A 66,470-nucleotide genomic window follows, 5' to 3' on the forward strand; every position below is an offset into this window, starting at 1 on the left:
TCCTATTTTGATCAATGAAGTTTGAAGTTTGGTATTTATTGCATCTTTTCCCATGTACCTATTTGATGATAACAAAAAGGGGGAGAAGTAAAGAAAGAGTAATAGGGGAGAAGTAAAGATATCTTTAGAGTAAATAGAGTAACAAAAAGGGGGAGAAGTAAAGAAAGAGTAATAAGAGGAGAAGTAAAGTAAGAAAGAGAAATAATTTGTCAAACAAATTGAAAATCATATAAGATAGCTTATACATCTAAGGGGGAGCAATTTGTAACAATGAAAATCATCAAATCAAAAATTTCTATCAAATTTCATAATTTGGCACATATAATTTCAGAATTTGGCACGCACCTCTCGCACCCCGATACATAACCTGAAACTCATAGTTTATCTCAAATTTTTGAAGTTTCATCGCTAATGAATTATAAATGAAAGGGGGAGCAATTCAAAGAGTCAAATTGGCAACATTTAAATAATATAGGGGGAGATTTCACTCTTATATATGAAAAGCTGAAATTCAGCAATTTAAACCCTTTTATAAACTGTTTTTAAAGACAAGTATCAATAGGCTTATACTCTTTATTTTGTAATCATCAAAAAGGGGGAGATTGAAGATGATAGTGTTATTTTGATGATTAACAAGCAATTATCTAGAGTATATTATAAGTTAAATTGATACTTCATTTATAAGTTCATTACTCTCAGTATATTTGTATGAATTAATATAGATACATGTCTTTGTTCATTTGAATGAATCTAACCTTGAGATGCAACAAAGTGTAGATTGAGTCGACCCAAAGGTTGATTGGGTCGACCTCGGCACATCAAGAAGTCATTTGGCACACTTCTGCAAAATTGGCACAGATGAACAGTGAGTTGGGTCGACCCAAGGTAAGCATGAGTCGACCCAAACTTCAAGAACCTCAAAACATGAAAGAAATATGTTCTCTAGATTTACTGAGAGGGTCGACCCAAACAGTGGTTGAGTCGACCCAAGCTTGAGTCGACCCAAACCCTGAGAGAGTCGACCCAAAGGCAAGACAGAAAGGCAGACAGAAAATGGTTCTCTGGAATTACTGAGAGGGTCGACCCAAGAAGAAGTTGAGTCGACCCAAGTGAACTTTGAGTCGACCCAAAGAATGGTTGGGTCGACCCAAGTGAAGGAAGTCTGAAATTCAAGTTTCTGTGTTCTCTGAGAGGGTCGACCCAAGGAATGTTTGAGTCGACCCAAGGCAAAGTTGGGTCGACCCAAGGACAGGTTGAGCCGACCCAAACACGGGCTGAACAGTAACGGCTAGTTCTGCAGATGTACTTTTTGTCCTTCCCAAGGTCAGTAACGGCTAGTTTTTGAATTCTAACCATTGGGGCTTGACCAAAGGATGTGGAAAGCTATTTAAAGGGCACTATTCATCAGATAGAATAACTTTTGTAAGGAATATCAAAGAGTACACAAGAAAACAAAAGTGCCCTAATCTTCTTCATTCAAGAGCTTCATTCAAGAATCAAAGAAAGAGGTTGAGCAGATTCAAAGAGTCATCAAGAGCTCCATCCTCCCTTGAAGAGTGAAGCATCCTTGACAAAGAAGAGAGAAGCCACTTCAAAGCGATAAATATTTTCTAACTCTTCTTTGTAGTTAATATTGTTACATTTGCTCATTTAGGAGTTTGAATCTTTCTTTTTGTTTGTCAAACTATTTGTAAAGGTTCGTTGGTGAACCCGTAAAACCAAAGTGTAAAGCAACAAAGGTTTTTGGTGAACCCGGAAAACCAAAGTGTAAAGGTTCGTTGGTGAGCCCGTAAAACCAACAAAGATTTTTGGTGAACCCGGAAAACCAAAGGGTAAAGGTTCGTTGGTGAGCCCGCAAAACCAACAAAGGTTTTTGGTGAACCCGGAAAACCAAAGTGTATAGGTTCGTTGGTGAGCCCGTAAAACCAACAAAGGTTTTTGGATTGTGAGCCCGGAAAACAATCCAACTGTAATCCGCGGGATTATAGTGAATTCCCAAGGGGTCGCTTGGGGAGTGGACGTAGGTGCTAAGGAGAGCACCGGACCACTATATATTGTTGTGTTTGTGTTGTGCATGTGCTTACGTTTATTCTTGCAATATCTTCCATCTTTGTTCTAGTTTAACTCATTCAAATAATTTAAGAAAGCATCCACCGCACTTAATTAAGAAAACTTTTAAAACACCAAAATTTAGAAGAAACCAATTCACCCCCCCCCCCCTCTTGGATTGTCACCTTGGGCAACACTTTATAAAAGAAGTGGACCAGATCAGCCTTATCAAGCCCATGGTATGGGCATTTGACCAACAAGTCATGGAATCGTTCCCAAGTTTGGAAGAATTCCTCTTCAAATTTTCCTCTGAAAGTTCTTATGGCATCCTTAATTTTTTCTGTTTTAATCATGGGGTAAAATTTTGCCATGAACTTCCTAGATAATTGTTCCGATGTTGTGATGGAATTTGGGGCCAGAGAATATAGCCATGCCGCGGCTCGATCCTCTAAGGTCATTGGGAACAATCTCAATTTTACACTTTCTTCATCTAAATTTTGATTTTTTGAAAGTTTGACAAATTGTCATGAATTTATTTAGATGAATGTAGGGTTGTTCACTTTCAAACCCATGGAATTTGGGTAGCATATTTATTGTCGCAGCCCGAATTTTAAATTGGGCTGCGTTATTTATTGGCAACACTATACATGTAGGTGGACTAGCGGATGCAGGAGCGAATAATTCATTCAGGGTTCTAATATGATCACCCATTGTAGAGATTGGTGGTTGATCAATAATTCGTCGGATGTGACGATAATTTTTTCCATCCTCTGGGTTAAATGGTATTAACTTACCCCTTAATGATCTTCTACCATGCATACATTATCCACAACTTAATTAGACTCGACTTTTAAATGAAATCCTAAAAGAGAAGAAGAAGGGCTAGACCAAGATGACCACAATCAACACCACACAACAGATTGGCTCTATAATCTTGAGATTAAAGAAGGTTTAGTAGCTTTTAATCTAGTTGCACAGAGATTTATCAGGTTAAAAAGTTTCTGAAATTCTCTCCTAGATTAAACAGCTCCTAATCTTCCTTTCATATTAAGCTTGAGCTTACCAGTTAAGTGATCCAGTAACCAGTGACTAGGAAAGTCCCGGGGTGTGTGGTGGTGCCAGAGGGAATACACCGATACCACAATATCCGTAATAGTTCTCACTGTTGTAAAACTTTCCTAGACATCACCAATTACTGAATTCTCACTGGAGTGGCTTTCAGCCGCTTCTTTCCAAGAGCCTAATTGAGCTCGAAAACCCTAAGGCCAACATCTAATTGATTTTAATTTAATTTGGCTTAGGATATGTATGCAAGGTGGTGATTTTTGGGCTAAGAACAGGTAATGACTTTCCGACCTTATCTTTTTAATGGGTTTTACCCTTAAATTATTTTAGGCAATTGCTTAATACTAAATGCAGCAAATATTCAATGAATTTTTTTTTAAAAAGTTTATGGAATGTCATTAGGTTGTACTGATGAAATGAGCAAGCAAAAAAAAATTTAATTTATTTTTTTAATTTTATATTTTTAAATTTTTATAAAGGAATAACTTGAATATAAACTAAAACTAATCCTTATGCGTCAGTCAATCTCCGAATGCCCGTTGAATAAGCTCTGGAGATTACTCCGTGAGGAGCCCCAATAGAGGTATGATAACCTCGGGAGATTGCACCCTATCAATTACTAGCAAAAATAATAGTAATTTTTTTTTAATTTTTTAATTTAATTAATTTTTTTAACCTTTTGTTTAAATTTCAAATTTTGAATTTTAGAATTCAAATTTTGAATTTAAATTTTTAAATTTTAGAATTTTGGAAAAAAATTTTCAATTTTTAATTATCTTTTTTTTAATTTTAATTTAATTTTTTCACTTTTTTTTAAACTTTAAATTCCTAATTTCAAATTTTAGAATTTAATAACTACGAAATTATTAACTAAAAATAATCAAAACAAGAAAAATTAATAAAAATAAAAAAAAAACTTACTACCGAAGTGCATTCACTCCGAGCATCCAAAATTTGATTTGATCTTCATGATCATTCTTGCTTCTCGATTTGTCTCCCCGGCAACGGCGCCAAAATTCTATTGTCCGTTCCTGTTTCCTTAAAAATACGCTAAACAGATCGTTGTTAGAACCGACAAATAAAGTTTAATTTAATTATACTCTTACCTTTTCTACTCGAAGAATAGTGGTCGTAAGAGGTCGATCTACAGGAAGGCGATTGGAGTTACATAAAAATTAGAACGTTCACTCGGATTCAAAGCCGATTTTTGAATAATAAAAGAAAAATATTACGTCGGGGATGTTGACTGATTCTCTGGTCTGCCAGAGAATCTTTTCTATTTGAAAATAATGAAAAGATAGGTACTTAGAAATCGAAGAGCATTTATAAATTTGATGAAAAAGAAAGCTCTGGCATAAAAAAAAGGATGAAGACAGTGCTAAGAAGATTGAAGCCTCGAACATAAATTGCATGAAAGAAAATTTAATATATTGCATAAAAAAAAAAGATTACAGAATTTGAAGAATGGAAATTAAGAAAACAACAGAAATTAGAACTTTAGCATAAATAAAACTCTCTACCCAAATAAACTCTCACAGAAAATAAAATAAATTATGAAACTCTCCTCAAACTTTAAAACAGAGTATACTCTGTTTTCAAAAAGCTTTGAAAATAGAGCAACTCTCCCAACTTCCTCCCCGTGCCCAGCCGAGAGCACTCTCCTCTTTTGAACCAGCGGAGCACCTCCACCTCCTCTCTTTTCGATGGCCTCTCCTCCCCTCCTCTTATAGTCGCGGGGTGCTGAAATTTGGGGAGGAATCACGGGCGGCCGATTGCAGACGCTTGGGATGAGATGCGGAAGAGGGAACGTCCGGGGTGCGTGATCGATGGGAGGAAGGCGTGTCATCCGGGATGCTGAAATGGAGGAGGAAATGGCCGTGATGCGGATGGCTGGATGCTGCGGGATCGCTGGGAGGTGGATCCGGTGGGAAGACGCTGGGAACGTTGATCACGAACGGCTGGACGCGATGCTTGGATCACGCTTGCAGTCGAACGGGCATGGGAGGCTGGATCACGGAAGAGGAGCTGGAGATACTGCATTTACTCGGAACGGCAGCTGGGAAGCACGATGATTGTGGAGGTTTGGAGACGCCTTGCAGCTGGGACGCGGCTTCGCCAGCGAACGCGATGGACGATCGCGTGGAAGGCGGGGACGGCTGCTGATGCGGGGACATGTGCTTCGGTTGGGACCTTGCTGAGAAGAACCCGGGGAGTTGATGAAGAACTGTATGGAAATGGCTGAAGAAGATGGCTTGCTTTGAAGACGTTAAGGATGGGAAATCCGTGGAGAACATCCGCTGTTCCAGAAAGATGGCAGGGATGAAGGCATGCTGAGTCGGAGGACGTAGGGGAGGTGCTGGCTGCGAGTTCGGGCGTTGGCTCGGCCGGGATTGGGCAGCGGGAGGATGCACGCGAAGAAGATGACGTGCTGCCGAGTTTGAAGAAGGCAGCGTGGAAACGAACAAAGGAAACCGGAGGCCGTGATGTGTTGTTTGGGATGAGGAGATGGTAGGATGATGGAAGGTTGTTGTGGCAATAGTTTGCTGCAGACGTAGCGGTGGGAAGATGAAGACTTGGTGGCTGGAAAGTTGTAACGTGGGAGTGGCTGTTGGGAGGAGGATAGATGTGAAAATATTAAATTTTTTGTAATACTGTTCATATGAATAGTATTTTCACGGAACACTGTTCATATGAACAGTGATTTCAGCATGAATAGTAACTTCAGGAATGAAAAGTATTTTCAGCTATTCTTCATGGGATTGGAGGTTAAAAAGTTCTTTTTCTTTGGGAATCTCTATTCCGGAAGAGTGCGGGTGCTTATCCGGAAAGGAGGGAACGCGAGGATCACTGGAAGATCGCACACGGGCTCGGATGTTTGGGTGCAAATGTGTTTGATCATATCATGGTAGGATTGGGCCTGCACAGTTTGGGGCCATGATGCATCCCTCTAAACCCTACCAAATGCGCATTTAAACTTTAATTTATACTAATCTGTGCCAAACAAAAATATAATATTAACTTAGTAATTTTATCGTTATATGTTAGCAGTAATACTAATTTAAGCAGCATGTAGATCGCACTTTTGTGCTCTCATCAGGTCCAACTAGGATAATTAGTTTAGGTAGTAAACGGTATAGTTTAGTAATTGTTGATGGATTCTCAAGATTTACTTGGGTTTTATGTTCGGCACATGAGGATGAAGCTTTTCATGTTTTTTCTATGTTTTGCAAGAGTTCAAAATGAGAAAGGTTTTTCAATCGTTTCTATTTAGAACAACCATGGAAAAGAATTTGAAAATCATGAGTTTGAAAATTTATGTACAAAAAATGGTTTTCAACATAATTTTTCTACTCCTAGACCCTATAATTTTTCTACTTTTAGAACCCCTCAACAAAATGATGTTGTTGAGAGAGAAAAAATAGTTTGAAAATAACATAATTTTTTTGCTCCATCTCATGAGGAAAAAACTAGGACTTCTTAAAGAAATATATGTAATCATCTTGTATTCATTTCACAAATAGAACCTAGGAGAATTGAAGAAACTGAAAAAGATGAAACTTGGTTAATTGCTACAAAAGAAGAACTAAATCAATATAAAAGAATCAAGTTTAGACCTTAGTACCTAGACCAAAGGATCATCCTGTCATAGGTACTGTTAGGGGAAAAACCCTAAGTCATATATCCACAGAGGCGCTCGGCCGAAGAGCGCCGACCGGAAAGCTGCTCGGCCAAAGGATGCCGACCAGGAAGGCGCTCGACTAGAGGGCGCCGACCAGAGTGCGCGCCAAGAGGTGCCCAACCAAAATAAGCTGCTCGGTTAGAAAGTGCCGACCAAAGACAGCGTCGAGGCGCTCTGCTAGAAGGTGCTCGCCTAAAGGGCGCCAACCAGGAGCACTTGAAGCAACCCCGCCACAGGGCGCCCCATTGGGCGACCAGCTCGGCTCGGCACTCTTGCCGAGCCGATGCCTTAACCAAATGTTCAACCTCCGCCTAAAGTCCAAGGGACTGACAACTCCTACGGCTTGCGACCTGCCACTATCTCCAAGCCATCAAGGCATAAGATCTTCGCAGGTATTCGGCACGACCTGCCATTAATGCATGAGACTCTCTCAAGTCTCCGATGCACTCAGTCATTTAATGAACACGGCCCAAGACGATCTCCGGATCACTGAACCATCAGAGCGCATGGCTCTACCTGACCGCCGGTTCATTCGGTAATAAATGCACTTACCATCCACAGACCCCAGGCCCGCTACGGCCGACGGATCAACCACTCCAACAGGTCCGATCGACCGTGACAACTCCCTGGTTCCGGTCTGATTCGGCCTTTTTTTTCCACCACGCCATTAATGGGCCAAATCGTGCCCAATTATCACATAACGGGACAAACCTCCTGTCACCTCCCAGGTAACCGAATCCTCCTATAAAAGGGAACCTGGGGGGAAGAGAAAAGACGACGGAAAAACGGGAGGAAAAACCCGAAGCTTTCTCTGTCTTCTCCACATACTCTCTTCCCTGCTCTCTCCACGTACTTGCCCCCTCTGACTTAGGCATCGGAGGGTCGGCGCCGGGGAGCCCGGCCACCGGCTTTTTTGCAGGACAGGACAGGACTGGACGCACCACCCCTCTTCGAACTTGCACACCCCCCGCGGCGGAGGACGCAGCCGGCCGGCGCACCGCCGTCTGCCCCCTGCAGCAGCGGAGCTCCTCCTTCTCCGGCTTCGCGGCGGCCCCCGGGTCCAATTTCCAGCAACAGTTGGCGCTAGAGGAAGGGCCCGAGTTCGCCACCATGAAGCTAAGAAGCAAAGGGGCTTCCAACGCCTCTCGACGTCCTCCACCAAGCCCAGAATGTTCCGTTCGGAACTCATCACCCCCGGTTGAGCCAGCACCTCAAGTTCGACCGGAACAATTTGATGCCCTGGTGCAGCAAGTGCAGGCGTTGGCTACCGCCGTTCAAAACTTGCAACCCAGGGGCATCCCAGCAGCGCCGTCTCCCCCGGCTCCAGTTCAACTGGGACCCCCTACTAGCGGGCTTCCTCCTCGAGGTCAGGACTCTCAAGTCCAGGCCTCCCTCTGGAGAGAGCACCCAGTCAGAGATCACGGAGGCTGGCCACAGCCTTCAGAAGCCGAGTCGGTTCCAGGGCAACCTGCACCCAGAGGAACCGCTGTAGCGATCCTCCAGAATGATGAACTCGACAAGAAGGTCGAAAAGCTGGAGCGCCAAATCCAAGCACTCCATGGGAGAAAATCGGGACATAACGGCGACTTCGAGTTCAATACGAAGTCGCCCTTCTCCCAGGAGATTGAAGATGAACCGGTTCCCCTCCGGTTCAAAATGCCCCAGGTGGAGCCTTACAACGGCAAGGCTGATCCCTTTGACCACCTGGAGAGTTACCGGGTCTTGATGGCCCTACAAGGAGCCTCGGAAGCCATGATGTGCAAGGCTTTCCCGGCGACACTTCGAGGACCAGCCCGGCTTTGGTTCACCGGGCTGAAGCCAAGTACTGTCTCCTCCTTTGAGCAGCTCGGCAGACAGTTTGCCGGCAACTTCGCCGCCAGCCAGCCCCAGCGGCGGACATCCGACTCCCTCCTCGACATCAAACAAAAGGAGGGAGAGTCCTTCAAGGAATATCTGGACCGGTTCACCGCCGCAACATGGGAAGTCCGGGAGCTTGACCAGTCAATCGCCATGTCGGCGCTGAAGACTGGAGCCCGGTCCTACAGATTCCTCTTCTCGATTGAGAAGAATTTCCCAGCGGACCTCACCGAAATGTTCGCTCGGGCACGGAAGTATGCCAAGGCGGAAGAGGCCGTGGCAGTTAGGCGGGGTGGAACCGAGCAGAATCCCAAGAAGAGGCGCCGCGAGGAACGCGGCCGACCCAGAAGCTCGTCTCCACGACGAGCTAAGAATCCGCCCCGCCCGAAGAGTCCACCCCGGTTGAGAGGACCACCGCAGCAGAGGTCACTCCGCCCGAGGTTCCCGCTGCAGGCCCGTACACCTGAAGGGAGGTATGAAAAGTATACTCCCCTCAATGCTCCTCGGGCTGAAATCCTCATGGAGATAAAGAATCGGGATTGCATCCGGCTCCCCCCTCCAAAGCCAGACACCAGAATCCGGCGTGATCTCCGGAAGTATTGCCGTTTTCACCGGGATCACGGCCATGATACCGAGGATTGTTATCAGCTCCGAAATGAGATCGAAGCACTCATTCGCCGAGGGGTGCTCGATCGGTTTGTGCAAGGCCGGCGCGAAGGGAAGAAGCCAGCCGAAGGAGCAGCACAGCCTGAAGGTTCCAATGCCAACAGGCCCATCGCCGGCGTCATCAACACTATCCGAGGAGGGACCTCAGCTGGAGAAGCCTCGGGGGAAGGAACCTCCTCGAAGCGCCCACGCACATTTGAAGCTATCTCCTTCTCAGACGACGATCTAGAAGGAGTCGAAACTCCCCATGATGATGCCATGGTCATCTCCATGATCATAAATAAATTTGATGTAAAACGCATCCTGGTTGATAATGGAAGCTCGGCAAATGTTTTGTATTTTGATGCTTATTGTAAAATGGGGATGACAAAGGAACAGCTACAGAGGATGAATGCTCCGCTAGTTGGATTCACTGGGGATTCAGTCCCAGTAGAGGGCGAGATCGACCTTCTGGTCACAGCCGGGCTCGCCCCTCGTGAAAGTACCGTGGGTATGAGCTTCCTTGTGATACGCCTGCCCTCGGTTTACAACGCCATCCTTGGAAGGCCAGGACTCAACGCCCTCCGAGCAGCGGTCTCAACTCACCACCTGCTGATGCGATTCCCCACCAGCCAGGGGGTCGGCGAAGTCCGAGGAGACCAAATGGTGGCAAGGCGATGCTACCTGGCGACCCACGAGGCAAAGCGACCCGCCGAGGTGCCTGCCCCAGCGACTGACCAGCCCTCAACCGAGGTTATGGAGGCACGGGCCAACCCCCAAAAAGAGCGGGTAGAGCCCGGTGAGTTATTAATTCAGGTTCCTCTACGTGAGAACTCTCCCGAGCTAACCGTGCAGGTCGGCTCCGGCCTTGGCGAGCACGAGAGGGGTCGCCTCGTCAACTTCCTGCGAGACAACATGGATGTTTTCGCATGGTCGCCTGCAGACATGCCGGGGATAGATCCAGAGATCATGGTCCACCGGCTCCAAGTAAAGCCAACCAGCAAGCCCGTGAGGCAGAAGAAGCGAGGCGCCGCCCCTGAACGACAGCAAGCAGCAGCCGAGGAGGTCAGCAAACTCCTTGAAGCTGGATTCATCCGGGAGATAGCTTACCCGGAGTGGCTCGCCAATGTGGTCCTCGTCAAGAAGGCCAACAGAAAGTGGCGTATGTGCGTGGACTACACTGACCTGAATAAAGCCTGCCCGAAGGACAGCTTTCCACTTCCTAGCATAGACCAGCTCGTGGACTCCACCTCGGGTCACGAACTGCTGGCATTCATGGACGCCTTTTCCGGATATAACCAGATCCGCATGGCGCCAGAAGACGAGGAAAAGACAGCCTTCATCACCGACGGGGGAACCTACTGCTACAAAGTGATGCCATTCGGTCTAAAAAATGCCGGGGCGACTTATCAAAGGCTGGTCAGCCGGATCTTCAAAGACCAAATAGGCCGAAACATGGAGGTCTACGTGGATGACATGCTGGTGAAAAGTAAGGCGGCGCAAGACCACATAGCCGACCTCAATGAAGCATTCTCCACACTCCGAAAGTACCAGATGAAGCTCAACCCAGCTAAATGTGCATTCGGGGTCACCTCCGGCAAATTCCTCGGCTTCATCATTACACAACGAGGAATCGAGGCCAATCCAGAGAAGATCCGAGCCCTCCAAAGGATGACGCCTCCCAGGACGGTCAAGGAGGTACAACGGCTCACGGGCCGAGTGGCAGCCCTCGGGAGGTTTATCTCCCGCTCGGCCGAGCACTGCCTTCCATTCTTTGCAGCCCTCAAGAAGCCTAAGAACTTTTTGTGGTCGGACGAGTGCCAGCAATCTTTTGAAGAGCTCAAGCACCTGCTGGCTTCCCCTCCCCTACTCACGAAGCCTCAACAGGGTGAGCTCCTCTACTTGTATTTAGCTGTCTCCCCTGTAGCAGTAAGCTCGGTCCTGGTCCGAGAGGAGGGAAAACTTCAGAAACCGGTGTATTACACCAGCCGGGTCTTAAGGGATGCTGAGACCCGATACTCCAAGCTTGAGAAGACCGCCTATGCTTTGGTCATCTTAGCTCGGAGGCTCCGACCCTACTTCCAAGCTCACACAGTGGCCGTGCTGACTGACTAGCCGATCAAGCAGATCCTGCAAAGATCGGATCGTGCGGGTCGGATCACTAAATGGGCCATTGAGCTCGGGGAATTCGACATTGAGTACCGGCCCAGACAGGCGATCAAAGCACAAGCACTCGCAGACTTTATGGCCGAGTGCACTATACCAGATGAGGTCAAGCCTGAACCTGAGCCACCGCTGGAGCAGACCCCGAGTTTTACATGGGCTCTGCATGTCGATGGCTCTTCAAACTCGGGGGGTAGTGGAGCAGGATTTATTCTCACCAGCCCGGAGGGGGTGGTCGCCGAGCAGGCCCTGCGCCTCGAGTTTCCTGCTTCCAATAATATGGCGGAGTATGAAGCGCTCGTCGCCGGGCTTAAGCTAGCCAAAGAGCTAGGAGTGAAGGACTTGAAGGCCTTCAGTGATTCCCAGCTCGTCGTCAACCAAATTGTGGGCGACTTCGAAGCTAGAGACCCGACCATGCAGAAGTATCTCCAGAAGGTACGGGATCTCGCCTCGACCTTGGACTCTTTCTACGTCCAACATATTGCCAGGTCGGAGAATCTCAGGGCCGACCGGCTATCAAAGCTGGCGTCCTCTCGCATGAGCGAGCTTCCCAAAGGGGCAGTCCTGGAATATCTCCAAAAGCCCAGCACGGACGAGACCGAGCGGACCCTCTGCACCGAGCTCGAGCCGAGCTGGATGGATGGACTCATCAGCTATCTGCAAGACGAAACTCTCCCTGCTAATGTACGAGAGACTCGCCGAATCAAGCGCCTCGCCACCCGATACATACTATACGAGGGAAAGCTCTATCGGAAATCCTTCACCTCTCCCCTTCTTAGATGCCTTCGCCCAACGGAAGCTAATTATGCCCTGCGCGAAGTCCACGAAGGAATTTGTGGAAACCATCTGGGAGGACGAGCCTTGGCCCATAAAATTCTGCGCCAAGGGTATTATTGGCCGACACTCCAGAAGGATGCTATGGATTTCGTCAAGAGATGCGACCGGTGCCAAAGGAACGCCAACGTTCAGCGCCGGCCCTCGGCTCTTTTGACTTCTATCAGCTCCCCTTGGCCTTTTGCCCAGTGGGGAATTGACATCCTCGGGCCATTTCCTCTGGCCACCGGGCAAAGGAAGTTCCTGGTCGTCTCCATCGACTACTTCACTAAGTGGGTGGAAGCTGAGCCCCTCGCCCGGATAACCGAGCAGAAGATGCGGGATTTCGTTTGGAAGTCCATCATTTGCAGATTCGGGCTTCCCCGCATCCTTATCTCTGACAACGGTCGCCAGTTCGACAACATCCATTTCAGAGAATTCTGCTCCGAGCTTGGCATTGACCACCGCTTCACCTCGGTCGCGCATCCTCAGACAAACGGAGAAACCGAGGTAACAAATCGTACTATTTTGCAAGGTCTCAAAACCAGGCTCGACAAATCCAAAGGACAGTGGGTCGAAGACCTATACAATGTCCTGTGGGCTTACCGGACTACGTTCCGCGTCCCCACCGGCGAGACTCCCTTCAACCTGACATATGGGACGGAGGCCATCATTCCACTAGAGATTGGGCTCCCCTCTCCAAGAGTCGAGCACCACGATGCTAGCTCTAACTCTTCGCAGCTCAGAGGCAACCTCGACTTGATCGAGGAAATAAGGGAGGTCGCCCGAGTGCGTATGGCGAGGTACCAACAAAAGACAGCTCAGTACTACAACGCCAGGGTCAAAGTCAAATCTTTCAGACCAGGGGATCTTGTCCTAAGAAGAGCTGAAACCTCCCGACCAACTGAGCGAGGGAAGCTGGCCCCGAATTAGGAAGGACCATACCGAGTCACGCGCATTCGCCGACCCGGAACTTATCAATTGGAGTCTCTAGATGGGACTCCCATTCCGCGGAGCTGGAGCTCTGAAAATCTCCGCGTGTACCACCAGTAGAACCCTAAGGGGTTCCCCATTATTCAACCATTGAATTTCATTCTGTGAATTTCATTTCACAATAAACTGATGGTTTGCGAACTTATTCCGAGCTCACCAATTTTTCTGATTATCTCATGGCATCAGGTTTATTCTTCTTCCCTGACCACGGTTGGGATGCCCCGATGCCTCGGGATGATGGAGTACCTGCGTGGACTCCCTGAAGATGTCCGTGAGTTCGTGGTGCGCTCTCCATCAACCAACGAGCTCGGCTCGTTCTCCTACCCTGGCCACGGTCAGGATGCCCCGAGACGTCGGGATGCCCCGGTTACCGGAAAGCTCGAGACGTCGAGATATGAGTAGCGGTCCTCTCTGACCGGACGAGCTCGGCTCGTGCTCCATCGACTATGAGTAGCGGTCCTCTCTGACCGGACGAGCTCGGCCTCGTGCTCCATCGACTATGAGTAGCGGTCCTCTGACTGGACGAGCTCGGCTCGTGCTCCATCTATTGAGTAGCGGTCCTCTCTGACCGGACGAGCTCGGCTCGTGCTCCATCGACTATGAGTAGCGGTCCTCTGACCGGACGAGCTCGGCTCGTGCTCCATCTATTGAGTAGCGGTCCTCTCTGACCGGACGAGCTCGGCTCGTGCTCCATCGACTATGAGTAGCGGTCCTCTGACCGGACGAGCTCGGCTCGTGCTCCATCTATTGAGTAGCGGTCCTCTCTGACCGGACGAGCTCGGCTCGTGCTCCATCGACTATGAGTAGCGGTCCTCTGACCGGGCGAGCTCGGCTCGTGCTCCATCTATTGAGTAGCGGTCCTCTCTGACCGGACAAGCTCGCCTCGTGCTCCATCGACTATTGAGTAGCGGTCCTCTGACCGGACGAGCTCGGCTCGTGCTCCTACCCCGACCTCGGCCGGGATGCCCCGATACATGGGGATGTCTTTATTGGCCAAGCAAGCTCGGCTCATTTTTTACCGGCTTCAGCCAACGAACTCGGCCTGCTATTCCATTTCTGGATTTCCCTGCCGACGTCCTCGAAGAACAGAGTTCGAGCAGAGAAGCGTCTCCAGTCGCCTCGGCGCACGGATGCATTTTATTTATTGTCGGCATTATTTTATCTATCTATGGATTTCTCTGCCGACGTCCACAAGAAGCGGAGTCCGAGCAGAGAAGCGTCTCCAGTCGCCTCGGCGCAAGGACGCATTTTATTTATTGTCGGCATTATTTTATCTATCTATGGATTTCTCTGCCGACGTCCACAAGAAGCGGAGTCCGAGCAGAGAAGCGTCTCCAGTCGCCTCGGCGCACGGACGCATTTTATTTATTGTCGGCATTATTTTATCTATCTATGGATTTCTCTGCCGACGTCCACAAGAAGCGGAGTCCGAGCAGAGAAGCGTCTCCAGTCGCCTCGGCGCACGGACGCATTTTATTTATTGTCGGCATTATTTTATCTATCTATAGATTTCTCTGCCGACGTCCACAAGAAGCGGAGTCCGAGCAGAGAAGCGTCTCCAGTCGCCTCGGCGCACGGACGCATTTTACTTATTGTCGGCATTATTTTTATTGTCGGCATTATTTTATCTATCTATGGATTTCTCTGCCGACGTCCACAAGAAGCGGAGTCCGAGCAGAGAAGCGTCTCCAGTCGCCTCGGCGCACGGACGCATTTTATTTATTGTCGGCATTATTTTATCTATCTATGGATTTCTCTGCCGACGTCCTCGAAGAATGGAGTCCGAGCAGAGAAGCGTCTTCAGTCGCCTCGGCGCCAGGACGCATACGGTACAAGGTACCATTTATTTAATGTCTTTACATTATTTTCGTTTTCGGATCTCTGCCGACGTCCTTGAAGAATGGAGTCCGAGCAGAGAAGCGTCTTCAGTCGCCTCGGCGCCAGGACGCATACGGTACAAGGTACCATTTATTTAATGTCTTTACATTATTTTCGTTTTCGGATCTCTGCCGACGTCCTTGAAGAATGGAGTCCGAGCAGAGAAGCGTCTTCAGTCGCCTCGGCGCCAGGACGCATACGGTACAAGGTACCATTTATTTAATGTCTTTACATTATTTTCGTTTTCGGATCTCTGCCGACGTCCTTGAAGAATGGACTCCGAGCAGAAAGCATTTGCAATCGCCTCAGCGAAAGAATGCTCACGACACCGGCACATTATCATGCCAAGGCTGGTGAGTCCCTGTCACGAGTTGGCAAATATTCAACCAATCTGTGGGAAGAGAATTCGGTCCGACCCTGATAATTCAAGGCTCGGACCCGAAGTTAATTAACTTCGCTAAAGTTAAGTCCTAATGACCGCCCCAGGGCTTGGTCGCATTGGACTAGGCTCGAAAAGACTTTCCGAGCCCGAACCCTTTGGGTGAACGATACTCCAACTAGTTGGAGGACCAAACAATGGAGCTCGACGAGCCGAACCTAAACCCAAACCCTGTGGCGGGCGAGATTAGAGGCCATAGAGCCCATGTCCTCGAAACTCAAAACGGATCCGAGCTGGAAAACTTACGCTACGTAAACGAGTTTCCAATAAGAAATGCATATTCATTTCAAAAAGGCCCGTAGGCTAAGTACAAAATTCGGGTTTGGCCCTTACAAGAATGGGAGGCCATCCCAACCTTACAAGAAAGAACAAAAATTACACTAAAGGTTCGAGTTCGACCACCTCAGCCTCGGCGGTCCCGGGAGTGGTCGGCTCAGCAGCCGAGACCTCTACAATGGCCTCGGCAATAATAGGAGCGGCCTCGGGGGCGACCTCGGTCGCTTCAGGATCGGCTACGGCCGCCTCAGCTCCCGGACTTTCTGCCTCCGCCTCCGCCCTCCCTGCTCCCGGTTTGAGCAGGTTTACATCGAAATCCGGGAGAAGATGCCGCAACTAGTTGCGGAAATCCCGGAAGCCTTGGATTAACCCGTTCACGCCCTCCTCTGCTAAGAGGTCGCGAAACTCCTCCGACTCACGGAAGAGCTTGACGGCGTCCTGGGCCTGCTCCCGGGCCTCCTTCTCCCGAGCCTCATGATAGGCGGCCTTCCGCTCCAAAATCTTTATTTCTCTTTCGCGATCCGCGAGCAGAGATTGCACGTCAAGTAGACGGATCTCGAGATCTCGGACCTTTATTCGAGCCTCCCCCACCTCCTGCTCGCGTATAGCGAGCGACGATTCGGCCTCCGTCCGGCGGGCCTCCGCGGCGCGCACTTCGGACCTAGTCAAAGAGTGCGCGCCCTTCTCCTCTTCAAGTTCGGCGACCAGAGTCCGAACCTCGTCTTCGGCCGCCCCTAGCTTCGCTTGAAGCACTTTCTGCTCGGCCTCAGACGCGAGGAACTTTGTTTCGGCCTCCTCGCGCCCCCTTTGATGCCTTCGGGCCCGGTCCCGATAGTCCTGGATGATGTGAATCATCGTCTCGGTCTCGTGGAGGCGCTGCAAGAGGGACATGTAAGAAACAGTTTTAAGCCGAAACACCAATTTGCACAGAGATAAAAGCTGACTTACTCGGATGGAAGAGCAAATAGCAGAGTCCATGAACTCGCCATAGTTCATGGACCGAATTTTGGCCTGGTCGGCCGGGAGCAGCGCGACCCGAAGAACTTCGCGCGCCACTTGTACATTATCGAGGGCCGAGTCGCCCTCGAAAACAGCCCATCCAGGAGCGTAAGGCACCCGCTCCTGAGGACCCGAAGGACCCGCCAGACCGGCCTCAGCTGGCCGGGGTGCGGCCGACCCCGTTGCTTCTTGTCTATTCCCCGGCTCAGAGCTGGGGAATTGGGGTCGAGTAGACGGCTGACCGGACCGCTGCGTGGTAGAGATGGGGCGTGCGAGCGCCAGATCTGCTGAGGTCCTCCCTCCCTGGTCGGAATCTGGAGCTTCCCGCCGACCAGGGACTTGCGAAATCGGCACCGGACACGGAGGTGCCATTGTGGCTCCGCCAGAGCCCACGCCCTCTCCCCGACCAGCCTCAGGGCGCACGGGGCGAGAAGCGCGCGCCTCAACGGTTGTGGTCGTCGAGGTCTTCGCCGAGGTCTTTGCTTTCTTCCTCGGCTCGGTCGGTTCTCCTGAGAGTTCAGCCGCCCTCTTTTGGAAGCGGGCGTAGAGGACTTCGCTTTTTGTCACCATTTTCGCGATGTCTGCATAGACGGACAAAATTAGGACATTAGAACAATTAAGGAAATAAAAATTACTGTAACTCTCCTTACCCTGAGGACGTGCCGAGCTGAGGCCCACGTTCACCAGAGCGTCCTCGCTGATGAGGCCGTTCAGCAGGATCCCGTCCCCAAGGCCGCGGATGGCGTCAAAGATCCCCTCCTCACGTGTAGTAAGCCGAGGGAGCTTGTTGATGGATTTAAGCTGAGCAGGCCTCCACCTGGGGTCAAACCCCCAGGACCGTTCAGAGCCCAGGAAGAAGAACTTCTCCTTCCAGCCATGAATGGACGAGGGGGCACCATGGAAGAGCGGCCGACCCACCCGAAGGGCGATGTAGAGCCACTCTTTGTCTACCGGATTCGACTTAAAAATAAAGAGTCGACGGAAGACGTTGACAGAGGTAGGAATCCCCTGTAGTAAACACAGTGATAGGAAACCCATCACTGCCCTCCAAGCGTTTGGAGTGAGTTGCGCCGGGACCAACTGGCATACCGCCAGCAACTCATTCACAAAGCTGTGAAGAGAAAATCGGAGGCCGGCCCAGAGTGACTCCGAGTGCACTCCGATCCGGCCTACCGGAGGATCGGTTACCCGATCCCTTCGCCTGGCGGGTTCCAAATGGAACCCGTGAAGAGGGAAAAACCACTCTTCGGTCATCTCGACCTCCAGGACACTCATGGTGGATACTACTTCGCTAGGCAAAGAACCCATTACAAGAGAGGGAAATCAAAAAGAAGGGGGACCTGGAAAAGATGCCGGAGAAAAGGGACTTCGGTCCGAGGAAGGCTGGGAGAATAGGAAGCTGGAAGCAGAAGGCAATAGAAAGAGGACAGGGGGCCGGGGGAGAGTTTATATAGACCTCCCCAACGGCCCGGATCAGCGAAGAAAGCGCTGCGTCCTGGTTAGATGATAACACGTGTCGGCCTAAAAGACAGAACGACGCATTTAATTAGGGCTGGCGCTTCGAATGTCGAAGCGCCCCATCGGATCGTGCGGAAAGGCATCCGCAATCGAAGATCGTGCGGCCCCATCATGAGCCCACGACGCGAGGACGCTTCGCAAAAGGTGTCCCAATAATGAGGCTCTTCGGGAAAGAAGAGACGCCGCCTATTAAAGGCTCCTCGAAGCGTTCGATAATTCAAAACGCACAGTAAATCAAAATTTTCGGAATTCGTGACGACCCAATTAAAGCTACTTCCCGCGCTCCAGCTGATAGCCAACTGGAGCTCGGAAGTCGGGGGGTAGTGTTAGGAGAAAAACCCTAAGTCATATATCCACAGAGGCGCTCGGCCGAAGAGCGCCAACCGGAAAGCTGCTCGGCCAAAGGATGCCGACCAGGAAGGCGCTCGACTAGAGGGCGCCGACCAGAGTGCGCGCCAAGAGGTGCCCAACTAAAATAAGCTGCTCGGTTAGAAAGTGCCGACCAAAGACAGCGCCGAGGCGCTCTGCTAGAAGGTGCTCGCCTAAAGGGCGCCAACCAGGAGCACTTGAAGCAACCCCGCCACAGGGCGCCCCATTGGGCGACCAGCTCAGCTCGGCACTCTTGCCGAGCCGATGCCTTAACCAAATGTTTAACCTCCGCCTAAAGTCCAAGGGACTGACAACTCCTACGGCTTGCGACCTGCCACTATCTCCAAGCCATCAAGGCATAAGATCTTCGCAGGTATTCGGCACGACCTGCCATTAATGCATGAGACTCTCTCAAGTCTCCGATGCACTCAGTCATTTAATGAACACGGCCCAAGACGATCTCCGGATCACTGAACCATCAGAGCGCATGGCTCTACCTGACCGCCGGTTCATTCGGTAATAAATGCACTTACCATCCACAGACCCCAGGCCCGCTACGGCCGACGGATCAACCACTCCAACAGGTCCGATCGACCGTGACAACTCCCTGGTTCCGGTCTGATTCGGCCTTTTTTTTCCACCACGCCATTAATGGGCCAAATCGTGCCCAATTATCACATAACGGGACAAACCTCCTGTCACCTCCCAGGTAACCGAATCCTCCTATAAAGGGGAACCTGGGGGGAAGAGAAAAGACGACGGAAAAACGGGAGGAAAAACCCGAAGCTTTCTCTGTCTTCTCCACATACTCTCTTCCCTGCTCTCTCCACGTACTTGCCCCCTCTGACTTAGGCATCGGAGGGCCGGCGCCGGGAAGCCCGGCCACCGGCTTTTTTGCAGGACAGGACAGGACTGGACGCACCACCCCTCTTCGAACTTGCACACCCCCCGCGGCGGAGGACGCAGCCGGCCGGCGCACCGCCGTCTGCCCCCTGCAGCAGCGGAGCTCCTCCTTCTCCGGCTTCGCGGCGGCCCCCGGGTCCAATTTCCAGCAACAGGTACTAAATGGGTCTTTAGAAATAAAATGGATGAATCTGAAATTATAGTTAGAAATAAGGCTAAACTTATAACACAAGGGTATAGTCAACAGGAAGAAATTAATTTTTAGGAAACTTATGTCCCTTTTGCAAAACTAGAAGAAATTAGGATGTTACTTGAATTTGCTTACCACATGAATTTTAAACTTTTTCAAATGGATGTTAAAAATACTTTTCTCAATGGATTCATTTCAGAAGATGTTTATGTTAAATAGACACCGAGTTTTGAAAATTTGAAGTTTCCAAATCATGTTTTCAAGCTCTTAAGAACCCTGTATGGACTGAAATAAGTTTTTAGAGCTTGCTATGTGAGATTAAGTAAAATCTTAATGAAAAATAGTTTCTCTAAAGAAAGTAAACATCACATTATTTGTTAAAAGAAAAAGATAATGATAGTCTTGTTGTTGAGATTTATATGAATGATATTATCTTTGGTGCTACTGATGAATCTTTTTGTGAAGAATTTGCTAAGATACTATGGGGTGAATTTGAGATAAGTATGATAGAGGAGCTAAACTTCTTCTTAGGCTACAAATCAAGCAAACTACAGAGGAAATTTTTTATTAGCCAAACTAAATATATAAGGGAAATACTAAAGAAGTTTAGCATGTAGAATGCAAAAGTAGTAAGCATACCAAGGAGCCCCTTAACCAAGCTCGAAAAAGATGAAGGAGGTAAACCTATTGAAAATTATATAGAGATATGATAGGTTCTTTATCATACTTGACTGCTAGTAAGTCAGATATATTATTTATTGTATATTTATGAGCAAAATATCAGTCTAACGTAATGAATCTCATTTGCTTGCTATTAAAAGAATATTTAAATACGTAATTGGCACACAAAATCTAGGATTATAGTACTCTAGAGACTCATCACTTATTGTAATAGGTTATAATGATGTAATATATAGAAAGAGCACTAGTGGCACTTATCAATATTTAGGTAATATGTTAATTTTTTGGTTTAGTAAGAAGCAAAATTCAGCAACACTATCTACTGCTAAAGCAGAATATATTATTACTAAAAGTTACTATATTCAAATCTTATGGATTAAGCAACAGTTAAAAGATTATGGATTGAACTATAATAAAATTTCAGTAAGATGTGATAACGCTAGTGTTCTTAACCAAAAATCTAATTTAGTGCTTAAGAACTAAGCATATTGACATAAGATATCATTCATAAGATACCATGTTCAAAAAGAAGACATAATTCTTGATTTTGTTAACACTAAAAATCAACTTGTTGACATTTTAACAAAACCATTAAGTGAAGAATAATTTTGTGTTATCAAAAGAGAACTAGGCCTTTGTGATTTATCTGCTTAGAGAAGACCTTTTGAATACCTTTGTTATAGGAGATTAAAGGCTCAGAAGCTGACTCCTTAGAACTAGGGGATGTCTCCTGACTCAAATATCTTGAGGTTTTGTTATAAGAAACCGACTTTTGAAGATGAATTCTGCAGAAGAAATGTCAGGAAGAGCTAAGTCAGAAAGACTGGAGACGACTCCTTGAGAGTAGGAGGTGTCTCTAGTAAAATATCTAAGAGGCTAGGGTGGCCTCCTAAGGTCTAGGAGACAACTCCATTGCTTAGCTATCCTAGAAGGAGTCAACTACTGATTTATATGAGATGACTCCTATGCTTTGGGTACTTAAGTGTCGGCCCGACCCTCAGCTACTTCATTCAAACAAAATTTCTCGGAGTCAATTCTAGGGCATCTTTTCTCTCTCGCAAAAACTATCTTCTCCTCCAATCAACATCTCTAGAAGCCAAATATTGCTCTCTCCAAACTCCATGGTGCTCGAGACGCCTAATTTGCAAGCTAAGAAAAAGAGACTGATGTTGAAACCCTAAAGGAAGCAAAGAAAAGGATCTTGATGGAGGAACAACAGGAGAAGAGTAGTGAAAAGGAAACCACATTGAGTTATTCCTCTATGCTCTATAAGATAGTAACCATGGAAAGAAACATGGATGTTGAATTCATTGATATTGGGTGATTACTCATAGATTACAGTATTAAGTTAATAGGTTGTGATTACATGGCCGGACTTAATGAACCCACAACTAAAAGACTATGAACTGAACTATAATAAAATTTAAATAAGATGTGATAACACTAGTGTTCTTAACCAAAAATCTAATTTAGCGCTTAAGAACTAAGCATATTGAAATAAGATATCATTCATAAGATACCATGTTCAAAAAGAAGACATAATTCTTGATTTTGTTAACACTAAAAATCAACTTGTTGATATTTTAACAAAACCATTAAGTGAAGAATAATTTTGTGTTATCAAAAGAGATCTAGGCCTTTGTGATTTATCTGCTTAGAGAAGACCTTTTGAATACCTTTGTTCTAGGAGATTAAAGGCTCAGAAGCTGACTCCTTAGAACTAGGGGATGTCTCCTGACTCAAATATCTTGAGGTTTTGTTATAAGAAACTGACTTTTGAAGATGAATCCTGCAGCAGAAATATCAGGAAGAGCTAAGTTATAAAGACTGGAGACGACTCCTTGCGAGTAGGAGGTGTCTCTAGTAAAATATCTAAGAGGCTAGAGTGGCCTCCTAAGGTCTACGGGACAACTCCATTGCTTAGCTATCCTAGAAAGAGTCAACTACTGATTTACATGAGATGACTCCTATGCTTTGGGTACTTAAGTGTCTGCCCGCCCCTTAGCTACTTCATTCAAACAAACTTTCTCGGAGTCAATCCTAGGGCATCTTTTCTCTCTCACAAAAACTATCTTCTCCTCCAATCAACATCTCTAGAAGCCAAATATTGCTCTCTTCGAACTCCATGGTGCTTGAGACGCCTAATTTGCAAGCTAAGAGGAAGAGAACTGATGTTGAAACCCTAAAGGAAGCAAAGAAAAGGATCTCGATGGAGGAACAACAGGAGAAGTGTAGTGAAAAGGAAACCTCATCGAGTTATTCCTCTATGCTCTATAAGATAGTAACCATGGAAAGAAACAAGGATGTTGAATTCATTGATATTGGGTGATTACTCATAGGTTACAGTATTAAGTTAATAGGTTGTGATTACATGGCCGGACTTAATGAACCCACATATCCTTACATAGTAAAAGAATTTTACAGTACTATTGAGTATGATTTCGAGAAGGCTAGTCTAATATCTAAAGTAAAGGGAACAAAGATAGGCTTTGACTACAAGAGGATAAGAGACATTCTAAAAATGCCCTATGAAGGAACATAGATTGAAGAGACTTGAGAATCAAAAACTAGAGCTTTAACAAATTTTGAATAAGAGCAACCTGTCTAGAAATCAGAAAGTGATTGTCAACCAAGTAAACATAGAGATGAGGTTCCTTTATCATATCATTTCTAAAAAATTTCTCTTCCCTAAAGTTGGAAAGTTTGACCATATCTCAGACCGAGACCTACTTATTATATTTAATGTTATCAATGGAAACCCTATCAACCTACCATTGGTGTTAATGAACCACATGAGGGATGTGGTGGGCAAAACTAACACTACCCTCCCATACAGAATGGTGTTAATGGTAATATTCAAGAAGTTTATGGTCGACTTCAAGGGGGAGATAAAGAAGTACACTGACACATATAACAAGAAGACCCTCTCAAAGGTGGGATACAATAAGGTTGATGGCCAATGGGTAAAAGTTAGGGAAAGTACAAAAGCAAAAGGAGAAGAAGAAGAGGAGGAGGAAGAGAGAAGAGAAGAAGGCCTAGCTGCTATCCTAGAACCTTCCATTCCCTTAAGAGTTTTCTAAGTTTCTTGAAAGGAGTGAAGGGATGTCATATGAGGAGTTTTCCCAAGGTAAGGTTGGTGAAGTAGAAGCTACAAATGAAGCTGGATTTGAGGCATAGATGACTGCAGGCTAACCTAGACCAAACACAGCAAGAACATAAAACCAAGCTGCTGAAGCTGGGGAAGAAAGGTGCCCATGTTCACTAATGAGGAGTTTGAAAGGATCTTTGAAATGGTGAGCAAAGAGGAGCCCTCCACTACAATGACTCCAGAACAGCTTGATTTTATCAAGAGGATGACACGGAAGTATTCTTGTATACTTGAATTGTACATTTCTCTATATTTATTAGTGTCTCTGCTTATTATATAATGCACAGGACTATATTGGTCTAACTGATGGAACGTATATTCATGTATTGGTTTCTATGGATCCACAAATTCTATATATAGGGAGGAGATCTTATTGCACATAGAATATTATGACAGTATTAGGTTTGATATATGTTTTATATCTATACGGGCTAGTGGAAATGTCCCACTCATGATGTACATATATTCATTAAGGCTTTGCAGAGACCAGAATTAAATTTTCCATATCCAAGAGATGGTGAGTGTACCAAATAAATTCTACTGCAAACTTTATAAGTGCCACGAATAATTCTTCCAATTGACATGGCATTATTTATGCTTTGGAATAGATAAATATTATGTCATTGTTGCAAGATAAACATGAAAGGATACTTGGCACCATAGAAAGAAGAAAAATCTCATATTTTTCAAGTTCGATATGGCAGTCAACTAATACGAGGTTCAAAGAAAGTATTCAACTAAGCTCATATGTGACTTTGAAATATTTTAGAGTGTGTATTTGAGGTTTGAAAAAATAGATGGGCTATAATGAGCCAAATGCCTGCATGTAAGCTGGATGACCAAACAAGAACTATTATTGCTAGCTTGGTAATTCATAACTATATTAGGACGCATGCAATGCATGATGAAGAGTTTGATAAGGCTAATAATGATGATGACTATAGTCCATTTGTTGTGGGCAACATTAGCTATGAAGATACCATACAAAAGCCCCTATCAAATGTTGTGGTGCAATATGATAGTTTAATAGCTCAAGTACATGACAATATATGTGATATGTTAATGCATAGACGGGTATTGGAGTATGTTAGCATAACCTTCTTTTGATGAAACATGCTTAACAATTATTCATTTTATTGTATTTTTGTCACATTAGCTATATGAAAGAAAATTATGTCAGAAAGTTTTGTTTTAAGTTTTTTATTCATTAATGATAAATACAACAAAGCCTAACACAATTCAAGAATCTATGATGAAAGCTCCCTCATGATTTAAATCCAACCAAGAAAGCCAGAAGCTAGGAAACCAACTGCAAGAGATGCACCATCTTTCATAAGGATCATCATGTAAAGCTCAACTGCATCATTTGGATATTCCATTTTACAAGAAATATATATACATATGTCCTTATTTTTATAAATTGTATGAGTCCATCCACTCCACAGGATCCAAAGTACAGCAAGGATGCATGATTTAAAACTAATACAGGGAACGTGGATATTGAGACTTCTTATCCCAATCCCAGATTCAACCCTTGGTGGCGAGGCGGGAGGCACTGGTAGCGAGACACGCGGTCAGATTTATATTGGAGCCCGTTTGTCTATGGAGTGCTCTACTGAGGGCCAACTATGGAGTTCACACAGTGGCGAGGGATCTCCAAGCTGGGCGGCGATGTTCCTCTATGTGGAGGAAGATCTGGTTCTATGCATCGATGGTGCAGGCTGCGGTCAGGTGGGTGGTGGGCGATCCATTTATGTCCTGAAGGATGGTTGGATATTTGAGTAGACGCTCTGTCGAGTACTTACCCTATTCGATCCAGCGAGGTTGGAGGGTTGTTGAGTTAGCAATTTGATTGTCCCGGGTCGGAGCAGGTGGGATGAGCTGCTGATTAGGGAGGTCTTCGAGGAGCAGTTGGCCAAGAGGGTACTGACTTTTTTGCTACCCGCAGGGGAGATGCTGGACAATTGGTTTGGGCGGCTACAGGCAGATTCAGGGTGCGTAACACAGACATACAGGAGGCGATGGGAGGGGACGTCGTTAGGTAGATGGATGGCAGGTAGATTTGGAGGATGTGGGTTCATCCCCGTGTAGCCTTATTTCTATGAGAAGTGGCATGGGATGCCTACCTACTAGGAGCGTGCTGGTAGGGAGGGGTGTTTAGATCACTTCAAGCTGTGCCTGGTGTCTGAATGCGGAGCAATCCATCAGTCGTGTTGCTTGGATACTAGCGGGTAACACAAATCGTGTTGCTTCGATCTGCAGACGACCTCCTACACTAGTTGAGGGAGGCCATGCGAAGCCTGAGGACGGTGGCATGGGAGATCAGTTTGGCCTATTTGGTGTATCATATATGGTTAGACAGGAATGCCCGGATCTTCGAAGACAAACAGGAGCTTTCGAGGAGTGTTGTAGAGAGAACCTGCCTTCAGGCTGCCGAGATCATCAAGGCTACTACAGCGAGTTTATCTGGGATGGCCAGGGACATTTGAGAACCCCGCTCGGCTGCCTTAGCGCTTAGGTTCGTCCTTATTTCTTGGAAGCTCCCCCCCCCCCCCCCCCCCCCCCCCCCCCCCGCCGCTATCTCAAGATGAATTTCTATGGTAATGTTTCCGGAGATGGTGGCAGGGTAGGTGTGGGTTTTATGATTAGAATTCATGACTCACAGATGATTGCTACGGATGGGCGAAACACCGATGGGCTCACAGCTATAGGGTTGGAGCTCAAGACAGCATAGGAGGGCATCTTCAACGCAACACAGAGATTGGGGGCTGAGCGCATCATCCTTGAGGAAGACTCGGCCATAATAATCGACTAGATATGGGAGGAGGGGTGGAGGGAGATGAGAGTCCCCTACCTTGCAACATTCATCAGATACTGAGAGATTGCAGCGCTTTTTAGACAGTGCATGCGTACTGAAAGGCGAACAGTGCTGCAAACTGGATCACTTCCTATATTGCACAGCACTCTGGAGAGGTCTACTGGCCACACCAAGGCTCTTCCTCGCAATTGAGCCAAATTGTAGTCTTGACTTTGCCGGTTGCACCTCTACTAGAGTAGGATGAGCAGCCGTTGTACCAACAAAAAAGGGAAAAAAAAAAAAAAAAGGCCAGCATGGATCCAGCACTGAATCTAAATGGCATTCAACCAGTAAAGCCTCTGCGATGGTCAGTTTAGCTCTGCAAGTTGTTCTTTTGTTAGGAGCCCTCTTTAATTATCAGCTTGGCTATGGATCAAATACTTGAGGGCTTAATTCTTAGGCACCTTTTAGGAGACATGGTGCCAGATCCAGTCATTGATCATGCTAACTCTTGACAGGCCTGGAAAAGAGTAGGCTTACGGCGAAGCTTTTATCCACCACCCCTCGTCACAATCTATCATAAAGACCATGAAGACCATACACCAACAACTGAGCACAAGTGCTACAAGGTGCCACTCAGTAGCAAAATGTTATCCTTGGCCACGTGCAACTGGCATGGCAACCAAACCCCTAACCACCGAGACAGTATTAGGTAGACCAAATCCACCATAGATCTAATGTGAAATGAGTCCCACCTAATAATTTTACCATAAGGTGAAATAAATCTATCTAGGGTGGTTTCACCCTAGATCCACAGCGAACCTGATCCACCTCATAATTTTTCATCATGAGAAATTATTATAGGGAATTTTTTGTATGACCAGCTGGAACCATATCAGCATTACTCATAACAGACATCTCAATGAATATTTGATGCATAATGTCCTCCACATAATGCAATCTTTCTAAAAGAAAATTCAGAATTTAAACTACAAACAAACATCGAACTTTCACTATGCGAGTGTTTATGTACATCAAAGGATCTAAGAGTAAATCCCTGGGAGACACCTATAGTTGACCACATGGAACTAAACCTACATGGCACACACATTGCAACTCTTCCTACAAAATCCAGCTGACTCCTTGGATCCTACCATATAAAGAGGATTCTTTACGCACTCCCCTTGAGCAGCCCATTGCGGGCAAAGAACATTCTCATCCTCGCATGCCTCACTTGACTTTTGTTTTTCTGGTTTGTCAAAAGAACTCACATGAATCCATTTTGTTGCAGACCACTTTTCACCTTCTATGACAGGGCAACTTCCATGCAAACTGTCTGGATCGGTTTTTGCATCAGGATGGAGGCTGAAGAAGAGCAAAGCATCACCTTTCTGAGGTTTCACTGCATAAGAAAACAACTTTTAGGGACGAGAAAATGCCTTTAAGTTGCTATCATAAGATGCATCAAAAGGTTTAAATGATCCCAAATTCAACAACCTTTCCAATATGAACAGGTAAAAATTTGGATCAAGTTCTTCAGTTAGATGTCAACTATGAAAAAAAAAATCCTGCAGACAATATAGGGCAGTCAAAGTTTATGCTTAATATAAAGGCTGCTGGAGAGATGCCCAAGGCAGTGCAGGATTAAGACAAGATCTGGAAGGCAATCATGGAACTTTATCGGAATGATATGAACAAAGGATCCCTTGATGGTCAGGTAACACGATCTGCTCTTTAAGAATTTTCAGGATTAGCCGCAATTCAAGATGGATGAGACCGCAGACTGACTGATTGGACTAATATTTTTATCTCAAAGTATCAATGGAAAAGGATAATTTCAAACGAGGTCCTGAGGATTTGGGAATGCAGTTCTGGATAAGCATTTGAAGATTTGGGAATGAACTGATAAAGGTATTAGGGTCATTCAATTTGAACCCACAGATGTAAAGAGACTGGAATTTACAAAACTAGTTTTGCTTGTAAGAGATCTACAACGTGCTGAAAATGATTAAAATGAGGAGCTGATTACCATTCCATTTGAAGTAATCCACAAATACTGCTATAGTGAATCCCACTCCACTAAATCTGCATATATTTCACTCAGCCAAAATTACTGGCAACATACAAGCAAAAGGGATTGGTTTTTTTATAATAATTGCATGCTTCTAATTGAACCACTACTGAGACAATCCATGTGGAAATCAACTCGGTGTAGTTCCTAAAATGCTAATTATTGGCATTGGAAACACCAGCACTTCTCCTTTTTTAGGATTCAAAAGGTCAAAAAGGTGTGGCATGAGATTAGTTCTATTTCTGAGATGGGTCATACAAGAGCCAAATTACAATATTCATCAGTTGTTGAAATAAAAGGGATTGAAATTACAACGAATGTGATCATGCTATACATTTGATGGTTGAGGAAAGACACCAAATTTTATTCATAATGAAAAGCAGAAATATTAAGGTCTAACGTTCTATCATAATGCAGGACAAGTCATAGCTATCTGTCTCAAAGGCCATGATAGAGACAAAAAATAAAAGCATATCTAAACCAGATGAAGGTTACTGAAACAAGGCTGCTTTAATAGTGTTGGAGCAAGAGGTGAGGTTAAGGAGATTGCTGATTTTGAATTGTATGTTAGGGATTGCTTGTCTGGGAATGTTCCAAGAAATCCAAGTGTGGCTACTGGCCATCAAGGTGGCTTGTGCATTCCGCAGGGAGTGGAACAATTTTTAGTGGAGCCAAACAACATCAGTAATGTAAATCATACCTTTGGTAAAGCAATCTAGCCTTTGGATTTAAAGTATATATCCATAACGAAACGAATTTGCTTCTAAGCCAATATAGGATGCTAACTCAACGGCCAACTGGCTTGCAATCTCATGCAAATGCGTAGAAAACCCTCAATGACAGAAATTGGTCCATGGTGAGTTCACGAGTCTGGTATACGTAGAATATGTGCCAAGGATAGATTATAGGGAAAATTATAGTGACACCCCTCAACTTAGGACATGTCCTAGAGACACCCCCTCAACTTCAAAAAGCTTCAAACCGACCCTTCAAGCTTTCAAATCATTTCAAACTGATCCTCTCTCGCTCCCCAACCAGCAGATAGCATTTGCCGGCCATTTCAAATGATGAAAATGCCTTCTCCATCTTCCTCCAGCTCCCCAACCATCAAGTTTCTCTGCACCTAGGCGGCAAGATCCTCCCCTATTTCCCCAATGGCAAGCTTTGCTAAGTCGGTGACCACACCCATGCCCTCACTATCAACCACTCCTCCCCTTCTCCGGTCCATCTCAGATTGTCGAACTACCTCTTAGCATAAACATGAAATTTGTCTGAATTAATCAATAGTCTCAAAAATCAAACACCACGTGGATAGAAATCATCGGAAAATACATGAAGCTCAAAGTCCAATAAGAAATTCATAAGAATGAGGTGAAAAGAATAAGGGAAAGAGAAAACTCTGACCTTTCTAACGCAATCAGTGGCATTTCTCCTGACTGAAATGTCCAAGTCACCATTCAGCAACCTCTTGGCATAATCCCCTCCCAGAATATGTTCTAATTCCTTCTCAACCAGCAAAGTGATGTATTCGTCAGATTGTAGGGGAAAACTCTTTAAGAAGTTCCCGTAAAAATCACTCCTTTGTTCCGGAATCCTGCCAGGCACATGGCCCTTGGTTTCTCCATTGAATCCGTCCTCTTCCCCATCATCAAATTCCAGAATGCTGGTATTATCCTCAGCACACAAGAGGTTAGATGAAGCATAGTTCTAGGTGACACCCATTGGAGTTAAATTTAAAGGTTTCTTCTCCCTTTCTCCTCAAATGGATCACTTTCGAGAGGAGGTCTAGAAGATGGAGTCTTCCATACTATTAGCCTTTGAAGCGAGAGAGCCAAGAAGAAAAGAGAAAAGGACATGGTTGTACATGGGGAAAAGAAAGCTTTTATGAAGCATGGGTGCTGATGTGGGAAATGGCAAGCAAAAATGGGGGGAGTGGAAGGACTGAGGAAGGGAGGAAGAAAAATGCCGTATATAAAAAAAAAGGGGAAAATTGAGTAGTTGCCCCATCATTTCCAGCCTCAGATTATGCCAAGAGGTTGCTGAATAGTAACTTGGAAATAAAAGGGATAATTAGCCCATCATTTCCGATGCCAAATACCATAAAGGGTGAAGAGGAGACAGAAGAGGCAACAGAAAACAATGAAAGAACGGAGGAGTTGAACTGCATATTTTGTTCTTTAGATGCAGGGGATTGTAATTATCCATCATTTTAAGTTTCAATACAAGAATCGAAGAAAACAAAAAAAAGAAAAAGAAACAAAAAATAATACAACTGAGGATATTTTGGTTATAATATAATTTTATGCTACCATGTGATGGTCATGTGACACCACTCTGTTACGGAGATGAGCGGCAGGACTACTATGGAACAATTTAGAAACTTGAAGGGTCGGTTTGAAACTTGTTAAAGTTGAGGGTGTCTCTAGGAAATGTCCAAAGTTGAGATGGTGCCACTATAATTTTCCCTTAGATTATACTTATTAGGCGGAAAAGTGTTAATGCCTTCACGCTCACAAAAAAGGAAAAAAAGTATAAAAAAAAAGATGATTATAAATAGTTGGTAACATGTTTCTAAAAGATTTACCTGCCAAACCCCCTCCCCCGGGAAAAAAAAATGTTTTCAGGATACCCACATTAACATGAAGATTGTTCAGACAGTCAATTTTATCAAAATCACCAGACAGAATGATACCTGCATAACCATTCTTTGCACAATCAGACCAGCTGTCACCCTTCTGTTGATTAAATCTTCCCTGCAAATATTGCAGAATGTTAGTATAAAAAAAAGTTCTTACACAAGATGGAGTAAGTTAGGTATTGCTTACCTCTGAATTTGGAAAAATTGTCTCTCCACCCTTCCGAACATCAGATAGGTACATGAGTACTGTGGCAATTCGATGACCTCCAAGTGCTTGATTAACTTTGTCATGAAAATAATCAAAATGCGGCTCATATTTTTCACCATGCTCGTAGTGTAGTATTTGCATGGACTCACCATTTTCTGTTCAATAATAAGCGTTAAATGGGAAGACTATACAGTTGAAAAATTCCATAAGAAGAAACAACATAACTATTGGACAGAAGAAAAGAAGAAGAGGTGATACTGAGTTACCTTCTGGAAGAAAGGTCCAAATAGCAATCCTTTGCTCAATTGTTCTCACGATTTCATCCTTCAAGGCAACAAAACAATTTGTTAGCATTCATGCCCACAACAATTAACTGTGCCTTTTAGCATCGCAAACAAAAGGATATATTCTTAATGGGGACATTTTGGCTAACAAACTGATATTAAATCTTCGACCTAAGAGATAAGTTCACTTTGGCTGCATAATCTAGGCCAAGAACTATGTCAGAGTCTCGAAAATTACTTCACAAGATGGACTGAAATTACTGGGCACTTAAGAGCCACATCGACTTTTGATTGATAGAAGAAACAAAGATGTCATGAGCAACAAAAGCAGAGTACTAGTGTAATAAGGTTTGCCATTAGACATGCAGCTAAAACGTGAAATTTAATCATAAATATGTAAAACGTCACCCTCTTAAGTTTAACTTGCATGCATGCACAGGCACAATCCCACACGCACCCCTCCCAGGCCCCGTAGCCAACAGCAAAAGAAAGAAAGAAAGACAAAAGCAGTTCAGGAGATATGTAAGAATGAAAAATATAAATCTGATGAAAAGTATTCTCCACATGATAAAAGACTCAACAAATTTGCAGGGTCCAGGGATGTGTTCATGGAATAAGATTTATATGTTTGGCCTCTGCTAATGCATCACCTTTGCATAATATCTGTTATTTGAAACTCAAATTGTGAACCTATAATTAACTTCTAGATACAGTGTAAAGACAGCTAATCAATTTTGATCACGCAGAACAGATGTAATCAGGCACAAAAACAGCAATACTAGCAAATCACAAGATCCCCGAAAATATCAGCATACAAGGTGAATGGGCAAGCATGGTTACTGGAGATATTGAGAAATTTACCAAATAGATCCCACATCAAAACTTTCCACTATGAGTTCAAGGTTAATGAAGTGATTTCCAAAAACTTGCTTTTAACCACAACAAATGATTATGGAATTCCAGATATTGTAATTAATCACAACCTTACACAACCCTCCTAAGGTTCATGCTTTTTGAGAAAATCAAAATCTTAAATGGACAGGAGAATAATGAATAACCTAGACAATATTTGGTATTGATTCCTTTCTTTTTGTGGTTAGAAACAAGAACACAAAACCTAAGGAGCCAAAAAGGCTTGGTAATATCACGTTTTTGTTTTGTGTTTTTATTTCTGAAATTTTGGAAGCGAAAAATAAAATTCTCTTTCAAAAAGTCCAGAGGCAAAAATAAAATAATAGGCCATTGCCATCCATTCACATCTACATCCAATACCACCAACTATGCTACCACCAGCACTCCACCGCCACCATTCTATTGCTGCTGCTGCAACCATCCACCGTCACTGCTGCCCCCCTTATGCCACCACCAAGATTGTTGTCACTGAGACCATGATCAGCCCAAAACCCCACCCTCCCCCCCCCCCCCCCAACACACACATCAATTACCATTGCAATCAAGACACCTCCTTGACAACCCTCAGAACCACTCTGCTGAAGTAACCACTACGACATCCACTACCCACCAGAGTCCTCCATCACCACCATTGCACCATGACTACCAACGTTCCTGAACCAAATTGTGACTTACCACCAACACCCACCACCAGAGCCACCACCCCCATGCCAGCATAGCCACCACCATGGTTATTGTTGCATTGCCACCAATGATCCATCCCCTCCCCCCACCATTGCAATTGGCACCGATTCTTGACGACTCTCACAGCCACTCCACTGCAGCCACCAACATCACATCCACTATCAGTCACCACCATCCCTCCAGCATAATTGCACCATGACTACCACTACTACTCCACCACATTGTGACACCATCACCAACCACCACGACGCCACAATCCATCCACCTCCACCATAACCAAAAGCATTTTATTGTTGTATGATTTGAAAAATAAAAAAATGAGTATCGAACATCTTTCTGTTTTCACATTCAAAACAAATGAAAAAAATAGAAAAAATAAAAAACAGATGACAAAACCAAAATCATCCTTAACAAATGAATAGAAGAAAAAAAATGTAAGGGCATGTTCCCTAACCATGAATATGGATACAGGATACGGATATGACTTGACAAAGTAGACCAATATCCCAACAATGTATATATTTCATACATATATATGTCAGTAACTACACACACAAATATATATATATATAAATAAATATATATATATATACACATACATACATACACATATATATAGGCATGTAAAAAAGCATCAATTAGGCATGGTAGGCTTTCAAAATAAAGCAGTCCATACTTTACGTGGCGACATCAACTTTTAAAAGCTCAAGATATAGTTGTTAGTCATCAATCAAATTCATAGACCACAATCTATGCTTAAAGTTTAATATTAACATCAAAGATTCCAAATAGACCATTCACTATTAGAAGTTTAACATTAAAAAAAGAAAGAATATGCCCTCTCTCATCTTTGGAGGTACCGAGACACATTCCATTTATCCCTATGAAGTATTCAACATATTCTTTTTTCTTAAATTTTGGATATATGATACTTAACATAAGTATCAAGTACATATCAAAGAAGTACCTAATGAGTATCAACATCTGATGCATAGCCAATAATATGGCACTTGAAATATTCATGCTTCCTAGCATGCCTAGCACTGCTTCTATGTTTTCATAAGTGCTTCTTGAGGTTTGTGCTGCTCTTTGAACTTTTGTCGAACAGCTTCCAAGTATGAATATGAGTGATAGCATGGGAGATGCAGCGGATGCCGCTTCTAATGGAGAGGGTCGCAATCCTTAGAAGACCAGAAAGAAGATGAGATCTCGAGCAAGGGTAGCACATGGGCAGCCTCAAAAGCCCTCTAGGTCCCACCTAGGCTTGAGAACCTCTAGCAACACTTCACGGAGGTTCTCAAGCTACTAGAGGATGAATTGCAAGAATCGAGGAAGGAGTGGGAATCAACAGCGATGGTCACTCGGAGCCTCGGGTGGAGGGTGCCAGACGAATGGATTGCTCACGAAATCAAGGGAAGAAGGCAAGATCCAAGTGGGAATTGAAACTTTTCCATTGGCGGACGATCATCACATCATCCGATTCAAGTCAGACCAATCGAGAGGTGGTTCTTGCTAATGGCCCCTAGATGGTTGCCGGACAATTACTGGCCATGGAACGCTAGGTGCCAGACCTCATTCCAGGTGTGAACATGGTGAAGGAAGCCACAGTTTGGATCCGTTTGCTTAGGCTGCCCGTTGAATTCTGGAAGAACATGATTCTTAGCATAGCTTCAATGGCCAGCAAGCCGGTGGGGATGGGCAACTTCACCGATAACCTTCAGAAATTTGGTTTTGCATGAATCCAGGTTCAAATTCATTCACAACCATTGAAACATGGTATTTTGATCAAGGGAATCGCTAGGGTTTTTTGGCAATAGGTGCAACCTATAATCGATTACTACAAGTATAGATTGATTTCATAATAATCAATTATAGTGCGGTTGATTAGACACTTCAGCAAATACTCATCATCCCAAAAGAACATCATAGAGGTATGTGAACGCAAGACAGAACATGGTAAATATCTTATTAATGAAGCCTAATCAATGAAATATAACTAGTGCAGCAAACTAAAAATAACCACAACAAAACAATAAAAAAAATATTGCAAGTAAACTCAAGTTCCAAGGATGTGATAGATGGCAACGATGGTAATGATGATGGATGGAGATAATGATTGATGGATGAAGAAACGAGGGCTGGGCAAAAAATGGTGATAGAACTAGTCAGATAATTACCTCTGCGAGTTTGTGAAAACCTTCAGGCCGCGCTCCACCAAGATATCGAGATGAAGGATGACGGAGTCAAGAAGATGGCTCCAAAAAAAAATAGGTCAAGAAGCAGGATGAAAGTGGAAGAAAAAGGGTCTCTCAGAGCTTCGCATACGGTGGCACTCACCTTTCTATGGTTTCTTCTTCTTTTCTTTTTTTGGTTGTTGTCCTCTCTTTTTATAGGCCGAGTTACTGTTCCGTGAACAGTAATCGGGCCGGGTTACTGTTCATGTGAACAGTATTTACTTCTTTTTTTTTCTTTTCTAACATTCTTTCCTCCTTCCATACATTCAACATGCACAATTCTATCTCCAAGACTATCATCCATCATCCTCCATTCCTAAAGATAAGTGATGACCATGGGCATTGAAGAAAGGCCAAGGCTCAAGCAATTAATTATGGTGGTTTAGGATTGGGTTAGGCTTCCTATCACACCTAGTTAGACCCTTTTTGCTTGGCAATCCCAATACATGACTCAACTGAAAATCCAAGCCTAAACATAGCTTTGGATGGAAAACATAGAAACAACAAAAAACATAAACTATGTCCAAGATGGAGCCTCGAGACAACATCAGTTCTCTCCAACTGGGAAGAACTCGACTCCTGACGAGTAGGCCTCCTGTATGCGCTGCAACAAATCAGATCTCTGGCACCTCAACTCGTCCTCGCTGATCCATGAACTGTCTGACATAAGTCTCCCTTGCCAAAGCACAAAAAAATCTACGGTACTGCCCCCGCCTAGTGTCTACTGCTCGCACATCAAAAATATCCTCAATGCCCTCATGAAAACTAAACTCTAAGCTGGTGCTGGGTAGATTTGAAACTACAACCGCCTCTGGTGGATCTCCATGGAACTAGTACAGGTCAGTGACGTTGAAAATTAGAAAAGTCCGGATGTTGTTTGAAAGCTCCAATAAATAGGTATTGTCCCACAGCTTTTGATGTATACGGAATGGACCATACTTCCGCGAGCTAAGCTTGCTATAACTACCCAATAAAAATCTCTCTTCTAAAATAGGCCATCACCAGATCGCCCTCTACAAAGTGAACCTCCCTGCGATGATGGTCAGCATCATCCTTATACCTAGCACTGGAGTTAAGCAAGTGCTGGTGGACTTTCCGTTGGATGTGACGGACCTGCTCAATATTCTTCTCTGCTTTAGTACTTATCCGACCATGATAGGGAATGGAAGCACAATCATATGGAATAGGAAAACCATAAATGATTTTAAATGGAGACTTACCAGTAGTACGACTTATAGAACTGTTGTATGCAAATTCAGCCTGTGCTAAAATCAAACCCCACTGAGTAGAACGCTCACTAACCAAACATCTAAGCATGTTACCGAGTGTACAGATCACTACCTCTATCTGACCATCTGTTTGAAGATGATAAGCACTGTTGAAGTTTAGTTTTGTTCCTAATTTGCTCCAAAAGGTTTTTCAAAAATAACTAGTGAATCTAGTGAATTTTGTGTCTCTATCAGATGTGAATGATCTTTAAATACCATGCAGTCTAACAATTTTTTTAAAAATAAATGTGCTATATGAGATGCATTAGATGTTTTCCTACATGGAATGAAATGTGCCATTTTTGAAAACCGGTCCACCACAACAAAAATCGAATCAACCTTTCTAGCAGTCATGGATAGTCCTACAATGAAGTCCATGGTGATCCTCCCAAAGGCCACTAGGGATAGGCAATGAAGTGTACAAACCTGTATTCTGGACCTTTTCCTTTTCCTGCTGACAATGTTGATATTTTCGCACATATCTAATGACGATGTCTCTCATCTTAGGCCAGAAATACCTCTCAACTAGGAGTCCTAAAGTGCAGCTCTATCCATCATGAGCAGCTAACCCTCCATGAAATTCCCGAATCAAAGTCTCACGCAATTTATCTCCACATATGCACAAGCATGATCCTCTAAACAAGAATCTGTCCTAAATGTGAAAGCTACCGAACGAATCTGACCCAGTCATCTGACACGGCCTTCCTCCTTTTTCTTTTGTGCTCCCACAATCGATCCATCTTTGGAAAAATGGTCCACAGACAATGAGAGATCAAGCCAGGGCTTTCCTGACCAAGCTTTCGTTGCTTCGGACAAAACCCAATCCGGGGTAGTCTCAGGTCCAAATATTAAAAGGAGTGTCCTGGAAGAGTTCAACCTCGACCAGATTCGAGCTAATTTCTTTATCCCTCAAAACTTCTCCTTGGAGTTGCCCAATCCTTCTGATCGGGTGACGTCACCATAGGAGAATTAGCTCACCCTCTACGAGAAAACTTTGAGGGAGGACCTGAGGCTCCCGATTCCTTTGATCATCATCTATCTGCTAGCTCGATACTAGCTCATTCCAACCCCACTTGTTTCCAACGCTTGGAGGATGATAGTTGGGTTTTCTGCTTTCTGAGACTCCGTAGGATTGTCACGACCATAGAGTTGTTCCAAGCCTTCTTCCAGATGAAGGTACATTTTTGAAACAAAGTGTGGTGGTACCTTCCCTATAGGAAGGGTTACAATATCGTTCCTTCTGGCCCTTCTTCCATCCACGGTTGGAAGGGCCAATTCTTCTTCGTAACCTCGACAGATTCATAAAGCTTTCCGATATAGTGGAAGACACCAAGGAAGAAGGCATTGAGCGTCTTCCCTAAGCTGTCGGATGAGGAGCAGGAATCGATCAACACCCTTCGTCAGATGAAGGCTCCAGTTTTTGCCGAGTTACTCTATGAGGCAGCCCAACCGAATGCCGATCTCAGTACCACTCAAGATTCGCCGGACCGACCGAAGCGACGTACCGGTGAGCACCGGCACCAAACCAGAGACGCGCGCGTGGATGCCACCGCACGCAAATGTCAAAAAAAAGCAAAAAAAAAAAACACATTCGCGTGGTCTGTGGACGTGCGCGGACGCGTTAAATGCCAAAGAGTGGCATTTAATGCCACTCTGTGGCGTTTAATGGTCCCGCGCAGGGAACTGCGCATGGGCGTGCTGCCCGCGCGGAGAACCGCGCACGGGCGCGATTTCCTGCTAGGAAATCGGTCGTGGGCGCGGTTTCTGTGCAGGGAATCATGCGCGGGCGCGCGATTCTCCGCTCGCGCGTCCGCGCGTGATTCCCAAAAAAAATCACTACGTATCCGCGTGCGTCCCCGGACGCGTTAAATGCCACAGAGTGGCATTAAGGGGCCCACGCGGGATGGAGCCCGCGCGAGCGTTTTTTCCCGCGCACTAACCTGCACGTGGGCGCATGAAAAAAATGTTTTTGGGCCTTACGAACCGGCCCGGTTCGCACCGATACAAGTACGAAACCAATCGGACTAATTTCGGTACAAGTACGGACCAGTTTCGGTCGGTTCAGCATACCTTAGTACCACTTCTTTCGGGCTTAATTTTCTTTGCTTTTTTCTAAGGCATAACTGTTTGGTTGGCTGACTTATTCGCCTTTATCTTTGCAGCGATAAAGTTTAAGGTTAACAAGCTGTTCGGCTCCTCAAAGAAGAGGCCTAATGGAGACAGCCCATCAACAGGGAGGAAGAAGACAATGGTTGGCTCTTCTGCCACTGAGGCTGAGCTTCCTATCGCCTCGAGCTCGTTAGAAGCTGCTAGGGCAGAGGAGAGGCCCACCGGAAAAGGATCACCAAAAGTGGAGGTGATCGCCGCTTTTTCTATTTCTGTTCGTCCACCTGCTTCAGAGGCTTCCCAAGAAGCGATCCCATTTGGGGCCTCCGAGCTTGTTCCGACGGTCGCACTTGCAGATGCCTAAATTTTTGCAGCCGCTCAGGTGCAATTGCATCAATTTCCGTAGCCACTCAAGTTCTGAGTGGCCGGTCGAAGGCCGTTCTGACCTAGGCATCGACATGGTCGAAGGAACCGTCCTGAACCATCCGGTTTGGAGCGTCCCAAGCCGTACCGGCGGCAGACCGGGATGTTCCGTCATCGAAATCGAGACCCCGTCGCTAAAGGGGAAGAAGAAAAAAGAGAAAAAGAGAGCGGAGGGAGGAAGAGGTAGAGGAAGGAAGAGAGGCTGGGGAGGAGAAAAAAGAGGAAAAGAGAGCAGGGGAGGGAGTGGAAGAGAGAGAGAGCCAGCCTCACTTCCTCTCAATCTCCCTCCCTCCCCCACTCTCTCTTTTCCTCTCTCCCGTTCTCCCTCTCCCCTGCCTCTACTATGTCGGTAGTGGGCCGACACAGCATTGCGCAGGGCCGTACCGACCCATGCTGTCGGACAACCAGTGGAATTATTTTCTGAGATATAATAAAAATATATCATTAAAAGCATTCCAAACATAAAATTTGTTAAGTCTCTACAACATAAAACTAGCAAACTTCTTAGGCATTTCAACTTCAAGAATAAAGAAAAAGAAATTTTGCTATTTGGGGCTAAAAACTGGAGAGGAATTTTCAACCATTTTTATAAATTTGTATTATCCAAATATTTGGAGGGCCAAAACATACCTTATTGGTTATATTCAAACAAATTAACGCTTGGGCCATTTGGGAAGGTGAGAAAACTCATTACCATGATGTTGACTAACATTTAACTATTGGATAACAAAAATTTTTCTTTGATCTATCAAGAGGCAAAAAAAAAGAAGTCAATCTTGTACATCAAAAAGAACATTGTTGATGACGTAGTCTGTATCTTTAATTTGTTTTATAGGCCTATGTCCACATTTTTTCATCAAAGTAAGATATCCTAGGGATTTATAGGGTGGTATATAGCTAATATTAAATCATTAGAATGGTTTTTATGGGCATGATAAAGTGAGCTTATCAGAAAGTGAACTTACCATGTCCCTATATGATGTTTTCTTATTGACCCCTCTATCAAATACAATTTGATCATGGTTTATTTTCAGACTGTTTTGCCCACTTTCAAAATTCAGAAGGAATCTGACAGAACCTTAAGTCTGCAATTGTTCTCAAGATCGCATCTGATCTGACCCCCTTTAGGATTTATGGTATGATCCCAATATTGACAACATTGTTAGGAGAGCTCAAACACTAGATCTTACACTCCAAATATAAATCTAATATCTCTCTTTGGATATATTTCTTCCTCTCTTTCTATGTTTCACTTCACCTTTGTAGAAAGCCTCCTACAGAGTTTCCAAAATTTCTAGGCCTAAATGTATTTAAGTTCCAAATAAGAGGTTAAAACAGGAAAGGAAAGGCAAAGAGAAAAACTTCTCCCAAATTCTATATTACATGTGTTCATTTGGAACAACATCTCGATTCTCCATCTCATGTTTTCTCCTGAGAAGCAAGAATGAGAAAGTAATTACTCGCTCCTTTCACAAGTTCCAACAGTAAATCTGGTAAAGAGATGTTCCGCCCCTTCATTCAATTCCAACAACCTTATATACAGAAATGGGAACCAATAAAGAAGAGGGTCTTTTAACATCTCAAAGAAAGAGAGGGAGAGAGGATTGGGCAGCATCTCTTTGTTTGGGTACATCAGATCTGTATCAAACATAGGAAACATGGAAGGACGTGATTCCTTTCTCATGCTCAAGTTTCTCTGCCTGAGAGAGAGAAAATGAAATTAATTTCTATAAAATTTTACTAACATATTAGAAATGTTGCTGCACCTTTTCTCAATTCAGAGGAAAGGCAAGAAGAGTAGAGATGGAGACTAACTTTTATCCCCTCATGTAATGACTCAAACCAAGGAAAAATGCTTCCCATTTCACTATTTTTTTTCATGAAACCCTTAAGAGAGTATTAGATCTGTTAGTGGGGCATGTGGAATGTCACAAGCCATCACCCTAACCCACTTATAGAATCCAAAAACTCTCCATGACCATAAGGAAAGTAGGTATTGGTCCTGTTTGTGTTCAAGTACAAATTAAGTTGAAGCATAGATTGGGATTGCCTAATTTTGGCCCAAGTCAAAGTCAAGACCCAGGTGTAGGCCTAGGGCAAGGGGAAGCTAGGAGTCTAAAATCTGACCTGGTCAAATCTGTATCAGGTCCATGTCTAGGTGGTTTGGTTCGAAGCCCTATGAACTTAAGGGGAAAAACAAGGGTAAACACCAAAATTCCCTAATCCCACTTACTTAGAAAATAGTGATAATATGTGGAAATAGGATATGCAACCATGCTACTACCACCAGCAGCAGCTAGGTTTTAATGTTGTTTAAAACACTAAGGCCACATTTGCTTCGAGCATAAGTGGAATAGGAATCATGGTACCTTTTGGAGTAGCTCTGCCACAATCTATTCCTATTTTTCATTCACTACAATTTCTGGAATAACTTTTGATTGAGTGTTTTTACCTAAAGACAAAGGAAGCGAGTAAAAATGACGGCTTTATGCTAGGAACAGCTTATAACAGCTTTCTATTGGAATAGTTATGCATACAAGCTAGTTTGACCAGTGTAAATACTCTTTGCTCGTGCTTGTTCTTTGTAAGCTGTTTGGCTGGCTTATGGCTTATTGCCACTTTATTCCCCAACCAAACAATGCCCTAAAGGAAACTGTCTTTTTGACATATAAAGCACAATTCTCGGAGTCTGTTCTCACCAAGAGTGCATTTTGTAATAAAGAACGTTGCATATAGCATGCCTCCGGTAGTATGGCATCATGAACCAAAAATACATCTTACTTTGCCAAATAATTAAGTCGGTTAAACAGAGAAATCGACAGCAATTTAGATCTCATAACTTTCAATGCAACAAGCATCTCTTTTTTGCAATTTGCAGTACATAAGAAGACCTCAAATAAGCATTTATCCACATCACAGATCTGAAAGAAATCACTTCAAACGACGAGAAGGAAATAATCTTATGATTGAAATGGATCAATCTAAACAAAGGAAGCCATACCAAACTAAAGAGCCCACACCAAAGCAGGGAGCAGGAAAGGCTAAATCTTACCTGGTGCTTCTCGAGGAACATGCCCGAGCTCGTCCGGACCTCGCTCATCACACTTTTTCCCGAATCATTGTCCGCCACCATCGATTTCTCCAGCTTATCCCTCGCCTGGTCTCATAATGCAATATCAAATTTAACAACAGCTTTCGCAGTTAACCAAACAACCAGAAACAAAAGAAGAAGAAGAAAGACATTTCCCACCAGTGAGATAAGGTGTTCGCATTCCTCATCGGAAAGAAAACCCTTGTACAAGAAAGCCCTGCAAGAAAGACAGATGGAGAAGTTGAAGGACATCAAGGAGCGATCAAAGCGAGAGGAAACGAGAAGAAGAGAATGGAGAAAAGGAGCGCGGATCTGGTACCTGGGACGCCAGGAGAGTTGGACGACTCGCGTGGGATCGAAGAATGCAGGATCCCCTTTGCCCACCGAGGGCAGAACAGCGGAATCGGAGAAGCTTGGAATCGCCGCTACGAAGAGGAGGGGGACAAAGAGAAGTGGGAGAGGGTGGGTAAAGCCCATCGCCGGAGGGGAGAGCGGGAGAGATGGGAAGGAGAATGCCGATGGATTGGGGGTTTCCCCAGCTTCCACGCTTTTTTCACGGAGCAAGCATGCGACCAGACTTTTGAGGGTCACGTTCTAGAAGATCCGGCGATTGACCCGTTTCTTTCCGGAGCGGGTCTTCAATAACCGACCATCGGCCGCATTTGGTAGGGAGTCCATGCTGACCGAGACGGCCGACATCTAGTTTTAAAACGGTCGCGAAGAAGTTCCACTATGCTTCTTCGTGATAATGGCGAATGGAAACCTGTACTTTCGGTTTATTGGAGTAATTAAAAAAACACCACTTGTAAATTACCATGAGACATACACCCGCAAGCGCGCCTCTCTCCATCCGTCGTGCTTTTTTTTTAATTACTGATTCTAATTTCTCCTCTCTCTTTTTGGTAATTCAAATTTATTATACCAATCTAATATAAATATATATATATATATATATGAAAATTAAAAAATAGAATATGTAAAAAATCAGCAAAGATATCCATCACATCAAACTACAATACGTTCGCGTAGCTGCCCATAATAGAAAAGGTATCTATCGCATGGGCACTGAATTACATGCTGATAACATATTTTAAATATTATTTTTTTTTCTCCTCCTAAAAAAAATATTTGATATAACTCCGTATGACCATTATAGAAAACTATTAGTTATAGAAAACTATTAGTACCTGAATCAACGAAGCTTTAAGCATTCTTTTTCTATTTATTTTTTTTTTCATAATTTCTAATCATATTTGATTGCCGAACCTTCAAAATTGAATAATACTCTTATAGAATTTTTTCTGCCCCTTTTGGCTAGTTTAAACGAACAATTTATAGATGGTAAACGTTAAGATTAATGTAAGTTCATTTGCTAAGAAAAAATAGTATTTTTTATTTAAAAAAAATATATATTGATAATGTATCGGAAAAAAAAAAAATTTCTCCACCGTGCAACAAAGGTTATATACTAGTGAGTCAAGAAGAGAAAGTGATCCATGCAAATAACTGAATATGAACACGGCACTGTACAGGAACAAAAGAGAGGAATCATCCAAGCCAAGAGAAACAAACCATGGATCCGGAAGACGATAAAACAAATAGCTGCCCTCACCACAAACAACACAGAATGTGAACTACATACCAGAAAAGCCCGTAATTAAAAAAAAAAAAAATCCCCCATCTTTCTAGCAGGCTGCTTTGAAATCTGTAAACAGAATTAACCCTCTCCAACTGGCCATTAAATTAGAGCAAAACTCTCATTGTGACAACTTGATTATCAGTAGACAATACACATACAAAGCAACCATCAGTTATAAGATACACAGGACAATGGAACTTAAGGAAACCAGGTGACAACACACGCAAGTAAACCAAAAACTAGCAAAGAGCAGCGCAGCCTAGAGACAATAAACGAGAAGATAGCCAAGTTTTCCCATACGGGCAATGATCATGCATAAAATGGCGGACCAATGCACAAGGCTCCCATCATTGCAAGATTTAAGAGGGTTAGACATATGCAGCCTTACTAGCCTTACTCCCGTATGTAGAGAAGTTATTCCGTGTTTCAAACTTATGACCTCCAGATCATAACGAAGCAAGCTTACAATTGTAGCAAAGTTCACCCTCACTACCAATGACCATCCATGGATACTCAAAATTAGCAGTGCAGGATCAACATAATTTTTGGCGGGCAGACAGCATCCCACACCTTAAGCCCCATTATTCTTATGAGATGAAGTTAAAAGAAAACAAGGTTTTGCAGATGCAAAATATGAACAGCTTGGCAATCAAAAGAGACAAAACACTCCTTTTCCTCTACCCCCTCTCAAACAATTATTACAATAATTAGTTAGATGCCATCATGTTCTGCTTCATACTATATAGTAAATAACAAGTTAGCCAAGTATGAGCATGATAGAAAGGTTACATGCCCAAAGGACAGACCTAGTATAGTTATCGTGGCAGGATTAGAGGTGTAATATTCCTGATACATCAAATCATTAATCAATACTATTAAGATTTGCAATAACCATTATAATTTTGAACTAAAAAGACAAAAAATAAAAAAGTAAATACATTAGTACTTGAAATTTTTAGAATTGACTCGCGATTTCTAATAACTAAAACTTGTAAGCACAAACCATAAAAAATGAAATAAAAAATTTAAATATTAAAATAATATAATCAGAAATATAGAAGAAAACTAAACAAAAGTATACGTTGAACAAGTTCAACCAAGAATCTGACTTGATCTGAATGAGGCAATTACATAGTTGGAACATCAAATTTCAGAATAATGCATCTTATAATATATCCTAAACAATATAAATGTAATAACTACACATATCTGAACAAAAGATATAATGTAAAATAGAATGTAAATAATAATACGCTTAGAGTAAAATGTATATAGATCGGCAACATAAATAGTGCATATAGTGTATTTATATGACTCATGATCACTGATCTACAGTATAGACTTTCCACTGGGCAAGGTAATAACAACTCCAAGTCTAAGGAATATAGTTCAGCAGAAGAAACCAAAAAAAAAAATAACTAAAGCAAATAAGCAAGAGGAAATCCAACCGTATGATATGTGCTGCAGATTAAACCTCCATGGTGAAGAAACACAAGCCTTCATCTATGCCCATAAATACACACCTACGAGAGACATAGAGGCCAGAATGACTGAGCAGTGTTTCATCATTTAGAGGGGCACATTCTAGTGGAGAAACTAGCGGACCACTCGCTTTCTAACTTGACGAGTTGGAATAAGTTTACAATTATGAGAAAGGACAAATTTGAAATGGCGAAAATTGGAGATGAGAGGATAGGATTGAGAATCGATTAGGATGGAGAGGGGCTTTTTCCCCTTCTTTTCCTTACAAGCAAAAAAATAAATCAAATTAGTGCCAAAAAGGCAATATTGGTTTGTGGATGGTAAGGTGGAGAAGAAGGGCTAAGGGCTGTGGTCCCACCATTACCTTTTGGCTCCACCACTCTACATATCACCCGTCGCACATATCAGTCAGCGCCAATTGGCATAGACCATTAGGAGGCAGTATGAATATTTTTATCCCTGACCCAATGATACGAGCCGGCATGTGACAAACAGCCGCACTCCCCATAATATTTGGCCTCACAAGACATGCAAGGCCTGCCAAATAAATTTCTAATTTCAAAATATATGTCTCCGAATAATAATGAATAGGTAGGAGCATTTAGAGCATTTCTACATTCTACCATAAAATTTAAATTACCAAACTTTGACAATTTGAAAACCATATGAACAAAATGCAGAGATTTCTCATAACATAGTTCCAAACCACTACATAAATTTGATTCAAATCTACTTAAGCAGAACCTGCAACTAGTCCCTACTCTCTCCAGCATGCTGCCCAGTCCAGTCCATGCTATACTCCAAATCTAGAAAAAGGACAGAAAAAAAAAGTGAGCTAATATTCCATTAAGTTAAATCTACACCCCTAGTTGGATCAAGCATTTGTATATACATAAACAAAAAAATGTTCAAATAGTACCAGACATCATAATAAATTGTAATAGAATCTAACTTGGTAAATTTTCAACAAGAAAATCTACAACCAACATGCAGATGTTTTTAACCTGTCAAAATACTGGTATAAAAACTAGTTTTCGATGCATCTTATGGACAAAACCCCTTCTATGAAATTTTTAATAAAGCAATTACAATTTTTTATCTTCTCTCAATCTTAGCCGCTATGGGCATGATCAACCCCATAGTAAGATCTGAAAGAGACTAGCACTTAAAAATATAATACGGTAGTGATTGGTATATGCTAGTGATCAGCCCCGACTGGCTAGGCCTATTAGGAACTAGCTCTAAATCACATGTCCATGACTAGTCTCGTAACAAAGCCCAAAAAAGACTAGCTCCTAAAAACATAAAACACTAGCAATCAGCATACGCCAACGATCAGCACTAACTGACTAAGCCTAAAAGAAACTAGCTTTAAACATACCCTTGATCAACTCCAAATAGTTAGGCCCAAAAGAGACTAGTTTCGAAACACATGTGGCCAATGATTAGCCCCATTGACTAGGCCCAAATCACCGTCAGATTAGAGAGTAACCACTAAATACATTCCAAAACCAGTTTTTTTCAGTCATATAGTGAGCATAATTCTTCCAAATGTCCATGTGTTTCCAAAATAGGGTTTAATATGCCATTTCAAACATTTCCATCGTGCAAATCAATCATTATGCTGATGGTCATGCTCACATAATACATTATATGCTTGATCTATATTTTGAAATCAAATCTTATGCAGTGTAAATCATGCATAATAATATTTATTTTCATAACATTTTATAAATAACTCTATATAAGGTATAATTTCAAAACTACTATTATTTCAAATTATAGATACATACTTCCAACTAGGATAAAGCATGTTGATCAAGATACAAGTTTTCAAAATAAATTTTCTAAAAAATTTATATAAATGCATGAAAAACAATAGGGTGATAAAGGCACTCACAAAAATCTAAGTTAACAAGATCCAGTAGTCTTTCTGATAAGATTACTTAAGGCCTAAAATAAATACATCAAAAATAAGGCCTTCATTCTCAACCCTAATTACACTCCCTAAAGTCCAAAGATTCCACATGATTGCGACACCCTTTTAGGATTCCACATCCTAAGATGTTCCTAAATTAGGGTCGTAGTGATGGGGGCTCACGGTCCCAAGCCCCGCACCAAGCCCTTGCCGTCGCTCCTTGGCGTCCGCCCTAGCGATGGTGGATGGTTTGGACCGATTTATAGATAATGTTCGTTGAATCACCCAATTACAAAGGCAATCAATAAAGCAAACTTAATGGATTCAACTCTCAAATTGATGAACAAAGAACAAAGAACAAACAAAAAAAAGAAAATTCTAGTAGAGCATTCAAGGATCTCTACTAGCCCAATCAAATGAAGAAACATAAGGATCCCTCACTAGCCACTAATCTAGTAGGGATTGATGTATCCTATACTAGCCCAAGCCTTGCGGCCGAAATTTCCACCTAAGGGACCTAAGGGAAAACCCTTTACAATGCTGAAAATAGATGATCAAAAGAATGCCTTGGAAGGGCCCTAATGGCTCCTTTATATAGGCCTAATGCCCATGTGCTGAAATCAGCTTATTGGCGGAAAGCAATTCAAATTTCAAAGCTATTCTTAATCAGCCACAAGGGGATCCATTTGAATATGATTCCTTGCGGCCATGTGCTGAAATCGCTAGGCTTGATGAACGCCCGGGATGCATTGCTCGGTAGGCCGAGGCGCGTCCCGTGCGGGTGCTGCCATGTGTCCACGGTTGGCTGATTTGGTAACTTGCTGGATTGAGCTCCCGGGCTGACTAGGACACGCGTTCTGGTTGGCCGGGACGCGGATCCTGGTTGGCCGGAATGTGGATCTAGCAATTGTCCTCCCGCAGCTCGCTGACTTGTCCCCTTGCGCTCCCTTCATTTGGCGGCCTGCTGCATCTTGGCCGCCCATGCTCTTGCTCGCCAGATCGCTATGGAAGAGTCCGCGGACTCCTCGCATTTTACATGTGCTCTTTCTTTCTTTGGCCCCTTGCTTGGATTTGTGCCATGTGGCTCGGCCTGCTATCTTGGCTGAGCGCTGCCTGTGGGGGTCTTCTTTCCTTCTTTGCTGGTTGGGCGCACATGTGACGCATGTGCTGGTTGATGTGCTGCCCCTTGGTTTGTGCTTGATTTGCCAAGTGCCAATGTGATCGAGCTTGGCCGAACATAGGCTGATTTGCATGGATTCCGCCCGTGCGCATGTTGCTAGGTTGCATGGTTGCTATGTTCGGCATGTGGGGGCGTTTGTGCTTGCTGGCGCGTGGCCCCTTGGATGGCATTTGGCTGAGGCATGCCCTCTTGGATTGGACTTGATTGGATGCACGCTACTGCAATTGGACTTAGCCTTTTAAGGACTGTTTTGATGTGGCTAAATCTGGGCGCTATCCTTTGGCTCGGCTGCCTTGATTGGGCGTGATTGAATGCTGGTGCATGCCTTGCCTTGCCTTTCGGTGCTGCTAGACCTCTCTCCCGTGCACGCGTACTCAGGTGTGCGCGCATGGGTTGGTGCCCTTTGTCACCTCTCGTGGTTGTGCCCATCCTTGGTGTACTTGCAGCAACTTGTGGCTGCTACATGTGTGCCGAGTGTTGGCGCAACTCAGGTGGGCGCCTTGGCTGTGCACCAGCCCCTTCCATGCGTGGTGAGGTCGCTCGATTGTGTGCCGGGGTCTGCTCAAGTGGGCGGGGGTCCGCCCTTGCTTGGACGTGCGCGGGCATTGCTAGGCTTGGCTCGCACACATTGGACTGCTGCTGCAGTGGCTCGGGCGTGCGGTTGGCCGCGCACTCAGGCTGTGGTCATCGGTTGCGTGCAGGCGCAGAGTGCCAAGCGTGCTTCGGCGAGGTTTGGTGCACACTGGCGGGTTGCCTTGCACGCGCATGCTGCTACAGTCGGGTGCGGACGCCTGGATATGGCCAAGTGTGCGCGTGGCGGGCCACGCGCTACTGGTCGCGCCGGCGGAGGTCCGCGCGGCGCGCGCGGGCTGGTGCGCGCGCGGTTGGGCGCGCGCGGGCTGGTGCACGAGCGGAGGGCCGCGCGCTGGTTGTGGCCATGTAGGTGCGCGGTTGGCCGCGCGCTGGTGCAGTCGTGGCTGATGGCCCCGAACCTCGCGTGGGCGCTGTGAAGGACTTGTGCGGGGTCGGGTCGGCTGCTGCCATGCTTGGCCAAGGCTCGGCCAAGCCTCCAAGCAACGGAGTTGGCCCGATTCTTGGCTTTGGGCAAGGTTGGCCTCGCTTGTTCTGGCTGAAATTTGACTCGGCGAAGCGGGGTTCGCAACACGTAGCCCCAGATCTACACATCTATGGCTTTACCTCTAGGATTTATCAATACTCTGATCCTAAGCGTATCTAGGGATTCAATCCAAAAAAAACTACAAAATAAATTTCATAGTGGTTACCTCGGATATATGGCTTGACCCTGAGTCTAACGCTCTAGCGAGGTGGAAGGCTTTAATAATAGAAGTGGATATTGTCAGCCTTCAATCGTGAGAGAGAAAAATAAAAAGGAGAAAGACAGAGAGGATTCAGGGTATGTGGGTGTCCCACTAGGGCTAGAGATAGAAAAATAGAGAGAGAGAGAGAGAAGACATGAGGGAGAGAGAAAACCGGTAAGAGAGTGAGAAATAGAGAGAGAATTAGGGAGAGAGAGGTCATGAGAGGAAAACAAGAGATTTTCTCTTTTCTTTTAAAGGAAAAGAGAGAAGAAAGAGTGAGGGGTCTTCATGGCCTTCTTTGAGAAGATGGAGAGGAAGGATGTGGAGGTGGTTTCGTGGCGGTGTTGGTGAGCAATGGTTGGAGGTCCTGGCAGCATGTGACAGTGGAAATCAAGAGAAAAAAAGGAGATGGAGAAACAAGGTGTTCAGCCGTAGAACAGAAGAATCCATGGATAGGAGCTCGGTGTTAGGTCAACACATAATTTGCTCTCTAGCAGCTGAGCTTCAGCATCCGCCATAGAGACCCGTACAGTGGGAGAGGGAAGAGAGAGATATAATGATTCGAAACAGGTACCTTGTTTCGAGATAGAGGAGGTGCCGCAAAATAAGGGTATAGAAAGGGGTGGAATCTGGCAACTCGTCGATGAATTATAGCCAGCTGCTAAAGCTCTTGACAAGGTAGATGCAGAGAGAGAAAATAGAAGAGGTGAAGGTGTCGATTACCTCGTCTCCAATAAGGTATCGCGTTGCGACATTGCGAGTAAAGGCAGTGGCATCACAAGAGAATTTGGAAGATATGCAAGTGTTTTGGGAGGTGCCAAACCTAGGAGTGGGAGGAGGCTTCTATGGAAGAGGAGGCTAGGGTTTTCCTACCCTCCAACAGAGTTCACGAAGGAGCAAGAGTCGGTCTCCTCCAACTTGGATTCCCTGTTCAAACATGGCTCCAACTCTTCTAGGTTGGTTCATGGCCAGACCAACCAACAGACCAGGCCTTACAATTTTTCTTTAGGGTGCAAATGATCTGAGCTTGATTTCATCTTGTTATTTGAAAGTAGTCGAACTCGAGACGACCTTAAGAATATATGTTCAGGATTGGTTCAATAGTTAATCGAACAAACTTTTTATCAAGTTGATCTTGAACTTCTTTTTACTTTTATGAGCCCAAAATTTCCAAGCTCGGCTCGTGTTAATCAAGCTTTAGATGATGTTTGAGCCAGGCTTATTTCATAGTTGAACAATCTCAACCAAGCCAATTATTGAGCAGAGCTTCAGTTGTTCCTGACTAGATTGGTTTATTTGCAGCTGCATTCTCATATGAACCATGCGATGTGATGTAACTAGTATAGCATGGTAACATACGATACCATACTAGCTCATGACTGACACAAGTGTGGCACACCATATTTTTATCCTTATTCTGAACAAGCCCAAGAATTTTCTTCCTCAACTTTACTTGCTCAAACTCATAAGGTCCTGTCATGTCCAAAAAAAAAAAACTCTACCACAGGAAATCTTACATAACATAGCAAGAGAATCAATAGAAACAAACCACCACACTACAATCACCCAAACCATATATCCCACTGACCCTCCACCTTACACCTAAGAACGTTCACAAAGACTTGAACACACATCCAGGTCACCCAAACTTAAAACTCCTCATAAACCACAAAGCTTCAAATCCCCACCCATATATCCATCTAGAATTTCATATCATGGCAAGATGTGCTCTTCTCATCCATACCAAACCTCCACTATAGATTGCCTGTGAGAACCAAATCCAACTCCATAACAATTTTACACCAAAAATTTTTAAAGGTTTTGCAGAAAATTCCTCAAAAACCATATCCCACTACCCCTACTTGGACCATATCCTCCATCATGCTGGCCTTACTAAATTTTAGCTTAAGACCACTTGGTGCCAACATTCAGGCTCTCAAACCCACCAAAAGACCAATACTTCAAAATTCGTCTTTCACAAGTTATGACTCGTTTCAGCCACCCCAAACCATCACCATTTACCTACAAGAGTTGCATCAAGCTCCATGTTTTAAAGAAATGCCGCATGAGGACGTCGAAAGGCAAATCTACCCTACCTATCAAATAGACCTTCAACTTACCACTATTTCAAACCCCTGCTCCCTCCCTCTCGTTCCCCCTTTCCCCTAACACAATCCCTTGTAATTGGATACCAGTAAATGCTACAATTCCAATTGAACTATACAACTTTATGACTTATCCAACCCAACATATACGTAATTCTTGACCCTTAACACCAATCAAACTTAAATAGAATTCTAAAATCTTCTATAAAACCTACTTAACACTACTTAAATAAAAGTTACAAAAATACAAGAAAACATAGTCAACTATTTTTTTCTTCTCTATCATTCCCTTCCACTGCATGCATCTCACCCTCGAGATCATCTTGCTGATTTATTTCCTCATGCTCTCTGATGGAGACCAAGTTGAGACCTTCTTGTAATCACTCCATCAGTTGGTTCTTCTAGTTCCCATTGATTAACAAAAATGAAACTTTTGATCACTCAAATGTTCATTGCTGATCAACAAAATCAGAAAGGAATAGATCAACAAAGAACATTTGATACAATTACAACCCTCGATCAATGGTGGTCCATGCCTTTATCAATTAGGAAGTGCTCTGTAGCTGCATCTTCAAGGCTTTCACTCTTCTCGTCTAGACTCTCTAGATGTGGGGCAACATCAACTGTAGTCTCTTGGTGTGAAGCAAGATCGCTTGCCTTACTTTTGATGTGCAAATCTTTGATCCCATGATTCTTGTCAAACGAGTCTTGATCTATAACACTTTTGATTCATGTTCATTTATATAGATGGATTTGTGGTTATGCCGAAAGAGATTTTCTGAAACTTGATGATTGAAAGTTGGAGGTGATATAACTATCGATGCATTGTCCAATGCCTCAGGCTGTGGCAATTGATTGCAACATAGCCTTTGCCAATGCAAGTTTACTTTTGCTAAATGCCATATTATCATTCATCTGCCAAAATCTCTCATATTTAACATGCTGATGGAGAACATCCGTCTTGAAACTTAACTCAGTGGATAACATAGTGAAAGGGGAAAGAAACGAATAGAATAGAAATAAGATCAAGGAAAAGAAAATAAATGAGCAGGACCATTTAGCTTGGATACCAAATTGATGTCATACAAATCAAGAATTTTCTACATATGCATGAAAGTCCTATGATGAGTTTAACCTAGGTTTAAGATTAAAAATTTTGCCCCCTATCTAGTTTTTCGGAATAAGATAGAAGAGGGAAATTTTGGCTTTTATGATCAAATCATGATTCAAAAAAACCTTTCCTAGAGATATGATAAGGGAAGGATAAGAGGAAAAATATTCTAATGACGTATAAGTGGAATTCAGCAAACAGTGCATGCAGATTTTCTTAACAGAAAAAAGATGATTATTTGAAAGATAACGTTAAAAAACAAAATCAAAGAAAGAATTGAAATTACATTTGGAAAAAGAAGAAGCAAAAGAACAAAAAATAGAAAAGAGAAAGAGGGATATAAGGGGCTGAACCTAACCAATCACAAATCTCTCATTCATCCAATAATTTCATGTATCATGTTTTTTTTGGAGCCAGATCTAACAGACAATTTTGTGCCATTTTATGACTTGTTTTAAACATAAACTCTGACTCTGAAAAAAACCAAGTAACCGATCTCAAAAAATATTCCCAGAATGTAAAATTCAGAATCCCACAGTTCCATATATAGAATGAGAGATATTAAAACAGCTAAAAAAAAATTCCTAACAACTTGGTGACACATCCATCCCAACATTTACCAAAATTAGGATGTTTTTTGTGAAAATACCAAAAAAAAGAACAGTCAACTTTTGTTTCACTATCAGATTGCATTATAACCTTGCATGTGAATGCCTACATAGGAATGCAATCTGGCCCCTTCAACTAGCCTATGTGTATTACTAAAAAAATTCATATTCTTTCTAGTTTAATGAATCTTGCAGACATGCTTGGACAAATTGCTGGAACTTTACTTAATCTTGCTTGCGTGCAAATACAGTTAATGATGTTTATCATTGGACTTTTGAAAAGAAAATCCATACATTTAAGTTTTCTACATTACTATATATCCTATGAATTCTACTATAAAATTATTGAAGTTAGCAATGTTGATATAGTTGCATCCAAGGTCGGCAGAACCGTCCCGAACCATCCGATTTGGGGCGTCCCAAGCTGTACCGGTGGCGGACCGAGACGGTTCCGGCAATGATACTGAGACGCAATCGCCGGAGGGGGGGAAGGAGAAGGAAAGAGAAGAAAAGAGAGAGCGACCAAGGGAAGGAGGGAGGGAGAGAGAGCGAGGGAGCCCGGCAGAGGGTGGCGGAGGCCGCTGGATGCCGACGCTCGGGCAGGTGGGAGGCCTCCAACAGCCTTCATCGGCCTCCTCTCTCTTTTTCTCACTCCCACGGTCTGCATTCGCCCGGCACAGTATGGCGCAGGCCCGTATCGACGCGTGCTACTAGGCAACCCATACGATGCCCGGTATCAGCACAACAGACCGTAGTTGCATCCCTAAAGCTAGATCCATATTAATTTAAAGTTCTAACAATATAATTTTAAATTCATTTTAAAGCCTACTAGAAACCCATGTTTTGTATAAAATTACTGCAAGTTTCTTTTCACTAAATAATTGAGCCTATAAGCAAAAAATTATTTACAAATCACCGAGACTCCTCGCCAACCGTCTCTAATGGCAAGGCAATCCAACTTCAATAGCAAAAAGCAACAAAGAATGCTTCAGTTTCTGGATGTCAACCATACCCTACAAACTAATCCACATCTAAGTTTACCCCTCTTTCTCTGTGTCTCTCTCTCAACAAGAGAAAAATAATAATCCTTCAAACAGTCAACTAATAATCAGTGGGAAATATAACTTTATGATTCAACTAATCTCCCATAGATAATGCAAAAGACTCAACCTTATCTTCCGCATATCACTAGCAGTAGGTTGACCCTGATAGCAACCAGCTTTGTAGTTTCCACATTGTCTGCACTCAAATGGAAAACAATCTACCTAACCTATTTGTACTTCCCAACATCAATCATCTCACATCATAACACTTCTTCCAACATCTAATATTGTTATAAGCAACTAGTTAAAACAAGGTCACATGGTTGTTATAGTAGCTATTATTGTAGTTTCAGCCTAAAACTGCTATGGTAAGAATTTTTTTTTTTGGTACAACAACTGTCCATGCCATTATAGCATTAGTGTAGCCAACAAAATCAAGAGAAAGAAGATGAAGAAGTGGTGTAAGGATGGCCTCTTAATAAGACTAGAGGACCTCTCCTGAATGCTGGGCAACAAAGAAGGCGACCAATCAGCCGCCCTATTCGTCTCTCGGTACACATGTACCGCCTGGAAGATGCTGCAGTCCTCCACTATCAGAAGTAAGTCATAGAGCAAAGGGCTTTCACCCTCCCCTCGCCCCCCGCCTCGTAACCTCTCAATCACCAAGACTGAGTCCCCTTCGAGGACAATGCGCTCCGCCCCCAAAACTCGCTTAAAATAGATGATGCCTTCTCATGCTGCCCTGAGCTCCAACCCTATGGCTGTTAGTCCACCAGTACTTCGCCCTCTAGCAAAAATCAGTATAGTATCATAGCTCCTGATCACAAATCTCACACCCGCTCTACCACCATTACCATCAGCATTGCCGTCGAAGTTCACTTTGATATAGCCAGAGGGTGAGGGGGCCAAAAAAACAAAAACGAATCTGGGCTCTGTAACAGCAAAGTGAGAGTCTCAGATGTCCCCAGCCATCCCAGATAAAGTCTCCAAAGTAGCTTTCGTGAGCTCAGTGACCTGGATAAAGACTCTCTCCACTATACTCCTTGAAGGAACCCACTTATCTTCAAAGACCCTGGAGTTCCTGTCGAGCAATATATAATACGCCAAGTAGGCCCAGCTGATACCCCACACTGTTGTTCTAGGACTCCTCATGGCATCCCAAATCTGGTGCAGCAACTCATCTGCAGAGCAGATGGACTAGGGCAAGGGAGGGGAGGCCCTCCTCCATATCTGCACTACCCGCGGGCACCCAAGCAGAAAATGGCTGATGGACTCCTCCATATCAGGGCACCAATCACAGCACAGGGCGATCTTGAGTCTCCCAGCCAAAACACTCCTAGTCGGCAAACACTCCCAAGTCACCTTTCATATAAACAAGGCCACTCGGGGGTGAATATTCATCCTCCAAATCCATCCACCATCTAGCTATCGGGTAGCTCCCCCTCCAATTGCTGCTTGTAGGTCCGTGGCCCGCACCTTGGCCCTACCTGTGGCTGCCCATACTAGTCTATCCGGCATCCCCCGAATAGGCAGCAGAATGTCTAGAACATACTCCTCTCCACTAGCTGCTCCCCGAAGACCTTCCTAATCTGCACCTCATTCCACCTGCTCTCCCCCGGGATGATCAAGTCACTGACTCTGCAGCCCTCCAGTTTTGCTGAATCAAACAAGTTCGGCACCCTACAGAGCAACAACTCAGACACCCAGCTATCCTCCAAGACACCAATGGACCCAGCTATGGTAAGATTCAATGCACGCCATATGGTACTTGGATATAAGGTGCCAACATGTCCGGCAAGAAGCCAAACCTGCTATAGCGGTTGCTAATGGCTTAGTCTTTATCAAGATCAATGCAAGGCTCATGCAGACAAAGTTTGGACAAGAAAAAAGATCCCATAGTACTGGAAGATTTTGATGATGATGATGATGAAGATGTTGCATGGTTGGTGAAGGGTTCTTTTGCACATCAGCCTAGAGATGAAGGTCTTTCATGGTGGAGGTTTGACTTGGAGTGAGCCTAAGAGGTGCACAAAAAAGAGAGCAAGACCTAAAGATGTTGGATCAGCTTCATCTTCACAGTAAAAAAACCAAAGAATCAGAACATCAACATTGATGTGATTGAAATTGAGACATCGGAGTCATACAAGAAGGAGAAGAAAAAGGAGGAATAGCCATATGTTCAGATGGATCACTCAGACACCTCTAGTTCTAATGTTCTAAAGGAGGTTGAGATGTCAATTATCAATTCGTCATTTGATTTTTTATTTAGACTCTAGCAAAAGTATATTATATATTCATGTTGATACTTTGTCTGTGGTTTGCTTTATATGATTGTGGATATTTTTCTTCTATGGTTGATGTTATGTGATCTTGAATGTCTTTATCTTATGATTGATGTTATTATGTTTCGTGGATGATGATATTATGTCATTGCATCGCGGACTTTTACATATCTGAATGTTGCAATGATGTTATGGTGTTGGATGATGTTTTATAGATTTGCCATTGGTTTTTTTATTTTCTTTTTGCATAATGTTGATGTAAAATATTGATCTGTGACACTTGGTAAGAAAAAGAATTGATATGTTTTAGTAGCCCATGTTGGATACATAGCACCTGCTAAAGCAGCTGCTATTTATCCACTTTTTCTAATACATTAACAAGAACAGAGATATCTCTCCTCATTGAGTTTGCTGGCCTTGGATGTGAATTAGAATTGTGTGGCATATCAGCTGATCAATGTACCATTTGATCATCTGCCATAATACACCACAATGGACTTTTTTTCTATTTGGTAGTAAATAACCATTGCTAATCTTTCTACATGCGCATGCTATGGGATAAGATCCATCCAACCATCTTATCATCCATTTAACAATCCATATTTAAGTCTATCTGACCCATCTCTGGCAGTATCCATTAAACCATTTTCATCTTGTGTTGCCTCCAGAAACCCCTAAATTTGAGATACTATCCACATGTGAATTATATTCTATTTGATAACATGCATTGTAGAGCGACTTTATTCTTATCTTTCTAGGGCATCTATAACATAAATGAACCACCACTTGAATTATATTATATTTGTATGGTCACAAATCACCCTCATCTCGTTGCTAATTAATATAAACAAAAAACTTAAAATTATGGCAACCCAAAAGAAATTAAGTACCTCCAGAATTCAAAATCCTTGGTGCCCTTCCTAATAGATTTCATCGCATCTACACAACCAAAAAAATTCTGTGGAATTATGGGATGCCATGTGTATGTGTAGTATAAAGTTAGGAAGGAAACCACCCACTTTATAAAGCTTATTCTCCATTTATAACTGCGACAAGAATTTGTAGAACTGCCAAAGCAAGAAAAATAGTCAATACAAACCATTTCATCTAAAATATAATTAGTGTTTGAATACAACTAAAGTAACAAAATTTATTCTCTTAAAAATGGTTTGGCACTCAACCACTTATTTTATTGTCTTACAAGACCCAAAAGAGTGGATAATGAACTCTAAGGGTTTTGAAAGAAGAACATTAAAACTGGCCCCAAAGCTTGAATATGACATGCTTCTCTCACAATAAAAGTATTGTTTGGCAAAGTTACACCCATTTCACTAGTTGTACTCCAACAATGTCCAATTATAGTATTTAAAAACTAGAGCGTATATAGTCTTTGATATTCTCTTTTAAGTACTGTAGATAAAATTTTCTAAAAGAAATGAACCATCCTAATCAAGGTTCACCGTCTTGGTACAGGACCCCATACTGGTGTCACCTAGCACAATGTTGGTACGTTATGGTACGGTACAGCATTTTTTTAGCAAACCGAATGTCGGCACGCCATCCGTACCGGATACTGCCGTACTGTCCGATTCGAGCCGGTATGGCATACCATGACCCTAATCATAACATACTTTATAAACCTTGTTTTCCAATCATTATTGTCATGAGAAACAAAAGATAATGCCCTTCTTTGTTACCCGACAACTCCTACCTAATTTAAAATGCATAATAAAAACTCATGAATGAATGGATGCAATCCAAAATCCAGAAGTTTCTTACAACTAGGACTAAACTTGATCAGACCACCTTAATCTATACAACCATTAGATTAAACAATAAAAAGCTCATGCTAAGTAATCCAGAAGGAACATTGTTGGAGAGTATTCTTGGTGAGCAGAGGCAATACAAGAATATGCATGGCAAAAATTCCTAGAGATATGACTCATTTTACAAAACAAGCTAGCATGGAAATTGGACCAATGTAGTTGGATTTGTAGAATCCATACCACAGTCTCACCGAGTATGCATAAAGAGGAGAGGATAACAACTGCATTTATGCTGATTCAATTTATTAAGTCATCTGAAAGCAGTCATAAACACTTTTCAGTTAAGAAAGCAGACAACATATTAGAAATACCGATGAGTATAATAACTATTCATGAAGAAGAACAATAACAGCAGCAGAAGAAGAAAAAACAACTTGATGTAAGATGACTTCATCCTTACAGATGTAGAAGAAGCCAATTCACTCATGTCACCAAGAAGATGGAGTCATCACCAAGATCAGAGTCAGAAAAGCGTACTCGGGTATATCCAAACAGGTGAAGGCATATCCACAGAAGAAAATTGGTTATCAAAGAAAGGGGACTGCCGGTCAGTTGTAGAGACCACTCCACCGTCCAGGGGCAGCACAACCCAATTGTCACAGTTAGGCCCTGTGCAGTAGATGCAGTCGGCATTCCCTCCCCACCTACTCGGGTTGGAGCACGACGCCGTGCTTTTCCCCCTAATGTCCACAAACAGAGCCCAATCACCCAAAGTATGCACTCGTGTCCACACCATTCTCGGCCAGTCCAGCCGATAAATTTGGATAGTCGACAAGAACATCTGCTCTTCCAGAGCGGAAAACCGAACCATGAGGAGCTGGCCATCACATTCAACCAGCAGTGGAGGTACGGATAGCCAAAATTTGACGCTTTCATCTGCCCATCGCACCGCCAATTGCCTCATACTGAACCGTGGAGAGAACTCGATGACAAACAGCCTCTCATCTATAAGAAAAGCGAGTACCTGCCCATTGAAGGTGATTATCTGGTGGATGGGTGTATATTGCAATTCCAGATAGTGTTTAGACCAGCGGGCATCCCCAGCCCGCCAGCGAAGGATGAAGTGGGAGCTACACAGGAGGAGATTGGAGTCGGGAGAGGACAGGGGAGCCGTCAGGGCGGCGCAGCGGAAGGAGGCGCGTTGCTCGCTGGGGAGCAAGGGAGGGAAGAACTCATCGCCGGTAAAAGGGTTGGCAAGGAAAGGGCGATTGCCGCCAAAGATGAGGAAGCCGTAGGAGTAACCGAGGAAGGGGTGAGACAGAGCTCTCCGGGAGACGATAGAGAGATAGGAGGCGGAGGGGTCGGTGGGGGTGAGAAGATCGCATCGGTCGGGACGAAGACGGCGGCGCCGGGGAACGCCGGAAGGGAAGGGGGTGCCAACGGGGCGGAGGAGGAGAGGGGGGCGGGAGGGGAGGAGGGCGGAGAAGGTGGGCAGGAAGACGGCGCGCCAGGTGCGGCAGACGGCGGCGAAGACGAAGACGTCGCGGAGGGAATGCAGACGATCGAGGATGAGGAGGATGAGGGCATCGTTGAGCACAGCCCAGTCCCGAGGGGCCGCGGGCTCAGCGCCGCCGCTAGGGCTGGCGGCGGACCGCCTCTGCTTTCCTCTGATACCCATGGGTTTCGTTTGCGAGAGCCTTGAAGGGATATGGGCGGTGGGTTTCACCCAGGAAGCATTTTGTACCGACAGCCGTGTACAGTGAGATCTCTCTCTCCCTCTCTCCGTTTTATTATTTATTTATTTTTTAAAACCCGGCAACATTATAGAGCTCTAGTGATAGATCTCTTTCAGCGATTGGGTCAACTCTGCGATGCGAGACGAAGAAAGAAATTATGCAAGAGACATTAATTTATATGGGATTAAACAGATGAAAAAGATGATTCCTTATATCAATATAATTAAAATATATATTAGGATTCTTTTATTATTATGTATATCGTATAATTTTATCATATATTATAATTTATATATTAGAGTAGAATACAACATAGTATAATATAATATAATATTGTATTACAATATTGCAAACTTGTAAATTATAATATAATTTAGCATTATCTTACTGCTCCTTGATTATAAGTGTATTGTATAACATAATATAGTTTTGCATTATTTCATAATGTAGAGTAGTGTAGTACTGTCACGCCCCCGACCCGAGATCACGATCCGAGGGTTGCAGCAACCGCCGCATACTCATAGAGAACTCTCTCCATAAGCATGCAAGGTATCTTAACATAATATCACAAATATGAAGCTAAATAATTTGACTAATAATATGTAAACTTTATTTTTTTAACTAACTCAACTACAATGTCTCACAATTTCAATATTAGTCTAAGATAATGCATCAATTTAAATAAACTCTAATCTAAAATAACTTATACCACAGTTTTTCTAGTCGCTCTTCTATATTGAAAACTCTGATAGGCTAGTTCTATGAACCTGTAAAATTCATGAAAATAACTAATATTTGGTTTTCTATATTTTCAAAGTTCATAAGGTATTTTTTTTAAGATTAATCTAATTGAAACTCTATTTAAAATATAGCATGCTGTGTTTACAGCTTCAACCCAAAAATATCCTGAGAGATTGCCCTCACATAGTATAGTACGAACCATTTTTTCTAAGGTCATATTCTTTCTTTCTACTACTTCATTTTATTAAGGTGTCCTAAATGCTGAAAAATTGTAATTTATTCCATTTTCATTGCAAAAATTTTCAAATTGATGATTTTCAAATTCGGTGTCATGATCACTTCTAATTGAAATAATAGTTGTATCTTTCTCATTTAAAATTTTCTTATAGAATTTTTAAAATAATAAAAAAAGTTTTATCTTTGTGTGCTAAAAATAGTACCGATGTAAATCTAGAAAAATCATCTACTATTACAAGCCCACATTTCTTCCTCCTAGACTAGTAGTTCTAGTAGGTCCAAAAAGATCCATATGAAGTAATTCTAGTGGCCTAGAAGTTGAAACAATATTTTTAAATTTAAAAGAATTCTTTGTTTGCTTACCTAATTGACATGCTTTACATATTCTATCTTTTTCAAAATTTAACTTAGGAATTCCTTTAACTAATTTCTTTTTTATTAACTTAGATATTAGATCTATACTAGCATGACTTAATCTTCGATGCCATAGCCAACTAGCTTCATTAACTTTAACATCCGTGGCAACTAGACAATGATTACTCATAGCAAGATCATCTAGATTTATCATGTATATATTACCATATCAATGTCCTATAAAGATGATGCCACTATCAATGGGATTAGTTACAATGCATAGAGATGCTTCAAAAGAAACCTTAGATCCTTTATCACATAATTGACTAATACTAATGAGATTGTGCTTTAAACCCTTTACATATAATACATTATCTATAAAGGTAGAGGGAGTGATTTAAATTTTACCAATACTGATAATACGACCTTGGCCATTATCACCAAAAGTTACTACTCCTCCTTCCTTTGCTTCAAGGGTGAAGAATTGATGTTTGTCACCCGTCATATGCCTTGAGCAGCCACTATCAAGATACCAGCTTCTTTTAGTTTTTTTGGCCACAAGACATACCTATCAACATAAATGGTTCCTTTTGGAACCCAAACTTTCTTTCATTATTATCTTTAGGTATTTTTCTGTGATTGCAAATATATAATTTATGTCCAGATCTACCACAACAAAAGTATGTTACTTCTTTAGGTTTAGTTATAGTTGCTTTAACAAAGTTTTTAAGAAGCTTTTATTTTTTATTTGGCTTATAACCTAAACCAGCTTTGTTAAAAACAGTTCTTTGATTGTTCAAAATTATTTCTAATTTTTCTAAGCTATAAGTGAACTTTTCTACAATAGGTTTGCATTTATCTACTTCTTTCTTTAGCTTTTGATTTTCATTATTCAAGTCTTTATTCTATTTTGCTAAGGTCAGTTTTTTAGGTTTTAGTTTTTGAGTTTCATTGATTAAACATTCTTTTTCTTTATCAAGTTTTTCAGAATGATCAATAAGAGTTTGATTTACAGCTTTCAATTCTTTGTTTTTCATTCCAAGTTTTCTATAATCATCAATTAGTTCATGAAAAATATTTTGTAATTCTTCAAACGTAAAGTTCAAGAAGGGTTCAGATGTTACCTCATTTTCATGTGCCATAAGACAAAGGTTAGCCATTTCTTGAGGTTCATCTTCGAATGATGTCTCATCACTATCATTCCACGTTGCTATAAATGTCTTCTTCTTCTTCTTAAATATTTTCTTTAGTGGAGGATACTCATGCTTGAAATGTCTAGGTTTCTTACACTCATAGCATATCATAGGTTCCTTCTTTTTTTTCTTTTTCTGATTCCCCTCTAACCATGGGATTTCTCTTGAAGTGTGACTTCCTTCTCCTCATAAATTTATTAAATTTTCTTGCTAGGAGTGCCACATCATTGTCTTCTTCTTCTTCATTGTCGCCCTCATATTCCTTTTGAGTAGTGACCTTTAGCGCTATCACTTTTTTTCTTGATGCTTCTTCCTCATTGTGCTGCTTCATGGTCAGCTCGTGCGTCATTAGAGATCTAAGAAGCTCTTTGAGTAGAAGCGTACTGAGATCTTTAGCTTCTTGAATTGCAGTCACTTTGGCTTCCCATAACTGAGGTAGAGACCAAAGAATCTTCCTGACAAGTTCATTGTTAGTATAAGATTTTTTCAAACTTTTCAAACCATTGATTATGTCAGTGAATCTTATAAATATGGCAGTGGGTTCCATCTTAAATAATTCATATTTATGTACCAGCATGTTTATTTTAGATTCTTTTACTTGATTGATACCCTAATGGGTAACCTCAAGTCTATCTCATATTTCTTTGGCAGAAATACAAGTAGAGATCCTATTAAATTCATTTGCATCTCAAGCACAATATAATACATTCATAGCTTTAGCATTAAGTTGGGCCAATTTTCTATCATTGTCATTCCAATCTCTCTCAGATTTGGAAATAACTACATTATCTATTATATGTGTGGGGATGTGTGGTCCATTAATAATTATGCTCCAAATGTCATAATCTTGTGCATGAATGAAAATTCTCATTCTTGCTTTTCAATAGGTATAATTTGTTCCATTGAACAAAGGAGGCCTATTGGTGGATTGGCCTTCAGCTAGAGAAGATCCAAAGGAGGTTGCCATCTAAACTTTTACTCTTGATGGTTAGGTCAACAATTAAAACTAGAGCACCTACTCTGATACCACTTGTTGCCCAGAAGACAATCCAAGAGGGGAGGTTGAATTGGGTCTTTAAAAATTATGCTATTCTTTTTCTACTTAGTGAAAGCTTTCTTGATTTTAAGCTTAAGCAATAATGAAAATGCAGTAAAGAAGGAAAGATAAATAATTTATAACACAAACACACAAAGTTTTATAGTGATTCGGAGCTAACTTTTGCTCCTACGTCCACTTCCCAAGCTTCACTTGGGATTTCACTATAATCCTCATATTATAGCTCGGTTGTTTTGCGAGTTCCCAACCCAACTCGTTGTTTTACCGGAATCACAACGAACCCAGTTGGTTTTTCCTGGATCACCAACTTAAAACCAAACCTCAACCAACCTTGGTTGAATACAGTCCAAGTCACGAGCTTGGATAAAGCCTTAACCCCTTGATTCAATCCTCTGAATGACTCAAGTTACAAGATATGGAGAAAAAAAATTTAAACAAAGTACAAGCTTCTTAAACTAAGCAGATATAGCAAATATAAACTATGAAATGAGAGAAAAAGCCTGGAACGAAGGCAGCTGAAGAGTTTGGCTTCTTTCTCTCTTGATCCTCCTCAGATTGCTCGAAATGCTTGAGGATCACATAGCTTGAAAGTTGAGAAGAACACAAATATCTCTCTTTGAAGCTCTTTTCTCTTTTGACTTGAAATCCCACTCAAAAGCTCAAAGATTGTTCTTCTCTTTTAATGCACTTTAATGCTGATTCCTTTTTTCTGAAGAATGGTTAAGAATGCCTTCTTATAGCCTATTTTCCATAAAACTAGCCATTAGAGGAGGAAAAGAGTCGTTCTATCATTTCTGGATTTCTGACAAACTAATCGTTGGAGTGCCAACAGTTTTGGAGTCGACTCGGGTATTCTAGGAGACAGCTCGCCTAAGGTAGGAAACGTCTCACACCTGTTGGGAGTCAGCTCATGATCGGGCTCTTCAATAATCGCTTTCTGTCATTTTTGCGGCAGTCGGCTCGTGACACTCTGTAGTCGGCTCGTGACACTCTGGAGTCGGCTCGCATTCTGCCTCTTTGAAAACGGCCTTCTATCTTTTTTGAGAGAGACGGCTCATGTATATCAGGAGACGTCTCACGTTCTGCTTTATTGAAAACGGTCTTCTGTCTTTACTAAGAGAGACGGCTTACGTATATCGGAAGACGTCTCGCGTTCTGTTTCATAGAAAGTGATGTTTTTGGAGACAACTCGTGCTCAGTTGGAGATGTCTCGTGCACTGGCACATTTGAGATATTCTTCTCTCTTACAGCGGGAGTCGACTCGTCTCAGTCATGAGTCGACTCGAGATGTATCAATTCTTTTTCTAAGTGCCAGAGACGTCTTGTCCACAGTGTGAGACGTCTCGTGGACTGTCCAATTGTAACTAAGGTTCATTATAAGTGTTTAACTTATCTTAATTCCTTTGAACCTTTTTCTAATGAATTTCTCTTAAGTTTTTATGTATTTTCTTCTGAAACACTCACTTAAAAATATTAGTACAATAAGAAATATACTCAAGTATTTTGGGCTCATCAAAATCAAATAGGAGATCAAACACAATTGATTAACACTCCTTGTGGGGTGCATGAGGTGTGCCAAAATCTGAAATAATCCTAACTTCTTCACGCATGAAAGGTTAAGGCAACACCTTGATTTGGTCAAAGAGTCCTTCACGTGAAGAGAAGGAATATCATCCTATGGTGGAGTGCTTTGAAGACCTTCCTTTGGGCGTGCAAGCTGAAATAAAATTCCCATGTGGATCCAAGCTTGGTAAGGGGTCTTGTGGGGTGACTAAGTCACATGTTTGATTAAAATTTAAAAGGAGTCCTAGGTTGGTTAGGAGTCCAAATAAAATATAGTTGTAACTTCTCTTTCTTATCCAACCTCTCTCTCTATATAAGGACAGGTATGAAGAATGAAAAGAGATCAGAAATTATTTGCAAAGAAAGTGTGAGCTCTTCACGTGAGGAGAGATTTCTTTAGCCTTCGTGAGATGCCAAGTAGAGGAGAGACAGTTGGTGAGACTCCTTTCTTCCGCCTATTTGTGTGTAGTTAAGGGGGTGAGGCTCTTCCTTAATTTTCCATATTTATCCCTTCCTATTTCATGCTATCCATTCTCTCCCTTGATCACCCACATCAGCAAGAGTCCTTCACATTAGGACTCTAATCCATTTACATGCCATAGCCCAATCTACTTTGGGTTCAAGCCTAATCCATCTGCCCTGTCTGATCTAGTGCAATCCCCATCCAACCAATTCCTACGCTACCTATATCCTTTCCCTTGCCACACCTAGCCTAATTAGGATCCTAATCTAATTAGGACTCCTAATCCTCAGCC

The 66,470-nt window shown here is 43.1% G+C and overlaps 2 protein-coding genes across 8 annotated transcripts; both read right to left on the reverse strand.

Moving 5' to 3' along the window:
• Positions 1–27,370: 27,370 nt before the first annotated feature.
• On the reverse strand, positions 27,371–43,222 carry LOC103723242 (putative prolyl 4-hydroxylase 6). Its single transcript, XM_008814097.6, has 7 exons — positions 42,701–43,222; positions 42,541–42,598; positions 42,343–42,447; positions 31,646–31,703; positions 31,359–31,534; positions 31,226–31,286; positions 27,371–27,864 (listed from the first exon to the last, which is right to left on the reverse strand). The coding sequence occupies exons 1-7, from the start codon at positions 42,856–42,858 to the stop codon at positions 27,557–27,559; spliced, it is 924 nt and encodes a 307-aa protein (XP_008812319.3). The 5' UTR covers positions 42,859–43,222; the 3' UTR covers positions 27,371–27,556.
• Positions 43,223–46,009: 2,787 nt separating this feature from the next.
• On the reverse strand, positions 46,010–60,597 carry LOC103723243 (uncharacterized). 7 transcript variants are annotated; one of them, XR_003382876.3, is made up of 5 exons: positions 59,295–60,572; positions 59,075–59,148; positions 58,088–58,135; positions 57,959–58,007; positions 46,075–46,308 (listed from the first exon to the last, which is right to left on the reverse strand). XR_003382876.3 is itself a non-coding variant. In XM_026800019.3 (2 exons), exons 1-2 carry the CDS (start codon positions 60,510–60,512, stop codon positions 46,253–46,255), a joined length of 1,197 nt encoding a protein of 398 aa, XP_026655820.2. In that variant the 5' UTR covers positions 60,513–60,580; the 3' UTR covers positions 46,059–46,252. The 7 variants fall into 7 exon arrangements, 1 of the variants encoding a protein (XP_026655820.2); XR_003382877.3 differs by lacking the exon at positions 59,075–59,148 and having other exon boundaries at positions 46,059–46,308; XR_003382870.3 differs by lacking the exon at positions 59,075–59,148 and having other exon boundaries at positions 59,372–60,575.
• Between the last annotated feature and the right edge of the window lie 5,873 nt (positions 60,598–66,470).

This window comes from Phoenix dactylifera, chromosome 18 (assembly GCF_051530095.1).
Source record: "Phoenix dactylifera cultivar Ajwa chromosome 18, Ajwa_hap1_PhDact_Kaust_v1.1, whole genome shotgun sequence".
Taxonomy (NCBI): domain Eukaryota; kingdom Viridiplantae; phylum Streptophyta; class Magnoliopsida; order Arecales; family Arecaceae; genus Phoenix; species Phoenix dactylifera.

What these genes read in the sequence shown, in the direction of transcription:
- LOC103723242 (XM_008814097.6), bottom strand. Translation starts at nt 42,858, where the DNA reads ATGGGCTTTACCCACCCTCTCCCACTTCTCTTTGTCCCCCTCCTCTTC. An exon ending in GCGAACACCTTATCTCACTG is followed by an intron (nt 42,448 to 42,540) that starts GTGGGAAATGTC and finishes TTATGAGACCAG; the next exon opens with GCGAGGGATAAGCTGGAGAA. An exon ending in TGTTCCTCGAGAAGCACCAG is followed by an intron (nt 31,704 to 42,342) that starts GTAAGATTTAGC and finishes GTTGCCTTGAAG; the next exon opens with GATGAAATCGTGAGAACAAT.
- LOC103723243 (XM_026800019.3), bottom strand. Translation starts at nt 60,512, where the DNA reads ATGGGTATCAGAGGAAAGCAGAGGCGGTCCGCCGCCAGCCCTAGCGGC. An exon ending in ACCTGTTTGGATATACCCGA is followed by an intron (nt 46,309 to 59,371) that starts GTACGCTTTTCT and finishes TCCTTTTTCTAG; the next exon opens with ATTTGGAGTATAGCATGGAC.